The sequence below is a fragment of the Gracilinanus agilis genome, chromosome 2, assembly GCF_016433145.1.
Source record: "Gracilinanus agilis isolate LMUSP501 chromosome 2, AgileGrace, whole genome shotgun sequence".
Lineage (NCBI taxonomy): Eukaryota > Metazoa > Chordata > Mammalia > Didelphimorphia > Didelphidae > Gracilinanus > Gracilinanus agilis.
Genome location: NC_058131.1, coordinates 391,693,699 through 391,765,375, shown reverse-complemented (window position 1 = coordinate 391,765,375; position 71,677 = coordinate 391,693,699). Strand labels below are relative to the sequence as shown.

Here is a 71,677-nt window from a genome sequence, read left to right as displayed (position 1 = left end):
GTAAAATAAGTGATTTGGTGTGGCTGACCTCTATAAAGTCCCTTCTAACTCTAAATCTCTGATCCTCTAAAACCTGTATCCATTCTCCTGCTCAGAGATTTTAATTGTTCCCTGTTACTCATAGGATAAGAATTCCTTATCCTCCTACCTCCTCAGCAACACTATTACCTAGGATTCTGTTTGCATGTGCTCCCTCTCAGCCCAGGTGGACTGGCTGGGGCTCCTGATTCTCTGGCAGCTCTTTCCTATCTAGATTTCATTGCTTACTCATGAACTTTCTTCATATCTAATCTCTTGAAATCCTTTCCTTCTTGTAAGGCTTGGCTCAGAGTGCCACCTTTTCTGTGATGACTCCTCTGATACCCCCCAGCTGTAATCGATGTCTCCCTTCTTGAATATATCCTATAACTCTGTTTGAACCTCCACTATGCACTTATTTTATAACTGGTATGAGAGCTGAGTATTCCTCATATTCTTGTCTGTAATACTGTAAGCTCCTTTGAAGGCAGTAATTAAGGAGGGTTTTTTTTTCCATCTTTGTATCCTCAGCCTCCAGTGTAGAGCACAACATAATAGACATTTAATAAATATTTGTTGAATTGAATTAAGACCTGAGCTTGGGTCTTGGTAAAATGGGAAGGAAGGATGAAAAAAGGACATCCCGCAGATAGAGGTGAAAATGGCTCTTTGAGCAGGCACAGAATAGATTAGTTTCGATGGAGCAGGCTTTTGTATATTAATAGTAGATGAGGTAAACTGAAACCTAAAGGTGGAAGGCCTTGAATGTCAGGATAGAAAATGTTATTTTGTTGGCAGTGGAGCAATGTTGAAAGTTTTTAAGGAAAAGAATAGCATATATAGGTAGTGTTAAATCAGGAAGTATAGTTCCCTTTGGCAGATAAAGAAATGAGACCCAGAAATAGTAAGTGATTTGGGGGAAGTTGCATTGCAAATACCTGACTGAATCTGGACTAGATTTCGAGTGTCTTTCCCGAGATCGGTTTTCATAGAAGAGAAAGTGGATCCTGGAGTCTTGGCTAGGAGGTACCAGTGTAAGATGAACTCCAATTTGGAAAGACCCTTGAAAAGGGATGTTGGGGATCATAAAAAGGACCTTCAAATGTACAGAGCTGGATGGCACAGTGGATGAAATGCCAAGCCTGGAATTGGGAGGTCCTGGGTTCAAATTTGGGCTTGGATACTTCCTTGCTTTGTGACTTTGGGTGAGTCACTTAACCCTGTTTGCCTAGCCCTTGCCCTTATGTCTTAGAGTGTTACTAGGACGGTAAATTAGGGTTTAAAAAAAAAAAAAAGAAAGCAAAACATACAATTCAGAATGTCAGAGGTCCAAGGTTAAGAGGAAGAAGAAAGTAGCTTGTCCCACTTCTCATTTATGGGAGAGTCAGGATTAGGACCCAACTCTCCCAACTCCTGGTTTAATGTTCTTTCTGCTGGCCTGCAAAACTCCTGAGGCCCTAGCATCCTCCAAGCAAGAAGCCTTGCCCATTTCTCATTCTTTTTCCTTTGTCCCTTTTGTGCTGGGTCTTCTGTCCTTCTCTTGGGCCCTGTAGATGTGGCCAAGGGAATAATTCTATCAGGAAGCACGTCCCCCCACCTTTGCATCTCCGGGGATTGGGACTTGCTCAATCCTAGGGGACATTTCAGAACTTGCCATTTATCACACTGAGGTCAGGCGAGATGACCCAGCCCTGCATGATTCTCAGTTTGGGAGGAGCCAAAATTAAAAAGTGAGAGAGCCTGCTTGGTGACTTAGTTGGAGTTTTCTTCCTCTAGTCCCATGTGGGTGTCAGGTGTGGCATTTTTAACCCAGCAGTGCCAGCTCCTCGCCGGCGTCTACAGCTGCTTCTTGCACCTTGTGCCATTGGGCTTGTTGAGGGACCTTTGCTTGTGTACACAGAAAGCATAAACAAGAGGCCCTGAAAGTCAAGCCAAGGCCACCTGAAGCAAGGTTTCATCAGTTTCCATGAGGCCCACAGCTGGCCTTTTCCCAGTTCCCCTCCTGCCAGATTTCCAGGTCTTAACACTCTGCATCTGCTCTGCTCAGTCCAGAGGCCCCTTATCCTCTGAAAGGAGCAGCACACTCCCTTCCAGGGTCCTGAGCTCCTTGAAAAGCACACAGCACGTCTCAGCGATTCTGCAGCCCTTTGTCTGGGTCCCTCGTGCAGTGCAAAAATAAGATGACAAGGTGGTGGCCCAGAAGGGGCCAGGAAGAGTCAGGAGACTCAAGCTATAGACTTCACTTTTTTTTTTTTTTAAACCCTTACTTTCTGTCTCAGTAACAATTCTTAAGACAGAAGGGTAAGGGCTAGACAAATGGGGTTAAGTGACTTGCCTAGGGTTATATAGCTAGGAAGTATCTGAGGCCACATTTGAACCCATATCTTGACTCCAGACCTAGTGCTCTATCCACTAAACCATCTAGCTTCCACTAGAATTTTTATGCTTTAACTGACCTGCTGCTCAACTTTGGGTAGGTTTTTCCTTCCTAAGTATCAGGTTATTTTTTTCCTCCTATAAAATGAGGGTTAGAATTAGACTAGGTAATCTCTAAAGGTCCTTTTTAGCTCTATCACTTGTTTATGGTGGGACTGAGGGTTCTAGGCTCCTGGGAGCAGCCCCGCCATTCAAACTTGTAGTTGAAATCCATCCCACTCCCTCCCTGCATTCTTCCTTGACCTCTCCAGGCTAAAGTGACTTCTCTTTTTTTTGTGACATATAAGTGGTAGTAGGCTAGCTCCTTAATAAAATTTTTGTTAAACTTTTTTTCCAATTAATAAGCATTTATTTTCTCTCCTATCTCTGCCACTGGAAAAAAAGGCAACAAAAAATTGTAACAAATATACAGTCAAGAAAAAATAATTTCTATATTGATCATGTCCAAAAATGTATCTTGAATCTGTCACCTCTCTGTTAGGAGTTGGGTAGCATTCTTCATCACTGGTCGTCTGGAATCATGATTGGTTAGTGCATTGATCAGGGTTTTTAAATATTTATTTTTTTAAAACCCTTATTTCCTGTCTTAGAATCAATACTAAGTAGCCATTCTAAGGCAGAAGAGCAATAAAGACTAGGCAATGGGGATTAAGTGACTTACTTAGTCACACAAGCTAGGAAATGTGCAAGATCAGATTTGAACCCAGGACCTCCTGTCTCCAGGTTTGGCTTTCTCTGAGCCATCTAGGTGCCCCTAGGGCTCCTGTGTCTTTCAAAGTTACTTGACCTAACATAGACTGTATTCTTAATTGGATTATCAATTATAGTCAGCCTGTTGACATCTGTTGTTGTCTTGAACCTTTCCTTGTCCTTCCATCTCTAAATCAATGAGTAAAGTCATCAAGCCTTTATTCAGTGCCTTTGATGTTCCTGGCAGAGTTATAGGCTCTGTCTGACATTGTGGCTTTTTCACATAATTGTAAGCTTTTTAACCCAGCCTTCATTAGGGTTCCCAAAGGGCAGAGATCTCATTTGGGACATTAGTATCTTCTACAGTACCCTGGGCACAAAGTAAATGTGTAGGAAAACTTGGTTGAATTTGATTTGATGGATAAGGAAAGAACCTGCCCTAAGCTGGTATCTGGCATGGCAGGATGGGGAGTGAGGAGGAGAGGCTGGGGGAAGGAAGAAATGAATTCTAGTCTTTTTTACAAGAGTAAACTACTCCTGGAGTGGGAATAGTTGGCATACCAGCCCTTAAGTACTATTTGCCCAGACACAATCACACCTTTTGCCAGGTTCACAGAAATGAATCACGATGGAAGAGAAAGAGCCCTTGGCTAGGAGCCGTGAAACTTGGGATCTCCTGGGATCTAGTGCCACTAAATGACTTGCAGCCTTAGATCAGTTACTCAAACCCTCTGGCCCTAGATTTTTCATCTTTAAAATGAAGTGACTAGATTAGATGGATCTCTAAAGACTCTTCTAGTTCGAAGATTCTCTTCCTTCAGTTTCCATTTTCTCTGAAATGAGAGAGGCTAGAATAGGTAATTTCTAAGGTTTATTCTAGCTCTTATATTCTATGCTCTAAGACTTCCTGCATTACATACCAAATTCATTAAGAATTTGAGTGCTTCCTGGATACCTGGTGCTGTATTATTGTTGTTCCTTCATTTCAGCCATGCCTGACTTTTCATGTCCCCCTTTGGGGTTTTCTTGGCCAAGATACTGGAGTAGTTTACCATTTCCTTCTCCAGCTCATTTTACAGATGAGGAAACTGAGGCATACAGGGTTAAATGACTTGCCCAGGATCACAAAGTTATCTTGATGCTGGATTTGAACTCAGGAAGAGGAGTCTTCCTGCCTCCAGGCCCTGTATTCTATCTACCTCACCACTATGCTAAGCACTGTCAGATAGAGAGAGCAATGACAAGACATGAAACTCGAGGGATGGACTGTTTGGTTGGAGAGAAGTTTAAAGTGATATGATAAGACATTATGTGCTGCGAGAATTGCTGAAGATGGGAACGGTACAGGCCATAAGTGTCTTTGAAGCTCCAAAAAGGGAATGAATGAGTACGGGACTGGAGTGGTGAGAGAAGGCTTTTTGGAGGTGGGAGGACTTGGACCAAGCCTAGATTTGAAGGCTGAGGCTGGGTTTACAGAGTTCAGAGCCAGGAATGTTGGGAATCAAGTCTCTGATAACTGGATTATCCTGGGCAAGGCATTATTGGTGAAATCATAGGTCCAGGGGCAATGACAGTGGCACTGTAGATAGATAGAGAGCCAGGCTTGGAGTCAAGAAGACATCATCCAGAGGTCCTGGGTTCAAGTATGGCTGTAGACACTTCCTAGCTCTTGTGACCTTGGGCAAGGCCACTTAACTACCTAGCCCTTACCCATCTGTCTTAAGACAGAATATAAGCGACTTAAAAACAAAACAAACCATGCTTCTAGTTCCTATTCCTGTGTCTTGGAAAAAAGAGTGATGAAGGAGATGGGTGTTCTTCAAATAACAATATAGAATCAGGAATGAACAAACATAGTTTGAGGGGCCCACGGGGAAGGAGATAGATGTTCCTGTTTAGAGAAGAGGAAGAATTAGGGAAGAGAGGAAAATAGCTAGATTGAGCATTGTAGAACGTCAGCTTTGAAAGGGACCAAAGAAAATCGTTTCACACAATTTTTCAAAGGTGAAGAGTCTGAAGCCCAGAGAAGGAGAGTGATTTGCACAAAACAAATCCAGGATCAGGATGGAGGTTTCCACACTTCCTATGCAGTGATTTTCAAACTCTTATCTTCTATCATAGAATCTGTACTAAGTATCTGGTTCTAAGGCAGTTGGGATTAAGTGACTTGGCCAGGGTCACACAGCTAGGACTATGAAGTCATCTTTTCCTTTCCATGCTAATAGTAGTCTTTGTGTCTCTCTGTGTCTCTCTGTCTCTTGTGAGTGTGTGTGTGTGTGTGCCTTTGCAAGGTTATGTTAGTTAGGCCCATGTGGACATGGCTTTGGTAGGACGTAGCCCTTCTCTAAGATTTCGGGGTGGTCTCATGAAATGTTCTAGCAAGGGCAGGCAAGGATGGGGCGTGTGCCTGCAGACAGGGGTGCTGCTCTTCATTGTGTTAGGGCAAGGAGGAGACTAAGTGGCTGCCAGCCAGCTAGGGAGGAGGAAAGACTGAGAAGGAGCCCAGGGCTGAAGGAAATCATGTATTTTCCAAGCTCTCTGAGGATACTGGAAACAATGGGGGAGTCGGGAGGTGGAACTATTAAAAGGACCCGATAGTGGGGGGGATGGGAAGGGGGTTGGGAGAAGGGAAACAGACTCTTGGACTTGGCTTCTGTTTCTTTGAAGGATGTTTATGTAATTTCCCTAGAACTATAGGGCATGATCTCCTGTGCCCCTGTAGGGCTACACTCACTGAACAGCTGTCCTGAGCCAGGGGCCTCCTCTCATTTCCCACTGAGTTCAGTTTTTCTTTGCTCAATCACCCTGCAGTCTTCAGGAGGGAAATTAGTCTAATGCTGGGGAAAGCTCAAGGCGTCTCTGCCTACTTTTATAAGTCAAGAAGCCCAAGATCAGAGCATGTCAGAAGCGAAAGGGACTTTAGAAATCATCTAAATCCGAACTCCTCCATTTTACAAAGGGGGAAACCGAGGCCCAGAGAGACATGATTTACCCAAGGTTACATGGGGATGGGGGAGTGTTAGGAAAGGAACCCAGATATCCTAATTCCCACTATAGTGTTCTTCTTCCCCTTCTCCATTACATTAATTTAGTATGATGAGTTTATGAAAAGCTATAGGGAAGTGTTTTAGAGATACCGAGCCTTGCAGTAAATCATGTACATTCTCCTACACGAGGCTTCTTTGGATCCCACTCCCCCAGTTATTAGAACTCTCTTGAAATTAATTATTTATTATTTTTATTAATATTTTTTTATTTAACATTATTGTGTATCTACTTTGTATTTACTTGTTTACGTGTTGAACCCCTCCCCTCATAGGAAAATATAAGCTTCTGGAAGGCAGGTGCTAGTTCTCACTTACATTTATATCCCTGGTACCTGATTATTTTTTTAAACCCTTACCTTCCGTCTTAGAGTCAATACTGTGTATTAGCTCCAAGGCAGAAGAGTGGTAAGGACTAGGCAATGGGGGTCAAGTGACTTGCCCAGGGTCACACAGCTAGGAAGTGCCTGAGGCCAGATTTGAACCCAGGACTTCCTGTCTCTAGGCCTGACTCTCAATCCACTGAGCTACTCCTGTTACATTTTACTTTAGATGTTACATTGGCATTATTTACATTTATATTTTTGTTACATTTTGATTATTTGGTTGGTCATTGTTCTTTCCATTTACATTGTTGTAGTCACTGGGATGCTGTCTTGGCTCTGTTTACTTCATTTTGCATCACTTCATAGATCTTTCCATGCTTCTCTGTTATTCATCACACAGATCATTTCTTAGAGCCCAGCAATATTCCATTACATTCGTGTACCACAATTTATTTAGCCAGTTCTGTTGAAAGTGAAATCTGCCTGCTGTGCTCACCTCTGGCACCACCTGCTAATAATAGCTATTATACAGGTAGCTGGGTGGTTCAGTGGACAGAGAGCCGGGTCTAGAGCTGGGAGGACTTGGGTTCAAATCTGGCCTCACACATTTCCTACCTGTGTGACCCTGGGCAAGTCACTGAACACCAGACGCCTAGTATTTACTGCTCTTCTGCCTTGGAACCAATACTATTGATTCTAAGATGAGGTGAGAGGTGGTTTTTGTTTTTTGTTTTGTTTTGTTTTTTAAGCTATTATATTTGCTAGCATTTCTGTAGTGCCTTAAGGTTTGCAAAGCACTTTACCTTGTCTCAATTGATACAACAATCCTATGAGGTAGGTGCTATTATTCTCTCTATTTCATAGATGGGGAAACTGATATTGAGAAAACTTAAGTGACTTCCCCAGAATCACACCAATGGTTAAAGTGTCTGAGGCAAGATTTGAACTCAGGTCTTCCCGATTCCAAATCCAGCACTCTATTCACTGTACTGGTCAGTGTCATTTCCATACATCAGTCTTCTACCTGAGGCCTTTCCTGATCTCTCTTCCGCTTCCCTCCGACTTACCAATGCCTCTCCACAGAAATCGCATTTATTTTGTATCTAGTTCTGTCCATGTTGTCTACCCTGATAGCATATACAGCTCGGAAGGCAGGGGAAATTTCAGTTTCATCCTTTATCTCCAGTGCTCGGCTTCCTTGATTGACTGACTGTAGAAGGCAGCCAAAGTGTTTTGTGGTGTTCTATTAAATTTAGCCACCATTCTTTAAGTGGATATAGGGCTATTGTGCTGTGTCCTGGAGTCATAGGGTCATAGATCTAGCTAGAGCTGGAAGGGGCCTCTTGTTTTACAGATAAGGAAACTGAGGCCCAGAGATATTCAGTGTTTTGCCCAAGGCATGCAAGTATGTCAGAGTTAGAATTGGAACCATTCTGGTTTCAAAATCAATGCCTTTTCCAAAATACCCAGCTACTGCTCCAGGGAGATTAAAAAATAAATGAGACAATCCCAGCTCTCCCAGGCATTTCTACTTTGTAGGGGAAACTCTGTGAACTTAGATAACTCTAGTGGTAAACAGAGCAAGATAAATGCCTCAGAATTACAAAATTTAATGCAAGATTGGAAGATTGTTTTCCTGACTGCGGGGGTCAGGGAAGACTTCCTGGAGGGGAAATGGCATTTGAGCTGGTGAAGAATGGACAGACTTTTTGTCTTTTTAACCCTTTCTTTCCATCTTAGAATTAATTCTGTTTATTGGTTCCAGAGTAGTAGAGCAGGAAGGGCTAGGCAACTGGGAGTTGAATGATTTGCCCAGAGTCCCACAGCTAGGAAGTATCTGGATCTGGATTTGAACCCAGGACTTCTCATCTCTAAGTCTGGCTGTCAAACCACTGAGCCACCTAGCTGTCCCCAGTAGAATTTCATTAGATAGAACAAAGAGCAGCCTGTGTGAACCAAATCATGAAGACATTTATGCAGGCCAGTGCTGGTCAGCCTACTTTGTTCCAGGGCAGAGCAGGTGTTGGGAAATAGGAACTAACGCTGGAAAGATAAGATAGAGGGCTCGAAGGCCACCCTCAGGATTTAGACTTGATTCAGTAAGCCATAGAGAGTCAGCGAAGGTGTTTGAGGAGGAGAATAACATGACCAGAGCTCGGGATTAGTGGGATTTATCTGACACATGAGCAGGACGGTTTGGAAAGGGGTAGAGGGTGAAGCCTGGAATCCAGGAAATCAGTCGCAATAGTCCAGGCAATTGTACTTGAGTTAGGGGAGAGGCAGTGAGAATAGAAACAAGGGAACAGACAGGAGAGACACTGCAAAGTGGAAACTTCCGACCACCTCTGGCCCCGGGGACCTGCCTGTTATGGGGTGAGGTTGGTTCCAATGTTTTTTTTGTTTGTTTTTGACTCATGAGAGTCAAATCTAGTTGCTTGTTCTTGTGGCGGTCCTTTGCCTTCCTGACCCCAGATGCTGCCTGTCATTTCCATGGCAGCTGGGAACTCTGAGTCACATCCAGTGGACATGGAGAGCTGGAGCAACAGGGCTATTGTCTGTCATGAATTCCATTATTTTCTAGGTATCTCTGCTGTACCCCCTCACCCCCTTCCTCCCAGTACAAGAGAATAAATCAGAACCAAGTCATAAATCAGTGTACAAATGAAATGTAACCCATGAAATCCAATAAATTCCTTCCCACCTTTGTTCAGTTGTTTTCAGTCATGTCCAATTCTTTGCAAAGATACTGAAGTGGTTTGGCATTTCCTTCTCCAGCTCATTTTCCAGATGAGGAAACTGAGACAAACAGGATTAAGTGACTTGCCCAGGGTCACACAGCTAGGAAGTATCTGAGGCCAGGTTTGAACTCAGGAAGGAGGAGTCTACTTCAGGCCCAATACTCCATCCACTATACCACCTAACTATCCTACCTTTGCTCCCCTTTTTTTAAACCCTTCTGTCTTAGACTCAATATTAAGTTATTGATTATACTGCCTAACTATCTTACCTTTGCCCCCCTTTTTAAAACCCTTCTGTCTTAGAATCAATACTAAGTTATTGATTCTAAAACAGAAGAGCAGTAAGGGCTAGGCAGTTGGAGTTAAGTGACTCGCCCAGGGTCACATATCTAGGAAGTGTCTGAGGCTAGATTTGAACCTAGGACCTTCTGACTCCAGGCCTGGTGATTTATCCACTGTGCTACCTAGCTTCCCTTTTCTGTAAATTCCCAAGGTCTCCCAACTGTCTTCTGATTGTCTTTTCCTTGCTTCACCCTCCCACTCCTCAAATTCTCCTGGGAATTGGAGGCACTCGATATTTCTAAATTTCCACGCTAGTTTTGGGGAGCAAGCCTGGGCATGCTAGCAGTCTTAAGGAGAAAGCAGCATCCTGATGAGTGTCAAAAAGCAACAGTCCCACTCTGGGCAGCAGGAGACATGGGTTTGAGTCTTGAATCTTCTGTCTTAATTGCTCTGTGATCCTAAGAAGTCACTTCCTTTCTCTGGGCCTCAGTTTCCTTTCCTGTACAGTAAGGAGGTTGAGCTAGATGTCCTCTGTGGTCTTGTTTGGGTCCCGATAGCCTGTGTTTTATGGCTGCCCTTTGAGTCAGGAGAGTCTGTATTCTGAGATCCCGCTCACGTCTTAGGGGCCATTGTCGTTCTCTGTTGGTTTGGGGTGAATCTTGGGGGCGGGGGGGAGAATGTCGTAGCGAAGAGAGCCACATGATTTTGAAGGGCCTCAGTACAGTCCCTTCCTGGTACTGCTTTGCAAATAGCTTTGTCACTGAAGCCTGGGTTATATAACAAGCTGATCCTGACCTGGCAGTAACTGGAAGAAGATTTTTCTATTTCATTCTGTCTCGGGCAGGAGAGACTCCCCCAACTCTGCCTCTAAGCCTCTTTGGCAGTTGCCTTAGATAACTTGTTAGCTGGCCTTCGGGATGGAAATTGGACCCTAGCTATTCTGCTCCTCAATTTGTTTAATCTCATGGTTTAACAGGCCCTTCCTTGTCCTGCTGGTTTTTGTTGGAACAATGCAAAAATATTGAAAGCCTGTGTGAGGAACAAAGATGTTTATCAATCCCTCTGGAAAAAGCTCCCCCCCAACACACACCAAGCAGCAGGCAAAAAGTCTGTTTTGCTCCCACATGACTGTCTTCCAGCCTTTCCTTCCTTGGGAGTTCCCCCGATTTATAAAGGGGCCCTATTCTCTGTCCTACAAGCCCAAGTCATTGACATGCTGAGAGGCAGGGGTCCTGGGTCCTAGAACTAGGTGACTTTGAGTGTCAGTCAGCTCCCCACGTTGATCCTCTGGCTTCTCTATAAAAGGTGATGGACTAGAATCTAGATGACATCACTAGATGATAACTAAGGTTTCTCCTTGATTTTTTTTTTCCTGCTTCATCCATTTTCAGGAGTCGCCTGCTGAGGCTGAAGGTCAAACCTGAACAGAAAGTCCAACCAACAGGTGGAATTCTGAGGAATGGAACCGGGACCCAAACAGTCCTGCTCGTAGCCTGGGAGGAAAGATGCACTGACCCCAGTGGCGATTATCTTCTCAGCTCCCCTTTAAGCATCTTAATGAAATTCCAAGACCCTTGTCCAGGTATGAGGAGCTGCGCCTGCTAGGTGTGATACCCATGACTTTGGGATCCACTTGGTCCTGTTCCTATTCCAGTATTTTATCCCATATTCCATTATATAATCCCAGTGGCTTTAAGGTGCTTGGGGAGTGATGGAGGGGAGAAAGGGGCAGCATCTCTTTCCCTCACGTCATTCTCATGGTCCTAAAGAGTTATCACAGCTGTGCTTGACTCTCATTCCCTTTCAGCCTCCAGCTCACCATCTATATGACTTGGGAGTCCAGAAGGCTCCATCCCTAATCCCCGCCATGACTTGCCCAGGGCCATATTATGCCATACACATACTGTATTTGACAACAGGGCGCTTGATGAAAGCTCTCATGACATCCGCATAAGCCAAAATGGAAAGAAATGGAGAGATGTTCATACTGTTAGCTGGACTGAGAACCTTTTGAAAATAACTAGATGCAAAGAATTGTGATTAATGGATCAATGTCAACCTAGTGGAAGGCCTTTGGTGGCCTATAAACAGAGGTCTGGCCTTGCCTCTATCAGCCTTTGATGGAAACATAATGGCATAAAATCTGTAAGTGACCTGGTGAAGTGAGGAAACAACTAATACAGGGGATAAGAGAATCGGGGCATAAAAAGTTCTTAGCTAAAACAAGAGGCCAAACCTTATTATATTTAATTAGATTATATTTATCTTATTGCATGAAGTTTGACAGGAACAAATATAAAGCCTTATATTTGGGTCCAAAGAAATTAACCTACTTTCTATAAGACTGGGGAAATATGTGTCTAGGTAGCAATTCCTGTGATGAAGATTTGTAGGTTTTCATGTTTTGCAAGCTCAATGTGAGTTAACAATGTAACTTAATAACCAAAAAAAGCTTATAGGCTCTCGGACTATATAGTTAGTAGGCTAATGATCAGAACTAGGGAAGTTAATAGTTTTACTGGGTTCCTCCTTGGACAGCCCCCATATAGAGTTCTAGCATTCAGAGACTAGATACTGAATATTGATTGTAAGGCAGAAGAGCGGTAAGAGCATGGCAATTGGAATTAAGTGATTTGCTCAGGGTCACACAGCTAGGAAGTGTCAGAGGCCAAATTTTAACCCAGATCCTCCTGACTACAGACCTGATGCTCTATGTACTGTGCTACCTAGCTACCCCTATTTGAAAGTATTTTGAATGTAAAAAGGATTAGACTTATTTCCTTTGATCCCAGAAAAGAGAATTTAAAAAGTGATGGGTAGAAATGCAGGGCACATTTTAGCTCAATATAAGGGAAAATTTTATTGGAGCTGCCTAAATGTGGATGAGCTGTCTTAGGAAGAAATTAATTTCTCATCATTAGAGGGCTTTAACCCTATAAGCTGAATGACTGTCCTTTGGAGATGTTACTGAGACAGAACAATGAAGAGCTCTTGACTTGGAGTCAGGGAATGAGAGTTCAAAACTTGACTATGATATGAATTGACTGTGCATTCCCTTGTTCCCTTCAACTTTGAAAGTCTGTGTATGAGTCTTGCTGGCTTTATCATTTATTGACTTATGGGATTGAATTTTTAAAAATTTACCAAACATTTTTTTCCCCTCAAAAAATGATAATCATAGCTTGCTTTTATTTATTTATCTATCTATCTATTTATTTATTTATTTATTCATTTATTTATTTATTTGCTTATTTATTTATTTATTTGTTTGTTTGTTTGTTTATTTATTTATTTATTCCTTTAAAGTTTGCAAAGCACTTTGCATTTGTTGAGTCATTTTCAGTCACATCTGACTCTTTGCAACCCCATATGGTGTTTTCTTGGCAAAGATACTGGAGAGATCTGCCATTTCCTTCTCTAGTTCATTTTATAGGTGAGGAAACTGAAGCCAAAAGGGCTAAGTGACTTGTCCAAGGTTGAACAATAAATGTTTGAGGTTAGATTTTAATTCAGAAAGATGAATCTTCCTGATTCCAGGCTGGGTGCTCTTCTCCACTGTACCACCTAGCTGCCCTAATAATAGCTAACATTTATATAGAGCTTACTATGTGCCAGGCACTGTGCTAAGTGCTTTACAATGATGACCTCATTTTATCCTCATAACAGTCCTGGGAGGTAGGTGTTATTATTATTTTCTCAATTTTACAGATGAAGAAACTAAGGCAAACAGAAATTAAGTAATTTACCCAGGGTCTTCCTCACTTTTTCTAGGTCTGGCACCTCTATTCACCTCACCACTTTAAGTGCTCCAGGGTTATAAAACCCTTTTAACAAATATATATATAGTTAAGCAAAACAAATTTCCAGGTTGGGCACATCCAAGAATATGAGTTTCATTCTGCATTTTTAATATAAGAATTGAATTTTATATGTTAGGGCTGTAAAGGAATCATTGAGTCCAATCCTCATATTTTATGGATGGGGCCAGATAAGAATTGGAGTGTTTAAGTTACAGTTAGGGGGTGTTTGCAGGCTCCCCAGAGCACACAGAGATACAGTGCAGGGTGTGAAACCAGTTTGAAGTGGCAACAGAAAGTACTAAAACATGACAAATTTCACCTTGATGTTTTTTGAGTTTGTATCTGGGACTTCAGCTCTGTGGAAATTGGAGCAACATTAAAAGCCAGGCACGGCTTACTTCTTTTATGGTATTTGGGGTCCTAAGGAACCCCTTGTCACATTTAGCAAAAGTTATTTTAGGGGATGTAAAGTGCTGGCAGGCCTGGGGGCAAATATTATTCATCTTTCTCAATTCTCTCTCCTCTCCCCCAAAGTACTAAAACAACAGAGTCTCTTGGGCTCTGGTTCTGGCTCTAGTGTGAATGAATTTCTTTGTACTCCTGAGGCAGGTGAAGTTTGGAAGTCGGGGGCAGTAAGGTAGCACAGTGGATAGAGCACCAGTTCAGTTCGATTCATTCTGAAAATGAAACAGGATCTAGGACAGAAACTCTGGGCAAAGTGACTTCTCAGTGACCCTTGCCTTAAAAGATAAAAAGGATCTTAGAAACCAGAGTGAGAAGGAGCTTCAGAGACGCTCCAGTCCATTTTATATTTGAGGAAACTGAGGCCTAAGGCAGTTAAGTGCCTTGTCCAAGATCACACAGACAGCATCAGTGATGGTTAGGTCTTCCCATGGCACTCTTTCAGCATTAACAAGTTGGTTTCATATATATCATTAAGGATGTTTATGACCCCAAAAGTGGGTGAACCGGTCCTGTAACAAAAGCAAGGGAAGACAAAGCCAGAGCTACATCCACAACTTATTAAAAGAACCAGGAAAAGCTTGTCATTGCATTTGATGGGCTCTCCTTGTGGAAGATTTACAGAAGGATATGGACAAGAATCAGAGGAAGGAGGAGGACCTAAATGCACTGTATTTTGCATTGGAGAGGCTAATCCCCTTGGCAGTGGAGGGTCTGTGGAAGTATTGAGCTTGACTGGATAATCTTTAAGGTCTAACATTACAGGATTCTAATTCTGGGGAGGTGGGATGCTGCTGCTGTGTGAGGCAGGCTGTGTCTGTAGGATCATGGGGGCCTACTCTGTAGCGGTGTGTATGTGCGTGTGTTTTTCTCCCTCATGCTGCTGGCTTTGGTGATAATTAAAGCTTAATGTGTAATCTCTCTGTGCCAGTGGCTGTCTCCTTGCTTTGCATCTCCAGGCACTGACACGGAAACCCTGGTTGTCATTTCTCAGTTTATAGCCAGGTAGCACTCCTGTGATACACATTTGGGCCACCTTTTCTTCTGCTGTGTCCCAGGAAATGCATGCCTGGAAGTGGAACGAGGCTCTCCCCATTTAGGGTAAAAGCCTGCTTTCTTTCTGGTTTGAAGTGGTTGGTGGACCAGGGAGACGAATATGGGACTTTGCATGGATCTTCTGAGGTCTGTGGCAGTGACAGGTTGTTGGATTTCAGGCTAGAAAGGATTATCTCGTTAAAATCCCCTCCTTTTCCAGATGAGGAAACTGAGGATTCTTGATAGCGAGAAGGGGAGCCTGAATCTAGCTCTCCCCACTCAGAAAGCTTTCCTACTGAGGTCCTTCCCTCCTAGTCCTGGTCCTGGCCCTGATCCCTCCCTTCATTGTCTGACCAGTTCCTCTTAGCTTCCAGCTTTCTTCTACTCTCCTTTGGAGTCCAGTTTAGGATGAGTAATTTCATCTTCCGGGAAGTGTTTAGTCCTGAGCCCTGGGCCTGAGCATGGAGGGACCTCCTATCTGATATCTACAACTATATACTACACTATGTATTATATACATAGTTAGAGACTGTGCCAGCATGTTTTTAGAGGTAGGGACTACTGATGCAACTAAGCCCGTTTTAAAGAGCTGAAAAATTAGGGTTCAGAGAGGATTTGTTTATGGTTATCTAGGTAAGAGACAGGAACAAGATTTGAATCTGGGTATCACCTATCTCCAGAACCAATCAGAACTCCTTCCCAGGTCCTACTAAAGCCTGTCTTCTGTCTGCCTCTCTCTTTCTCCGTCTCTCCCTCTCCCTCTTCCTTCCTCCCTCTCTCTCTCTGTCTCTCTGTCTCTGTCTCTTCCCCTTTCCATTTGCCCTGGATGCCCTGGCGATGGTGGACTCTTCACCTTTTGATTTGCAAAGATTTCAGGTTATTGATACTTACCCCAAATTCTTTGACCTCCCAAGTGAAGCCCTCTCTCTCCTCCCTCATCCCCAAACCAAAGGATTTCTGGGGGACCTTCCAGGGAGGGATGACAATAGGGCCACATTTGGGGGTGTTCTTTTTTTTTTTTCCTCCTAGGGAGAAGGTGTATTTTGACTGCCCGGGTTACTGGGCTACTTTCTGAGTTTTCTGGGTTTCCATGGTGTCTCCATGGATGCAGGAGCATCTCTTTCTTTATTGTTAGCACCTTATCCAGGAGAATAGGTTCGGGGGCAGAGAGCAGAGCAGTCAGGCTCACTCCTGAAGTCTAGTCACCATTTTGTCCCTGCTTCGCCTGGGGACTGGCGGTTGATGTGGTTAGTATTTCCTGCTGAGCCAGGTCTGGCAATGCCCTCCAGGCTGGCAGCTAGCTCTCTACCCTTTCTTCCTTATACAGGTCAGCTCTGAAATGACCTTAGGAGGTAGACTGAGGTAATTGAGGGGGAAGGCTCTAAGGGGGAAGCCTCAGCTATCTGGAGGAGGCTAGTGGTAGCCTTGGGATTAAAGGGCCCTGAGTGGTGAGTGAGTGACTTGGCCCCCTCTAAGCCCCAGTGCCTTTGGTAGGTGGGTGTGTGCAGGGCGGGCACCCTGCCCAGCCCTCAATTGGGAGCTAGCCATTTAGTGTGGGATTTGTGTCAGGGGGAGGGAGGTTGGGGCTGGAAAGAATCTTGCCTTCCTGGGTGGCCAAGGCTTTGTTTACACATCAACTGTGCTTCCCTAGCCTCTGTCCCCGTTGCAGGTTTAGCTTTACTAAAATGCTTGCCCCTTATCCTCCCTCCTGATGAGTAAGGGAAAACCTGGCTCCTTTTATCTCATTGGCAGCCCTGCCCCTCCCTTCTTGATGCAATTAACCTGGATAGGACTGACAGGATTAGGCAGAAAGAGTAATCAATTCATTTTATTCTGAGTAGGTGAATGACATTAATCTCCTTTGCTAGGGAAGGCTAGAGAGGAAAGCTGTGGATTGGAAAATGTGAGACCCGGGTTCTAGACCCCCTCTGCCACTAATTAGTCAGTGAAGAGAGCCCATGACCCTTTCTACCGAGGCTCTTGCAGGGATTTCTGGGGCTCCCTCTTTCCCTGACTGGAGTGGATAATCGGGGTCCTGGGGATGATTTCCTAGGAGGGAAAGGAACACAACTCTGGAGCCGGCCTCATACAGGACAACCTGGGTAAAGGAGCCGCTGAGGTCTGGCGCTATTGGGGAAGAAACCCTAAAAGACGGCAGTTACCCCTCCCTGGCTGGCAAACTGGGCTCCTGGTGGCCACTCACTTATCGGGAAGGTGAGGCTTGACCATGCCCAGCCAGAGAAATGGCTCCCTGTGGAGTGATGGAAGCTAGGAAGCCCGTCTCTCAGAATAGAGAGGAAGAGTAAATGCTTCCACTTGCCCACTCCACCCCCTCCACTTACAGGAGGGAGGAAGGAAGGATGCTTGATATGAGAGGGAGAGACTTGGGTTTGAATTCTGGCTCTGACAACCAACTGTGTGAGTCAAGTAAAAGCCATTTAGTCTCTCACCCCTACCTAAATGTTAGGGATAGTCACCCTTAGGCGTGTTTCATTATATATGGGGGGGCAAACAGAGTGCTAGGCCCAGAGCCAGGAAGACCTGGATTCAAATCTGGCCTCAGATATATCCTAGCTGTGTGACCCTGGACAAGTCACTTAACCCTGTTTGCCCCAGGTTACTCATCTGTAAAATGGGCTAGAGAAGGAAATGGAAAACCTTTCTTGTATCTTTGCCAAGAAAACCCCCAAATGAAGAGTCAGGCATGACTGAAATGATTCCATAAAGCAGCATGGATGCTTCCCAACCACACAGCCGTCTCTCCACCTTTCTCCTTGTGCCTTACACGGTAGCACTTTCCAAATTGCAACCTTTCGGTCATGATCCAAGCACATATCTTAGGAGGGATGAAGGTCCCAAAGGAACTGTATGGGATGTCAACAGTTTCACCGAGGAATCCTAGAGTCCACTCATGCCTTTTTTTACTTGCCATCCATATAGCCATGGGCAATTCATGTATTCCTTTAAGCCCCATCTGTAAAATGAGGGTAAATACATTTATATTGCGTCCTTAGAGTGCTTTATTTTATTCTGTTATTTATTTATTTAAAAGCCCTAACCTTCCAGCTTAGAATCAATACTGTGTTTTGGTTCTAAGGCGGAAGAGTGGTAAGAACTAGGCAATGGGGGTTAAGTGACTTGCCCAGGGTCACACAGCTAGGAAGTGTCTGAGGCCAGAATTGAATCCAGGGCCTGGGCCTGGCTCTCAATCCTCTGAGCCACCCAGCTGCCCCTGGTAGTGCTTTGCTTTAGAAACTGTATGATGCTATGTGAACTCCACCCCTCCCTTTTTCTCCTCTCTGACCTATGCCCAGCCGCCCCTTTGCTGCCTCTGTTCCAGATAACTGACCTGATTCCTTTTTTCCCCTCCTAGAGCTGGCCTCCGCCGCCCCAGCAGGCCCACCTGGGCAGCATGAAAGCCCTTCCCTGTGTCATGGCATCCCCGGACCCCTACCCCAGGTTCCCCAGGAGGCACTGACGTCCCTGGGCCAATTCTGCCCTGCCCCAGGACCCGGAGCAGATTTGCCATGGTGACATAAACAGGGCGAGGAGGAAGGAGAACCGCCCAGTCCATGGACCACCCCCCTGGTGGGAAGAAAAGACACCCTCAGTCCCTCCTCATCCCTGTGCACAAACAGCTTCTGTTATTAATTATTTTTAATTTATTGCTTTGGATTGAATCCTTGTTTTTCTTCCTGTGAAAAGAGTTTGGGGGGCGGGGGGTGTAAAAGCGGTTGCTCAGCCACTTCGGGGAGCCAGGATGACCGTCCCCCTGCGCCTCAGGAGGCTGTGCAGGCAGGCGTCCCCCCAGGCCGTGCTGCTCCTGCTCTTCGCCTTCTGCCTGCTCAGCGTGTTCGTGTCTGCCTATTACCTGTATGGCTGGAAGAGGACCCTGGAGCCCTCGGGGGAGGTGGCCGGCTCCGACTGTAACGAGGAGCCCCAGATCACGCCGTCGCGCCTCCTCCCTCTCAAGACCCTGAAGGTGTCGTCGTCCTCCCGCACCGACCCCCTGGTGCTCGTCTTCGTGGAGAGCCTGTACTCCCAGCTGGGCCAGGAGATCGTGGCCATCCTGGAGTCCAGCCGCTTCAAGTACCGCACCGAGATCGCCCCCGGGAAGGGGGACATGCCCACGCTCACGGACAAGGACCGGGGCCGCTTCGCTCTCATCATCTACGAGAACATCCTCAAGTACGTCAACCTGGACGCCTGGAACCGGGAGCTGCTGGACAAGTACTGTGTGGAATACGGCGTGGGCATCATCGGCTTCTTCAAGGTAACCGGCCGGGACGAGGGGTGCTCCTGGGGGCCGGGGGCGGGGAAGGGCTGGGGGTCTCGGAGGGGCTGTGCCGGGGGCTGCTGCCTTTGGCCAGGGGTCTTGGGGGCTGTGGTGGCCGGAGCGGGCCCCTGGGAGGACTGGCTGGCATTTTTCTGTTCTATCCAGGCTCGGGCCCATCTCAGGCCTTGCCCTTGCCAGAAGGCTTGGGGGTGAGGGAGAGAATTTGCCTCAGCCAGCTGTCTCAGAGATACCTCCAGTGGGTTATCGGCATACTGAGTGCCATCTGCTAGAGATACAGTGCAAAGCCTGTACCCCGTTCGGGGAGGAGCCGGTGCGGCTATCTTTGGATCCCGACTTTGGGGCGTTAAGTAGGAATCCCCCCGTGACCCCACCTCTGGAGCCTAGGGTTTACTGCTGGGCGCCTCTGACATCTTTTCCTAGCTTTAGCATAGGACTAAATCAGCAAATTCTAGGATTGGGGTTTAGAGAACCAACTTTAGAGGAAGCTGCCCCGAGCACTAGGAGCTCTCTGAAAAAAAAGGGGCTTTGTTGGTTTGTCTTGACCTTCAGAAAGGGCATCACCCATTCATTTTACAGATGAACAAACTGAGGCTCGGGAGGATCAAGTCACTTGCTCCTGGTCACATAGGAGAACCTTGACCTGGTGGTTCTTAAATCCAAGGTCTCTTTTTCTTTATTGCTTTAGAGACCATTCTAGGCATGGAGGACAGCCAGGGGAGGGGGGAAGAGGGGAACTCTACTAATTGTTTTGGGAAATTCTGTCTAGCCAAGGAAACCCCATGAGCAGATGTGCAGGAAGAGAGGGGAACATCTGACTGCGGGGCCAGGTAGACCAAGAAACATGGGAATTTCAAGGGAGTAGGAAGGCAGTTTCTCCCGTAGGGCCAAAGCAGTCCTAGATCTATAATGTATCAGAGAGTACTAAACTCTTAGTTTGAAAGGAGGAAACGTGCACGTAATGTGCTTTGGGCATTGAGGCTGCCTTAGGGGTCTGTTTTGGAGTGGAGCAAGAGAGTAGGAAGAGGGTGAGATAAGTAACTTCTGTCAGTGGAAACCTTTGAGCAGAGGCTGAATGACAACTTGTCAGAGATCTTCAAAATCTAATCATTTAGAGCAGTAAAATGTAGTGAAGTTCAATTCTCTCAGTCATCTGACTTTTGTCCCTATGGACTCTGAGCTTTCCTCAATCAGTTTAATCAGAGACTGCCCTCAGAATATGGGGTTGAGAGAGAGAGACAGACAGAGACACACACACACACACACACACACACACACACACACACACACACATATACACACACACAGACACAGAGACAGACAGAGACAGACAGAGAGTGAGCTCTCAGAAGTGAACCATTTAGGTTTGATGGGGATACGATTGGGGATGTAGACTCTAAATGATCATTCATAGGTCTTAATCAATGATACATGTAAAACCCAGTGGAATTGCTCTTTAGCTACTGGAGGGGGGTGGGAGGAGGGGAGGGAAAGAACATGAATCATGTAACCATGGAAAAATAAATAAATTTAAAAGAGGGGGGAAAAGTGAACCATTTAGGAAAATGCAAATGCTGAGAGTTCTGGGGTAGGGAAAATAGAAACTTGGAGTTCCCTATGGCTAAGAGAGTTCCCTAGCTTCCTTATCATAGGCTCTAGAATTGAAAGGGGTTTTAGAGACCATCTTCTTCTCTTACCCCTTAATTTTTGTTGTTGTTGTTAAGTCTTTTAGTGTCTAACTCTTCATGACCCCATTTTGGGGTTTCTTGGCAAAGATACTGGAGTTCTTTGCCATTTCCTTCTCCAGCTCATTTTCCAGATGAGGAAGCTGAGGTAAATGGGATTAAGTGACTTGCCCAGGATCACACAGCTAGTAAGTGTCTGAGGCTGGTCTTCCTGACTCCAGGCACAAAGCTCTATCCACTGTGCCACATAGCTGCCCTAAGGAGCCATCTCCTTGTACAGACAAGTTGCTCTGAGTCATAGGCCTAAGCTCCTGGGTCCTACAACTCTGTTCTAGGCAGAAAGACAAATTAGGAAACTGAAGCCCATTAACAGGGAATGATTTACCCAAGATCACACAGTTATAGTTTTTGGTAGCAGAGTTGGGTTTTGAAACTAGTCCTAAACCAGTATTTATTTTTTTCCTCTATAACATGGGGTTGAGTCTTGGGGCCATTCCAGTTTCCTAGGGGAACTCTAATTCATACCTACCTAAAGGACCTAGAGACAGGAAGATTAGATTCTGCTCCAGCCTCTTACTTTTACTCTGTGTGTGTCTACCTGCTTCAACTGTGTTTCTTTTATACAACATCTGGTAGGATTCTGGTTTTTAATCCACTTTAGAGACAGGAAGATTAGAAAAGTTGGTTTAGGCTGGTAAAAGGTAACCTCTTCTGGAAAAGTTAGAGCCCCTCCATGGGAGGCTGCAGGTCAGGAGTACAGGCCCTGTCATTTTGCTCCAGAGTATTGCCCCTGGGCGTCATGATATGTCACAACAACCTGTAGGGCAAAGTAGGGGATAAAATTAATATGGTTTGACTAAATATAAGAGAATGTGATTGCCGATATTATAACTCAAGCCCCAAATGACTTTTTTAGCAGCTTTTTATTTATAAAAAAGAGGGAAAGAGTAAGGTAGAGAAATGTTAAAGAGGGTAGAGTAAACAGTCTAACTTATCACCCTAAATGTTTCTCCAGTACCTGGCTCAGATTAGACTGAGCTAATTATCCTTCCACGGGAGGACCCTTAACCAGAGGGCTGTTTAGCCAGAGCACCTCTCTGTGGTGAATAACCACTAGGCATCCTCTGGAAAGTAATCTCTCCAGAAGCCAGGAAAGGAGTCAGCTTTTCACTCACCCTGGTGGTAGCCCAAAGGGGAAAAATTCAAAGCTGAAGAAGGTTCTCCATCAGCCTCCAAAGCCTCGAAAGGGCTTGAAGACCTTGTGACTGGAAGTTTTAGCCACTTTTAAAGACCCTTCTTTGCATCACTTCCTGTTCCTTTCTCCACCTTAGGGGGCCAGTTGTAGTCTTTAAATTTGCTTAGGACTGCCCAGGGGGCAGCCAGTTGCTTTTTGGGGTGCAAACTCCTTTATTAAATAGTTTATGGACTTTCCCTACTTTAGGGTTAATTATGGGTGTATTTGGTTTTGTTGATTAAATTTAAAAGTAGGCAAGGGGAGAGTTAATCCTATCTTCACCGAGGTAAGCAGCCCTGGGAGCTTTAGCCTAGTCTTTGATCTGGAGAGGAAGTAAAGGACTCCAGTGCCTGTACTTCTTAAACTCCAGCTCGATGTTGGCTTCCAGTGGGCAGGGGGGAAGGTTGGTAGATGGTAGAGAGACTTTAGAGATCTCTAATGTAGCCTTCTCATTTGACGGGGAGGAAACTGGGGGCTGCTTGCCTCAAATGACAGACCTGAGTCCAGATGTCAGTTCTCCTGACATCTGCCTGAGGCCCTTTTCATTATAGTATGTTACCTCCCTTTTGGCTCTAAACAGTGTCGGGTACCAAAAATATAATATAAACTCCCTCATTTCAGGAGTCAGCAGTCCAATTGGGAGAGACACACACAGATATCAGATAGCTAACAAAATCAGGCAGTGCGTGGTAAGTGTGAAGAGAGCCAGAACCGGAGAAGAGGTCAGAGAAGAGAGAGATGATTATGGCATGGTCAGAGAGGGTTTTCTAGAGGCAGCAGGACTCCAGCTACACTTGGAGGTTTTGAATAAGGGGAAGAAAAAGGGGCAGACACTCCAGCCACTGGGAATAACATGAGCAGCATCCCAGAAGTGGCAGTGAGCTTGGCTCGGTGGGTAGGACTGTGGGGCTGGAGCAGAGGATATGTTTTGAGAAGTAGCGAAAGATAAAATTGGAAAGATAGCTTGGAACTAGATTGTTTATTTAATTAATTAATTTAGAATATTTTTCCATGGTTGCGTGATTCATGTTCTTTCTCTCCCTTCCTCCCACCCCCCTCCCATGACCAACAAACAATTCCACTGGTTTTTATATGAGTCATTGATCAAGACCCATTTCCATATTATTGATATTTGCACTAGGGTGATCGTTTAGAGTCTGCATCCCCAACCATATCCCCATTGACCCATGTGATCAAGCAGTGGAACTAGGTTTTTGAGGGCCCTAGATGCTAGGCTGGAGGGTTTGAAATTTACCTTTGTGATCTTGCAAGTTTGTTCTTTTTTCAAACCCTTCCATCTTAGAATCAATACTGTATATGGGTTCCAAAGCAAAAGAATAGAAAGAGCTAAGCAATAGGGGTTAAATGACTTGCCCAGGGTCACCCAGCTAGGAAATATCTGAGGCTGAATTGAACCCAGGACCTCCTGCCACCCCACCGCCCCCTTTACGGAAGTTTTTTGCAGCAGGAAATTATCTTGGGAGGTTGTGAATTCACTGTTGACTTGAGGTGTTAGAGGATGCTGGTAGGGGAAGTTTTAGGGGAGTCTCATTTATCTGGCCGATTTAGACTAAATGACCTGGAGGACAACACCAGGACAGAAGTACTGGGCCTGCAGTATTCCACATGGTTGGTTTGTGTTGGTTTGTGTCCCAGGCCGGGAGTCCTCAGAGGCAAATGTTCAAAATGTATAAAAACATGCCTAGCCTAGCAGGTAAACCTTTGGACTCGCTAGATCCCAGTGTTCCTGCTCCTCCTTATCATTTGCTGCAAGGGGAAGTCTGGAGAAGTAAAAAGCTCTGGGCACAGAGTTAGGAGACCTCGGCCTGCCTCTGCAGGCTCCCAGCTCTGAAAGCAGGCAGTCTCGCCCCCAGCCTCAGCTTGCTCTTTAGTAAGATGGGGATGATGGTCGCGGGGAGGATCGGGCCAGGTAGTAGAGTGCCAGATAAATCCCTGCCCTTATTAAGGCCCTTCCGAGACCCTGGCAAACCCGGCGGCCTCCCAGGGAAGGTAGCTGCCAGAAATGATGTCTGAAATGCCCTTCCTCACCGCTGCCTCTTGGTTTCCTGGCTTTCTTCAAGACTTGGCTCATATCCTTCTTCCACAGGAGCTCCCTCCTGTTCTTCCCACCTGCTGGTGCCTTCCCGTCTGAAATTACCTTCCGTTTCCTCTGCATTATAGCTTTATTTATATATAACACTATTTACATGCTTTCTCTCCCTTGGAATGTAAGCTCCCCAAGGGCAGGGACTGTTCTCTTTCTTTGGCTTCCCTACTCTGAGCTCAGTGTGGGGTATTTTTTTAAAGCCTTACCTTCTGTGGCAGAAGAGCAATAAGAGTTAGGCAGTGGGAGTTAAGTGACTTCCCCAGGGTCACACAGCTAGGAAGTGTCACAAGACGGGCTTTTAATAAATGTTTGTTGACTGACTGTCTCTGGAAGCATCCTGGTGTATAGTGCAATGTATAGCCTTGAACTTAAAGTCAGGACAAAGCTTCTAGTCCTAGTTTTGACAAATTTACTAGCTATGTGACTTCGAAGACCTTACAAGGTTTCTATGAGGAAAAAAAAACCCTTTGTAGACCTGGAGAACTTGATCTCTCTTAAAAGGCACAGGTGAGCTAAAGTGGCTCAGTGGATAGAGAGCCAGAGCTGCAATGGAGAGGATGTGGATTCAAATCTGGCCTCACTTACTTCCTAGCTCTGTGACCCTGGGCAAGTCCCTTAACCCCCACTGCCTAGCCCTGTCCAATCTTCTGCCTTGGAACTGATACATAGAATTGATTTTCAGATGGAAGGGAAGGATTTTTAAAAAAAAAACCTTTTATTTTAATTTAAAAATTTTCTCCCATAGTTATATGATTCTTGTTGTCTCCTTCCTCTCTTCCCTCCCCCCAGGGAAGGATTTTTTCTTTAAAAAAAAAAAATGTACTTAATTAATTAATTTAAAATATTTTCCCATGGTTACATGATTCATGTTCTTTCCCTACCCTTCTCCCTCTCCCTCCCAAAGCCAATGAACAATTCAGGGAAAGATTTTTTTTTTTTTAATTTTTAATTTTTTAAACCCTTACCTTCCATCTTAGAATCAATACATAGTATTGTTTCCAAGGCAGAAGAGTGGTAAAGGCTAGGCTTTGGGAGTTAAGTGACTTGTCCAGGGTCACACAGCTAGGAAGTTATCTGAGGCCAGATTTGAACCCAAGACTTCCTGTCTCTAGGTATGGCTCTCCATCCACTGAGCCACCCAGCTGCCCCAAGAAGGATTGAAAAAAAAAAAGGCAGATGTTCATTTTGCCAACCTTCTCACGGGCCTTGCTTGTGTACAGAGGGGCGTGAGTAAGCCGGTCCCTGTTCTCTGTCCTTGGCCCTTACACTTTCTCCTTCCCAATAGGCCAATGAGAACAGTCTGCTGAGCGCTCAGCTGAAGGGCTTCCCCCTCTTCCTCCACTCGAACCTCGGCCTGAAGGACTGCAGCATCAACCCCAAGTCGCCACTGTTGTACGTGACCCGGCCCAGCGAGGTGGAGAAGGGCCTCCTACCCGGGGACGACTGGACCGTCTTTCAGTCCAACCACTCCACCTATGAGCCGGTGCTGCTGGCCAAGACCAAGTCAGCTGAGTCCATCCCCCACCTGAGCGTCGGCGCGGCCTTGCACACCACGGTGATCCAGGACCTGGGGCTGCACGACGGCATCCAGCGGGTGCTCTTCGGCAACAACCTCAACTTCTGGCTGCACAAGCTGGTCTTTGTGGACGCCGTGGCTTTCCTGACTGGCAAGCGCCTCTCGCTGCCCCTGGACCGCTACATCCTCGTGGACATCGATGACATCTTTGTCGGCAAGGAGGGCACCCGGATGAAGGTGGAGGATGTGAAGGTATGGATGGAGGACCCCTGGGAGGCCTCTCATTGGATAGCCTGGGCCAGAGCTTCACTAGAATGCCAAAGGCCAGAAGGAGCCTGTAGGGTGGGCCCGTATGCATTGTATAAGGCAGTGGTGGTGAACCTATGGCACGGGTGCCAAAGATGGCACGCAGCCAACTCCTACCCCACTCCGCAGTTTGTTACTAGAAAGGCAGAGGGACTCCGGTGGAGTTGCTCCCCTTCTCCTCTCCACAGGCCCTATGACATTTTTTCATGTCACCTGCCCCTCTGCCCAGCAGCCAATGGGAGCACACAGTGGGGGAAGGTGGGCAGCTCATAGGGGGCAGAGCTGGAGGGGAGTGGAGCGTTTGGGCTTTCCCCTCTCTACAATGGCTGAGGACATTCCTCACTTCACCTGCCCCTCCATCCAGCAGCCCAATGGGAGCCCTTTCTCCTTCCCCTATGTGGGGTAAGGGGGAGCAGGGCACAAGGTTGGGGGAGAGGGCAGGCACAGCACATGATCTGGGGGATTGGGTGGGGATCTCTAAAAGGTCTGCCATCGCTGGTATAATGGAAAGGACTTTGGGTTTGGAATCCTGAGGCCTGTGTTCTAGTAGTCACTTGGTAGGTGGCCTCAGAGAAATTCCTTCCCATCTGTGGGCCTCGGTGTCACCCTAATGCAAAGTGGGCTAGCCCAGAGGTGGAATTGGAGTTGTACAGGAATCTCTAAGGGGCGCTCTAAATTCTGTGATTTGCTGAAATGCTGCATTATCTTTCTGGGATGTGGCTTTGTGATCACAATCACATTGTAAGGAATGGCACCCAGCTGGCCTGCTATATCTGATGTCCCTTCCTCTCATGAAAAATGGAAATTATGATTCCTTTTGTCACATGGGGGCTGGGTTAGGAGAGGTGGTTAAAGACTAGGTTTTAACTTCTTTTTAAACCTTATCTTCTGTCTTTGTAAGAATTCTTAAGACAGAAGGGCAAGGGCTTGGCCAGTGGGATTAAGTGACAGGGTTACACAGCTAGAAAGTGTCTGAGGTCAGATTTGAATCTAGGACTTCCTGTCTCCAGGCTTGGCACTCTATCCACAGTGCCACTCAGATGGTGAGGAAGTACACCCAGCTGTCTTTTCTTATTCCTTCCTGCTGCCTGAAGCCCCTTCCTTCTCATGAAGTCCATTTGGCTTCTTCTCAGATACTCCTCCGGGGGCTGGATTAGGAGAAGTTGCTTAATGCTAGGTTTCCTTACTGACTTTCTATGAATCTTCTGTTCCCTTTTGGAGTCCTCATTTTAATCACCTTTGAAAAATGGAAGAAACGAGGAGATTCTGGCCCTGGGTGAACGCTTGGGGCTGAGGAAAGGCTGGAAGTGGGAGTGGGTGGTGGGAGTGAGCCCTGGGAGCTCTGGGAGCCCTGGGGGACGGGGCAGGGGAAGCTCTCTCACCCTTTCCTTCTTCTCTGTGTCCTAGGCCCTTTTTGACACTCAGAATGAACTTCGAACACACATCCCAAACTTCACCTTCAACCTGGGGTACTCAGGGAAATTCTTCCACACAGGTAAGTGAGTGTGCTGGAACTTTGAGCTGGCCCATGAGAACCTGCCTTACCTGTCCCTTTAGCCTGCCATCCCTCAGTGATTGGAAGAAGGAGCCATGGTGGGATAGACACATCCAGCACTTTACTTCCCCTAGACCAGTGATGGCAAACCTATCCCTCCCCTCCCCTGCCCCTCTGCCCAGCAGCCAATGGGAGCACATAGCCAGGAGAGTGGGTAGCTCACAGGCAGCAGAGCTGGAGGGGAGCAGAGTGCTGGGACCACTCCCCTCCCCCTCTCTACACTACCTGAGGACATTCCTCAATTCACCCACCCCTCCACCCAGCAGCCCAATGGGAGGGAGGGGCATGGCCCAGGGCCTGGGGAGGGTGAGGATGGGGATGGGGCCTGACGCTCCATCTCTAAAAGGTTTGCCATCCCTATCCTAGACTATTTCAGCTCAGTGTGATAGGGGATGTCCAGGCAGCGTGCATGAGTGACTCCTCCAAACAAAAGCTCAGGGGATGTCTCCTGTATTGGCCTGAAATCTGTTCAGATCAATGACTTCTGCCTCCTCCCTGAGCTCCCACTGTGGATCTTCATTCTGTGAGCCCTGGAAATCTTGGGCTTCATAATGCTCCTATTGAGGGAGTAGCTCGAGGCTCAGTGAATTAAGAGCCAGGCCTAGATATGGGAGGTCCTGAGTTCAAATTTGGCCTCAGACACTTCCTCACTCTCTGACCCTGGGCAAGTCCTTAACCCCATTGCCTAATCCTTACTACTCCTCTGCCTTGGAACCAATACACAGTATTGATTCTAAGATAGGAGGTAAGAGTTTTAAAAAATTTTAAAAAGCCCCTATTCCTATTGGACAAGGCTTAGTATGGATGATACAGCCTTTTAGAATGGGTCTGGAATCTGGGGAGAAACTGAGGCTCCCTGTGGAAATCTGAGCTGGAGAAGAAGGAGCGTTTGAGCAGGAGCCCATGCCTTGCAGAGTCTAGCCCTGACTCATATGCTAAACTCATCGTGTGATCTTGTGCAAGTCACTTCCCATCCTTAGGCCTCCGTTTCCTCATCTCCAAAATGGTATTCGACTCAATGGTTTCTTTTTTTTCCCCCAAGCTTAAAAAGATTTTAATGTCATTCATTATCCAGTAACAGATCACATTTATATAGTGCTTTAACTTTTACAAAGCGGTTTCTTCATGACTACCGCCTGAGATAGTTGGGGAAGGGTTTCTAGATGTGATATTTCATCCATGAAACTTCTGGTAGGGAAATTCCCTTTACCACTACAGATCAGCAACTCATCTGTCCCTCGACTTCCTAGAGGGTTGCCTGGGGACCCTGTGACTCAGTGCTTTCTGAGGTTCCTCTCAGCTCCAGCATCGTAGGCTTGAACCTGAGCCGGGGTTCTCCGTAGAAAGACGCCTCCTGCTTCTGGCACGCAGAAGCCTTGTTAGAAGTCCTGCTGGCTCCCTCACAGTTATTAGGAGGAGCAAACAGCACCTGATTTTCCTTTAAAAAGATCTGCTCATTTAGGCTTTTGCGCAGCAAGCCATGTGGGCAGCAGAAAGGTACAGTTTTGTGGCTTGGCTCTCCCTGCGTTGTTGTCTCTTCTTTGGATGGTAATTACTGTGTTTGCTTAGATTGAGGAAGTGCTGGTCTTGTTAACTGCTTGCCAGTGGGCGTTTGCGCATGTTAGGAAGAACTGCTTCTTAGGTCACTTCAGATCTCCCTTTAAAAAAACACACACAACAGATCTGTGTTGATGCCTTTTCATAATACCAAGATTTCCCCCTTTCCCCATAATAATAAAGAATAATACAAAGAAATAACAATATAAGAGTAAAAAAAGAATAAAAAAGTGGGGGGAACATCCTGTAAAACCAACTAATAGAGAAAATGTTTTTTATAGATATTTATATATATACATATATAAATATCTATAAATAAATAAAATTTATATATATATAAATATATATAAATATAAATATATATACAAGATATAGAGATCTATATAGATATAGATGTTTTTATAGATAGTATCTCATTCCTAATTATCTCCCACCCTTCCCCAAAACACCTCTGCAAAAAGAAGGGTTTTGAAGTGGGGATAAACCTTGATTTCTGTCCCTGGAACTCACCTCTGTCAGGTAGAAAACAGGCTACAGGAGAAGGACAGAAACCTCATGAAGAGTTTAAGTCAGTGAGGGTGTTAGTAAGAGGATAGAAGATATCAGGAAAGGGGTTTGGGGAGCAGCTGGGTGGCTCAGTGGATTGAGAGCCAAGCCTAGAGATGAGAGGTCCTGGGTTCAAATCTGGCCTTAGACACTTCCTAGCTGAGCAAGTCACTTGATCCCCATTGCCTATCCTTACCACTCTTTTGCCTTGGAACCAATACATAGAATTGATTCCAAGATGGAAGGTAAGGGTTTTTAATTTTAAAAAGATTTTTACACAAAGTTGTTAGTCTCACTCTCTATTCCAGTCATCAAAGTTCCATGGCAAGACAAAAGTCAAGATGATTGTCAGTGGTCCAGGATGCAGTGGGTGGGTATTGGTTCCAAGGCAGAAGGTAAGGGTTTAAAAAAAGAAATCAGGAAGACTTGGTTGAAGTCCTACCCCTCCAACCACTGCCTGGGTCACCCGGGGCATCATTAAACTTTCATACCCCGGGCAGCTCTAAGACTCTGAGGTGCAGAAAAGCTGCTGTTCTTTGATAGAGACGGTTTCCTCATGGGGAATTTCCTGCAATAATGAAATCACAGGTCCTTCTGAGCTGTGAAGGGGAGGGATTAACTAGCTGTAGGATCCGGAGAGGAAGAAGAGGCCCAGGTTGGATTTTCTAAAGGGATGGAGGGAGACATAGGAGTGAGGAGAGATTATTATAAAATACAGACTCCTAGAATCCTAGACTAATAGAGAGGGTCGATCTGTCCTTCATCAATTTAATACATTTATTTATACATTGTTTAATACATTTATTATGATATAATAATTTATCTTATAAATCCATTATTTATTTATTTATTTGTGTTTAGTGCATTTATTATAATATCATAACCTTCTTTCTAATGTGGGAATATTATCTTTAACATTTTTAGAGTCAGCTATAGCTTTTAGTAGAATGATGAGCCTATTGGCATCCTTGTTGAGTAGCTCTAATTTTTGGGAATGGTTTCTCTTATATTAAATTAGAGAATATACAGAAGAGGGCAACCAGGATTGGGGGAGTAGGAGAAGGGCCCAAAGGATGAAGACTTTGTTTCCCTTGATCTCAGTGGTTAGAAGCAGGAACCATGGTGGAACTCATAAAGAACTAAGTAGAAGCTCATTGAAAGGAGAAAACTTCCTAACTATTAGAGCTGTCCAAAAGCAGAATGGGCCACCTCAGGAGGGGAATGGGCTTTCTATCTTGGAGGTCTTTAAGACGACACTGGTCAAGTGTGGTTTGTTTGGTAGGGATTCTTCCTCAGTAAGGGTTGGATTGGAGGTTGCTAATGTCCCTTCCAGCTTTGAAATTCTATGAATCCATTGCCCTCCAACTCTCACCTATTATTGCTAGTTCTGCCCTATGGAGGTAATTCAGAATAAATATAGTCTCTCCAAGAGGGGGAACCTTTGGCTTTTTGAGAGAGGAACCATAATCCCCTGAAAGTCTTTTCTCTTCCCTGAGCCAGACATGCCCAGTTAGTTCCTTTGATGATGTATTCTCCAGTTCTCTCTCCAGGTGGGTTTCTCTTCTGGATATATTTCAGCTGGTCAGTGTTGTTAGCATGCGGTGTCTGCCTTTGAGTCCAGTGCTCTAGCTGTGGTTTGATCAAAAAAAGTATAGAACAGTGGAATGATCAATATATTGCAAACATTGGCTCTTTTAATACTTCCTGAGGTTGTTCGTTGTGTCTCAGAGTAGGCTTACAGCACTCTCCCCCCAACCAGGACTCAGTTGACTTGATAATGGGTCCCCTGGGAATATACCAGTTCTTCTGGTCCTTAAAGTGAACACATTTCCCTTGATGCATACATCCGTCGCTCCCACAGTCTCTGCTCTAGTCAGGTGGTTGGGAAAGGTGTTGTTCTTCACCTATTTTTAATCTCAGGAAGTAGGGGTTAGTGGTTTGCATTTGGCGTGCATGCACTGACCCAAGGTGACTGTTCTCTGCCTCTGCCAGGCCTGCCTATGCTGGTGCTGTTATCTTGGCATCAGCCCCTCAGGGCACCCCCGCCCCACATTGGGTCCTTGCTTTTCCAGAAGGTGTTGAGAGTTCTTCCTGGTCCTCTCCTCTCTCAAATAGGATGTTTGCATGGGTAGGACTAGGGGCAGGGAGAGCAGACAATCCTGTTTAGAATCTCTAGAGCAGACAGGACCTAATTAGAAAGGTAAATTTGCCAAAGGGAGGAAATCTTGGACTGTATTCCCAGTCCAAATAGGAATGATTTGGGGAGTTATCTTTGGTTTGGGATTATCTCCAGCTCTTCCTTACCCTTCAAATTAGCATGGATAATTAAAAAGATTCTCTTCCATAAGCACTGTTATTCAGATTCATCTCTAATAACAATGTCATAGGAGGCTGCATGGTACAGTAGAAAGAATATTTGCTCTGTAGTCAAAAGACCTTGTTTCAAATTCTCGGTCTGATACTTACTACCTGTATGCCCTGGATTAGTTCCCTAATGTAATTAGTAGTAGTAGTAGTAGTAGTAGTAGTAGTAGTAGTAGTAGTAGTAGTAATAATAGCTAACATTTATATAGTGCCTACTTGGCTGCACTTTATGAAGATGATTTCATTTAATCCTTAAAACAACCTTGGGAGGCAGGTGTTACTCTTATCCCCATTTTACAGAAGAGGAAATTGAGGCAAACAAAGGTTAAGTAATTGACTTGCTGGGGGCTACTCAGCTAGTAAATATTTAAAACCAGATTTGAACTTAATCCTTCTTACCTTCAGCTGGACCTTATGTCCACTTAGTTTTTTGGGGGGGCAACCCAAATGTATGTAGCAGCTCTAAAGCTATGATTCTACTTTTATTTTCTTAATTAAATTGTTTTTATTTGAAAAATTTTATTTTTCCCTCAATTACATGAACAAATAATTTTTTAACCTTTTTTTAATTAAGTTTGAGCCAAATTCTTTCCCCTCACTCCTTCTCCTCCCACCCCTCTGAGTTGGCAAGCAATCTGATCCACATTTTACATGTGCTAATAGTATAAAATATCCTTCCATATTAGTCATTTTGAGAAACAGAAAAGCAATAAAGTAAAATATAGCATGTCACAGTCTGCTTTCAGACTCCATCAGTTCCTTCTTTGGAGGAGAATGGTGTTTTTCATATGATTCTCTTTTTTTTTAAACCTTTACCTTCCATCTTAGAATCAATACTGTGTATTGATTCCAAGGCAGAAGAGAGGTAAGGGCTAGACAGGGGATTAAGGGACTTGCCCAGGGTCACACAGCTAGGAAGTGTCTGAGGCCAGATTTGAACCCAGGACCTTCCATCTCTAGGCCTGACTCTCAATCCACTGAGCCACCCAAGTGCCCCCAATATTTTACTTCTCAATAATCTCCTACCTCCAAAGGGTTAAGTGACTTGCCCAGGGTCAGTGTCTGAGGTTAAATTTGAACCCAGGACCTTCCATCTCTAGGCCTGACTCTTAATCCACTGAGCCACTAGCTGCCCATAAATGTAATTTTTAAAAGATAAAGTTTTGTTTTTAAAAGGAGAATCACAGGGGGCATCTGGGTAGCTCAGTGGATTGATCGCCAGGTCTAGAGGTGGGAGATTCTAGGTTCAAATCTGGCCTCAGACACTTCCTAGCAGTGTGACCCTGGGCAAGTCACTGTGTAGTTAGAATGTTCTACCCCAGGACTACGTTTCCCAGAATTCCTTTAGTATTACCCAGTATCCTTTTCTTTTTGTCCCTGTAGAGTCCTTGCATGTTTGTATATAGTTGTGGGTAACCCTGCCTTTTTTACTAAGGCTTTTCTTCCCTTATTTCAAGTTATTATAAATAAATCTTATTAAATGTAATACTTGGAGTATTTGGATATTAATTTTTAATCTTACATCACTTGACCCCCATTGCCTAGCCCTTACCACTCTTCTGCCTTGGAACCAATACACGGTATTGATTCTAAGATGGAAGGTAAGAGGTTTTTTTTGTTTTTGTTTTTTTTAATTACATTTATTTGGAAACCAGTCATGCTTAAGGCATATTACACATTCTTTAGTTTTTTCCTTACATCCTGGGTTTTGCAACTCTGTCCTCCTGGTCTCCGGTCCCTTTGTCGTGTCCTCGATCTTCGGGCTGACTCTCCTTGGTCTCCCATCCTCCCCCAATGGCTGCTCTGGCTAGGGCATGGCATGACATGACATGACATCACCAGGTACAGATGCCGAGGATGACGGCGACGACCTGCTCTTGTCCTACGTGAAGGAGTTCTGGTGGTTCCCTCACATGTGGAGTCACATGCAGCCCCATCTTTTCCACAACCAGTCTGTCCTGGCAGAGCAGATGGCCCTCAACAAGAAGTTCGCTGTCGTGAGTAAGACCCCTTCTCCGGGCTGGGGTGCATCCTGACACCCCCCGCCCTTCCCCCGACTCCCAGGACCCCCCTCCGGGCTCCCGCTCAGCCCTGTGGGCGAGACGGAGGAGGCAAGGGGGCCTCTGCGCCTAGTTTAGTGGAAGAGCCAAGAGTCGCGCTCGTTCAACAGTGAGAGGAAAATCCAAGATGCTGTATGACCGTGTCTAAAAAATAAGCAAAATCGACAGCTGGGTGGCTTCAGGAGAAGGAGAGAGAAGTGTGAGATCAAGAGCATTTTTCCTGGGAGAGTCGGGACTTGGAGAAGGGACAAAATGTGATCTTTCCATTTTCATGGGAGGGAGAAAGGAGAAAAAAAATTTTTTTTTTAGATTTAATAGATTGTTCAAACAAATTAAATAGACAGTTAACAGCTGTTTATATTTAAACAGCAAAATATCCAAAGGAGCTTCATTATTCCCTTCGTCCCCTAATGGGTTATGTATGACTAGAGGGAGAGGAGAGGGGTCCCCGGGGAAGCATTTTAATTTTTCTCGCTGTGTGTTTGCCCCGTATCTACTAGGATCTGAGTCTCCTTGCATGTCCCTAGATCAGAGATCCACCTACCCCTTCCCCACCTAGGATTGAGGGCCGGCAGCGTCGGGCCCGAGGGAGTCTGGGCAGAGGTGGCAGAGGCTTGGTAATGGTGCCATCCCTCCCGTCCCCTGCAGAGGCCCCTTGCTCTTCTGCCTCATTAGCTCTCCATTGAAACAGACTCTTCTGTTCTCACCGGCTTCCCGTTTTCGATGACCAATTTAAAGGAATCCCCTGGGTTTGCTTTATTGCTGAAGGCTGCAGCCAGAAACCTTTAAAGTCTCCTTTGGAAGCTATTTGAGATTAGCGTTGGGCAAGGAGGAGAGACAAATGGTGGCTTAGAGCTCCAGGAACGGGGTTCTCTGGAAACCCGAGTCAGAGCCAGACATGCACAACAGGCTCTGGGCTGGAGAGAATCAAGATGGCAGAAGGTCTCCGGCTGAGGCCTCTGCACAGCCTGGGGAAGGGGTTCGGCCCGTGGGCCCCAGGACTGGTCTCTGCCATGTTCTGTGTGTGAGTGCACGCTTATGCCCATGGATGTGTATAAAGAGAAAGTGCAAGGATGGAACAGGAGAGACATAAGGGAGAGGGAATTAGTGTTTGGTTTTTTGTTGGTCACGAATACAAAGAATATATATTTTTAACTCTTTCTGTCTTAGAATCAGTACTGTGTGTTGGCTCCAAGGCAGAAGAGCGGTAAGGGCTGGGGAAGTTTCTGAGGTCACATTGGAGCCGTGGACCTCCCCTCTCTAGACCTGGCTTTTAATCCACTGAAGAATATTTTAAATGAAATGATCACAGTCAGGTGGGTCAAGGAGGGCACAGACAGCTTGAAAAATTGGCAGAATATCAAGGATGGCTGAGACGGAGTGGAGGAGAGAACAGTGATGTGGCGTCTTGTCAAAAGCAGAGAGACAGTACTTTTCCCTGCAGATAGAGGCAGGGAGGTTAGAGGGAAGGAATAGAACCATTTGAAGAATTTGGAAGGCTACGATCTGAAGTTTGTTCTGGAGGAGAAGCTAGAGAGCCAGTTCTGGAGACAGGAGGGTCCTGGGTTCAAATCTAGCCTTAGACACTTTCTAGCTGGAGAACCCTGGGCAAGTCACTTTATCCCAATTGCCTAGACTTTACAGCTCTTCCTTCTTGGAATATTTATTTCATGTCAACTTTCAGATGGAAGGTAATGGTTTAAAAAAAAAAAAGGGGAAAGAAAGGAAAGAAAAAAGCTTGATCTGTGTTTGACTGGAACCTTTTGGGAGGAAATAATAGAACAGATGTGGACGGGGACTCGAGGCCCGGCATGAGGAGGGACTTAGAAGGCTCTTGAGATTAGGGGTTGAGCTCAGCCCAGATGTGAGGTAGGATGTGAGATCTGACCTAAGAAGCTGTGCCAGACTCGGATCTTAAACTAAAACCAATTTTCCAGGACCCAAGCATAGACCTTTCCCTCAACTCAGAAACATTTCTTAGAAGAGACAGTGGCATATGGGAAAGATCTTTGGCTCTGGAGTCAGAGGACCTGGGTTCAAATCCTGCCTCTGACATTTACTACCTATGTGACCTTGGATCCCTAGGGCACTTAAGTTCCCTGCACCTCAGTTTCCTCATTTGTAAAATAAAGAGGAGGAAACTAAATGGCTTTGATGTATGAGCTGATATCTCTATTCTGTCCCCTTCAGAGTGCTTGGTACACTGCTCCTAAGACTCTTGGGGGGACTCCTCAGTAGAGGCGAGAAGGGGACCTTCTGGTGACTTGCACTCACGGCCCTCCCTTGGACCCGTCCCTGTTTTTAGGAGCATGGAATCCCCACTGACATGGGCTATGCCGTGGCTCCCCACCACTCTGGCGTGTACCCGGTCCACATGCAGCTTTATGAGGCCTGGAAGCAGGTGTGGGACATCCAGGTGACCAGCACAGAGGAGTATCCCCACCTGAAGCCTGCCCGTTACCGCCGTGGCTTCATCCACAATGGGATCATGGTAGGTTAACTACCTAGGTTAGTAGGTTAACTACCTAGGTTAGTAGGCTGACTAACTAGGATGGCTGCTTCCCTGGGTTAGCAGAGGGAGCAGGGGGACGCTGGTGGAGCTCTGTTCAGGGCTGTGGATAATCGTGAGCCCGTGTCCTGGGGCACAGCAAGAGCTGTTCAGACTCTGAGGGGATCTGCCCTGGAGAAGGTTCTTTTGGGGCATCTGCTGCCTCCGTCGTGTCCTCCCTGGGAACTAGGGAGCTCCAGCCAGTTCAGTAGGAGGTCAGCGCCCTCTGGGAAAGCGGGCCAACTTTAAGGGCTTCCAGGAAGACCCTCCACCACAGACAGCTCCCCCTGCTCCAGGCTGGAGACCTGATGTTTTTGTGGAGTGAGAGCATGGAGTCGAGCTGTGTGCCTGGAGACGCTCTCCTGCTAGCAAAATGCCGATTCCTTTCCTTCTCTTCTCCTTGCCCACTAGGTCCTCCCCCGGCAGACCTGCGGCCTCTTCACCCACACCATATTCTACAATGAGTACCCAGGAGGGTCCAGCGAATTGGACAAAATCATCAACGGGGGAGAACTCTTCCTCACCGTGCTGCTCAATCCGGTGAGGCTGGCCTCCTCCTTCCTGCAGCCTGATGGGGTCCTTGGCAGCCGTAAGTCTGTCTGTGGCCAAAGGGACGTTGGCCCCGGGGGCTCCACTGTGGGATGGACACGGTGCTGTGTCTTAGAAATAGGTGGGGAGGGGCAGCTAGGTGGCACCGGGGGTGCAGCGACACTTTCTACCTGTGTGGCGGCCCCGGGAAAGTCACTTAACCCCATTTGCCCAGCTCTTGCCCTTCTGTCTTAGAGTTGTTACTAAAATAGAAAGTAAGAGTTTAAAAAAAAAATGGGTGGGGAGTCAGGAGATCAGAATTCCAGTCCTGGCTTGCCTTGGGTGAGTCAGTTAACATCTCTGGGCCTCAATTTCCTCATCTCGAACATATAAAAAACTATATATTTGCCTTTTTACATATGATAACATATAATTATATGTCATTTATTGTATATAATAATTTTATTTTATATATTATATGTTTTATACACACACACACAGCGGGATAATTCAGTAATCCCTGTCCAGCAGTCTTACTCATAGGATTAATTTTGTCTTTTCTGGGGCCGTGCCCCGCACATAGTAGTCATCTAATAAATGCTTGTTGACTGACTGGTAAAATATATAGCTCAATGTCAGCCTGTCTAGGACTCTTTTCTAGGTGCCATATTCCTTTCTTATGGACTGTCAGAGACAGAGGGAATCTTGCAAGTATCAAATGTCAAAGTTATTAGAACATAAGATAGCAAAATTGGAATGGATATTAAAGACTGTTGCTATCACATTTACTATTTTATTTCCCCATATAAAACATTAAATTTGAAATTATTTACATGCCAGAGTATTAAAAGGGGCACATTTTTTGATATTTAATTTTGTCAACTGCTCTCTTCCTCTTTTATATGAGAAATGTTTCCTGTTGCCAGGTCTTCCCCTTCACTCCCTGGTCAGCAGTTAAGAATTTCATAAAAATATTTGAAGCCCAAGAATGGTTATTTTTATTTTTAATTAAAAAAAAAATTGGACTTCTCTATATTGCCCAGACTGGAAGTGCAGGACCCTGACACCCTCTGATTGGCATGGGAGCTTTAACTTGCTCCTGTTCTGCCTTCTCCTTAGTCAGCCTGGCAGCTCCCTTCTTCAGAGACCCACCAGATCAATGAAGGATTCAATGACGACACCTGATGAGGGTGCCTCACCCACTGCAACTCAAAAGAATTTCCATTTTAAGAGAACCATCAGCATTAACCTTCTAGGTTCCAGAGCTATCAGCCATGGCTCCAAGAATGTTTTGTGCCATTTTAAAAAAATCTTTACCCTCTATCTTAGAATCAATACTATGTATTGATTCCAAGACAGAAGAGCGCTAAGGTCTAGGCAGTGAGGATTAAGTGACTTTCCCAGGGTCACACAACGAGGAAGTGCCTGAGACCACCAGACGTGGACCCAGGACCTCTTGTCTCCCGTCCTGGCTGTCTATGCACGGAGCCACCCAGCTGCCCTCTTTGTGCCATTCTTAGTTTGGGTCCAGCATCCTAATTTTAGAAGCAAAAGGGAAATGACTGGCCCTGTGTTTACCAGCTCTCGAGTTGTCTTGGGCACACTCTGGTCTGAGTTCGGAAGGGTAGGAGTTCTTGGCCCTTTTGCTGAGAGATGCCTGCCTTCTCTCTCCCTTCACTAGATCAGCATTTTCATGACCCACCTGTCCAACTATGGGAATGACCGCCTGGGATTGTATACCTTCAAACATTTGGTGCGTTTCCTTCACTCTTGGACCAACCTGAAGCTGCAAACGCTGCCGCCAGTCCAGCTGGCTCAGAGATACTTTCAGATCTTTTCAGAGGAGAAAGACCCGCTGTGGCAGGTAGGGGAAGAAGGGCTCAGGAGCCCAGAATGGACACTGGTGCCAGTGGGAGAGTTAGAGGAAAAGGCAAGGGGCACCACCTCCCCTCACTGGGCTGGAGCTGGGAATCTCAAGCTCTGCGCTCATTTCCCCACTGCCAAACCCATTCACTGAGTGAGTGCTTTTAAAGATCAGTGTGCTGGGCAGGCATTGGGCAAGATGCCAAGACAGGTCAGAGTGTCTACCCTCCTGGTGCTCACAAGTCTGGGGTCAGGGTGTTTGGGTCCTGGGGATGCGGGATGCAGAGAGAAGAAAAGTTTCCCTGATACTAGGCAGACTATGAGATGAGTGGAACAGATAAGTGCTTGCAGTGTAGGGTAGGGCTTCTTAAACTGGAATCTGTGAACTTTAAAGTTTTATTTTTTGGGGGGCAGCTGGGTAGCTCAGTGGATTGAGAGTCAGGCCTAGAGATGGGAGGTTCTAGGTTCAAATCTGGCCTCAGAAACTTCCCAGCTGTGTGACCCTGGCCAAGTCACTTGACCCCCATTGCCCACCCTTACCACTCTTCCACCTATCAGCCAATACACAGAAGTTAAGGGTTTAAAAAGATTTTTTTTAAGTTTTATTTTTTAATATTTTAATTTAATGTTTAAAAATCTTAATTTATTTTATATTATTTATTTTTATGTTGTATTACATATAATATATGTAATATGCTCATAATATATTGTTTATTTCACTTGTATGTATTATTTTATTATATCATTTTAAAATTAATTTAATATTATAAATAAATATATTTATATATGTATATAAAATTATACATAATATATTTTCCAGGAGACAATTAACTGGTTCAGTGGATAGAGAGCCAGGCCTAGAAATAGGAGGTCCTAGGTCCAAATCTGGCCTCAAACACTTCCCTAGCTGGGTGACCCTGGGCAAGTCACTTGTCCCCCATTGCCTAGCCTTTACTGCTCTTCTGCCTTGGAACCAATACATAGTATTGATTCTAAGAAAGAAGGTAAGAGTTAAAAAAAAAAGAATAAAAAAAATTAATATATTTTCCAATTTAATTGGCTTTCATTTTAATTTATTTGATGCATTTAAAAGCATTATTCTGAGAAGGGGCCCATAGACTTCATCAGAATATATATATATTTTCATTATTCAGAATTTTTTATATATCTTATGCAATATAAAATAATTAGTAATCTATTTTATTCATTTAAAGGCAGTATTCTGAGAAGGGATCCATAGACTTCATCAGAATATATATGTTCATTATTTGGAATTTTTAATATATTTTATACAATATAAAATAATTTAGTCTTATGTATTTTATTTGTTTAAAGGCAGTATTCTGAGAAGGAGTCCATAGACTTCATCAGAATATATATATATTCATTGTTTGGAATTTTTAATATATTTTATACAATATAAAATGATTAGTCTTATATATTTTATTTGTTTAAAGGCAGTATTCTGAGAAGGGGCCCGTAGGCTTCATCAGATTCCCTAAGAGGTCCGTGTTACACAGAAAGATTAAGGACCCCCTCCTGTAGAGGGTTAGGGTGTGGGTGGGGTAGGTGGGGTAGGTGGAACAAAAGACCCAGTTTTGCCCCAACTCCATGATGTTTGTCCCTCTGCTTTTCAGGATCCTTGTGAGGACAAGCGGCACAAAGACATCTGGTCAAAGGAGAAAACGTGTGACCGGTTCCCAAAACTCTTAATCATTGGACCTCAAAAAACAGGTACGCCCACCTGGCTGGCCAGACCTCCCTGATGCTCCCTGTGCCCCAGGGACAGCCATGACAGGATATGGGCCATCGGGCTGTCTCTGAGTCTCAGCTTGGTGAATGAATCTCCAGGCACTTCCCAACCACTGTGTAAAGCCAGGGAGAGAGGGTCCCTGCCCTCAGGGAGCTTTCCTGTCTCAGAGGGGAGAAAGGCAAACACAAACAACTCTAACCCGTTATATGCAGACAGGCAAAATGGCGGCTACATGCAACAAGTACAGATAAAATTCTATGGGAGGCCCAAGAAAGGTCTTTACCCAGCAGAAGGGGCAGGAAAGGCACGCCAGAGGAAGTGATTTTTGTGTTGGGCTTTAACTAGAAAAACAAACCAAGCGTGTTCATTGAGACACACATGTTCACTTTTTTGTTTTGTTTTGTTTCACTAAACCCTTACCTTCCATCTTAGAATTAATACTGTGTATTAGTTCCAAGGCAGAAGAGCGGTAAGGGCTAGGCAATGGGGAATCAAGTGACTTACCTAGGGTCACAGCTAGGACATGTTGAGGCTAGATTTGAACCCAGGACTTTTAGTTTCTAGGCCTGGCTCTATCCATGGAGCCACCTAGCTCCCCCTTCGTTTCATTCTTTAAAGTGTCTCAAAATTGTTGTTTTTATAATATAATACTACAAATTGTCCGGCTTTTGCTTATCTTGTTCTGTATCAGTTCACCTAAGACTTTCTGCTGAGCCACCCAGCTGCCCCCCATTGTTTTCACTTTGAAATAAAAATTTTCATCATCTTCTCTCTTATTTTCTTTATACAGTAAAAAAAAAATGGCACTGTGTTGATTGATGCAGCCTAGCCTTTTGAAGTTATTTTCTTAAATTCCCAAAATTAAATCTAGAGTAAAGGATAGATGGGAATTTCACAGGCAAAGAGGGAAAAGGAAAGTCCTACAGATAGAAGGCACAGTGTAAGTCTAGCCACCGAAGCAGGAAGCCAGTTGTCTTGTTCAGGGGATGTAGAGTGGGTGGAGCTGGATCATATGGAATAGGACTAAAAAATTGTAGTGGGGTGCCAGATTACAGACACCCTCGAATGCTGGGGGAGGGAGTCATCGGAGCTTTACTTGAGAGACGGTTGGAGCCGCTGAAGATTTTTGAGAATAGAAGTCTACTGGGAGTCTCCTCTTTCTCTCCCTAGTCTCTTTGGTATGAAAGGGAGGAGCTCCTCTCTGGGATGAAACCTTTGGGAGTGTCCTACTTGGTGGCCTTTTGAGTGACCAGCCTAGAGATGTTTTCAGGGCACTGTCTGGAGCCAGACCTCTGGGAAGGCCATGAGAATGAACATATAGACACAAAGAAACTGTAGAAAACATTCAAGCCAGGGATACTTCATCTGAAACCTGTGACTTAAAAAAAAATCTCTATTGCAAAGTAATTGGTTTTCTTTGTAATCCTATGGATTTTATGCATTTTAAAGCATTATTTTGACTTTTTAAAAAGAGTTTTGATTTTTTTCTCATATATATAGACTATATAAAAAATTTAATGAATAAACACAGGAAAACATTACCAACATTAAATACAGTAATAATAAAATACATTGTATATTATTATGCAGTATTGTACAGTAGTCTCCCCTTAGCTACAGGGGATACATTCCAAGACCCCTGAAAGCCTGGATAGTGTCCAGCTCTATCCAGACAGTGCTTCCTTTCAAAAAGCATTATTTTGAGAAGGCATCAGACTTCTCCCAAAAAGCCCAGTGGCTTAAACTAATCCCTTTATTTTCAGGTATAAGAAAAGAAATCCAGAGAGAAGGCCAGTGATTTGGTCTAACTCATACAGCTGGTAAAGGGGGAACAAGATCATTGGTTCCCTAATCCCTAGCCTTCTCCCCAGTATGGCATCCCCCCTTCAGTAGCCTACTGCTTTATTCTGCAGGCACCACGGCCCTCTATCTGTTCCTGGGAATGCACCCCGACCTGAGCAGTAACTACCCAAGCCCAGAGACCTTTGAGGAGATTCAGTTTTTCAATGGCCAAAACTATCACAAAGGCATTGACTGGTGAGTGGGGTTTTCCATCCTCAGCCAGCTTGGGACATCAGATCGGAAGCTTGCTTTGGTGTCAGGAAGCATCTGGAAGCTGTTTATGCACTGATGGGGTTCCTGTTGTAGATAAAAAGGGGGTAGAGTTCAGTCAAGCTGCCCAGAGATAGGGGGCCCTATCCCCCAGAGGCTGAGATGATGATGCCTGGGTCTTAAGAGGTGAAACCAGAATAGCAAGATGTCTGAAACACATTCTAGGGCCAATGTAGGGTAGCAAAGAGATTCTTTCCCCAAGTGCTTATTTCTGAGGCCCTCCAGGTATTTTATTTGATTAGTATCCCTGGGGCCATCAGGTAAGGAAAGTAACGAAATTTCCATGGCTAGAGAGGTCAGAGTAATCAGTCAGTGATACAGTTGAGAGATAAGTTTTGAGTCTCTTATGTAGTTCCAGTCAGTCTTGCTGAGTGGGGTTTCTCAACTTCTCAATCCTTTCTTATTTGGCCTGTCTCTGAATTGCCTCTAGGCCAGAGGTAGAACCTTCCTCCTGAGTTCTGACCTCCTTTCCCTCAGACCAAAAGTGGGACCATCCCTCTGAGTTCTGATCCCTGTCCTTCAGACCAAAAGTGGGACTGGCCCCCTGAGTTCTGATCCCTATCCCTCAGGCCAGAAATAAGACCTCCCCTTGAGTTTTGATCCAGTTCCCCCAGGTCAAAAGTGTAATGCTTTAATGATAGAAGATTCTTAAAATCTTCTCACTCCAACCTTCCCCCAAAAAGGAATGGACTGGGAAATGGAGACAGTGGAATGCCCTTCAAGCTCCCCAGTTCATCTCTGGAAGAAGAGAAAATGTCACCCAGCTCTCATTCCCAGGAAAGCTTTGTAGCCACCCCTCATGGTGTTGCCATTGGGATCCAGTCCTCCTGCTCCCATCTTTCTCTGTCTGGGCCCTAAACAGGTACATGGAGTTCTTCCCCATCCCCTCCAACACCACCTCTGACTTTTACTTTGAGAAAAGCGCCAACTACTTTGACTCTGAAGTGGCCCCCCAACGGGCAGCTGCGTTGTTACCCAAAGCCAAGATCCTCACCATCCTCATAGACCCCGCTGACCGAGCCTATTCTTGGTACCAGGTAAGCCCTGAGCCGGGGGTCACCAACTCCTTGGGAGCCGTGTAAGGAAGAAGCATCACTGAAGATTTAGCTGCTGCTTCTTTTTTTTGATTTATTGCACTTTGTATAGTGGGACAGGTTTATTTCCCATGCTTTCCCACCTAGGGTAGAGAGGGAGAAGGAGGACTTCCTGCCTCCTCTTTACCCTCCTTTCCTCTCTCACCAGGAGGAAATAGTGGTTGGTCTAGTTTTTGTCAGATTGAAAGCTGGTGGGGGTGTTCCAGGTTCTGGGTAAGAAGAGAGGGCACGCCTAGCCTAAGTCTCTTGCTACCCAACAGCATCAGCGAGCCCATGATGACCCAGTTGCGCTGAAGTACACCTTCCATGAAGTGATCACAGCAGGGCCCAATGCCTCCCCGAAGCTGCGTGCGCTTCAGAATCGCTGCCTTGTTCCCGGCTGGTACGCCACCCACATCGAGCACTGGCTTAGTGCTTACCATGCCAACCAGGTACCTAATCCCCAAATCCCTCTGGCATAGAATGGGACTCAGGGGTGATCTATATGTAAAGTGAGGTCAATTTAAATAGGGGTACCAGGACGCAAGCTCCAAATATTTCCTCCTCTGTGTCCCCGTTTCTCCACCAATGGAATTCTCTGCCTTTGGATCTTCAAGGTCTTTTGATTTCTTCTTGAAAGGGGAGCCCTTGGTCATAAGCAGGTTGATTGTCTTTGGGCAGTGGAAGAGAGGTGCCTGCAAATAATTATCCTCCATCCCTATACCCTGCTCACTTTCCTAGTAGACGTCTCCATTCTGTCCAGAACAGGCCCCCCCCCCAAATGTCCTCCTATTAGTGTAGAGGGCAACACCTCCCCCCTCTCAGGCCTTCAGACTTACAACTGGGTTGTTAAGTCTTCAGTGCTTTTATCCATTGAGTCACCTCGAGGTGTCATTTGATATGGTCCAATGAATGACCTCTACAGAATTTCAAGTTGTCCAAGTCCTGCCTTCTGGAACTAAGTAGAATATATCTAATCCGTTTTTCACTTGACAGCTCTCCAGATTTTTAAAGGCAGCTTCTTAAGAGTCTTCTCTTATACCAGATTTTAGTCTCAGTTGCTTTACTTAATGCTTCTATTACATAATTCCATGTATATTCTCTCTTATATTGGCCTCCTTCCTCTGTGAAGTTGGGAATAGCCCTAATTTTGTTTTTTTAATTTTTGAACAAATTTTTATTTTTAGTTCCAAATTCTCTCCTCTCTACCACCCCCTCCTCTAACCAGATGAGAAGGCAAGAAAATAGGAAATCTATTATTCACATGAAATCACACAAAACATATTTTCACAGTAGCCAGAATGGCCCCAGTTTGAAGATGAGTCTGATGGAGAGAAAGTTATCTGGTTTTGAGGATTTGCAGCCAGTATCCTTTCCACTGCCTCAACTGGTCATACTGGCAGGAGGTAGGGATGGGACTGAGCCATTTAAAGATTCCCCTTCCTGCTTTTCCAGATCCTGGTTTTGGATGGCAAACTGCTCCGGACTGAACCCGCCAAAGTGATGGATACTGTGCAGAAGTTCCTTGGGGTGACCAACATAATTGATTACCATAGAACTCTGGTGTGAGTGTCGTCCTAACCCCAAAACTCAAGAATCCTTCTGACCTGCCTTCCCTTGTCCGTTTTGCTTTGACGTCAGAAACACATCCCCAAATCCTCGAGGAGAGTAGTTGGATCCCACTGGATAGGCAGTGTCCCTTGTGGACCAAGATGTATGGCTGTTTCCTTGGCAAGAGCATCAACATACAGACGCAAAGAAACACAATAGCCTAGTGTTTGATAAACCCAAAGATCCTAGCTACCAGGATAGGAACTCACTACTTGGCAGAGACTGCTGGGAAAAATAGAAATCAGTCGGGCAGAAACTAGATAGAAATCAATATCTCATATATATATGGTCAGAGAAGTTTCTTTACAGGAGCCCGTGAATGGAAGAAAGAATCCCAATGCATGTGGTTTCACACTAAGGTTTCTCTCTCTTCTTTATGTATATTGTTAAATATAGTAAGAAAGCTTGGGGGAATCCCTGTAGTTAGAGGCAGGAGATCTGGATTTTAGTTGTGCTGTTAGCTCACTTTGGGACTTTTGGTTAGTTCTCTTAGCTTTAGTTTTCCTCATCTGTAAAATAAGGGGACTTGGTGATATGCCTCCCAAGGTCCCTTCTAGCCCTAATATTCTTTAAGCCAAGGTTTCCAGCTTATTTTGAAAAAAGGTACCCTTTGTTTTTCTATCTCCTTTTTTCTCAATATATTCCTTCCTTCCTTTTACCCAATTCAGAGTGCCATCCCTTTTAACAAAGAATAAAAAAGAAGTGGGGTGGGGGGACCAGTTCAGCAAAACTAAGCAGCACATCAATCTAGTCCAATAATATATGCAATGTTCTACATCCATAGTTCTCCAACTTCTGCAAAGATCCTATCAGTTTGTTGTTGTTATTTGTTTTTTAAAAACCCTTACCTTCCATCTTAGAATCAATACTTTGTATCAGTTCTAAGGCAGAAGAGCTTAGGTAAGGGCTAGGCAAGGGAGTTTAAATGACTTACCCGGGGTCACACAGCTAGAAAGTATTTGAGGTCTGATTTAAACCCAGAACCTCTCATCTCTAGGCCTGGCTCTCAATCCACTGAGCCACCCAGCTGTCCCAACCCATCAGTTGTTGTTTTTTTTTTTTGTTTGTTTGTTTTTTAAACCCTTACCTTCTGTCTTAGAATCAATACTATTTATTGGTTCTAAGGCAGAAGGGCTAGGCAATGGGGGTTAAGTGACTTGCCCAGGGTCACACAAACCCATCAGTTTTTAAAGAAGAAAATATTGTAGCTAAGATATTGTCTATCTAGATCTCGTCTACATTTCAGAGTTTTTCTTCCATTTTTTTGTTTAAACACTCCTGCTCTCTCTCTCTCCTTTTAGTTATTCATGTTCTTGGGGACATCCTTTGTCTATAGCTTTCACCTAAAGATGTTACATAATTCATAAGCCTTCTAGTTATAGTATCATCTTCTTTCCTAAGATGATGATAGCTGTTCACACTTTTGTAGTATTTCAAGGTTTACAGAGCATTTCCTCACAACCCTGTGAGGTATATGATTGTACCCATTTTACAGATGTGGAAACCGAAACCCAGAGAAATAAAATACCTTATCCAAGATCCATAGCTAGTAAATGACAGGCCCAGAACTTGAACCCTGCCTGGCCTTTTTACTTCAAAGTACAGTGCTTGTCCCATAACATCACACCATTTGCCCCTGACTTGTCTCTGTAATGCCGAAGGTGATCTGCCTATTTCTAGGAATCTAGGTTTGAACTGTACTCAATAAAAGACAATGGCTATCTCCTAGGAAAGATACATTAGGTGGAGTTAATGTATTCTCCCTCTTTGTGTAGGTATGACGCAAAGAAAGGATTCTGGTGCCAACTGCTTGAAGGAGGAAAAACCAAATGCTTGGGTAAAAGCAAAGGCAGGAAGTACCCAGAGATGGATTTGGATGTAAGTGGCCAGAGTTGCTGTTTTGCCTCAAATTCGCTTATCTGGAGGGTGATGGTGTTGCCAGGTTAATTCAAGTCATGGAGACTTTGGGGGAGGTGTACCAAACAGCTTCTTATATCTTATTAAAATTTCTTGGAGATTGTATTTATCCAGAAATACAGAAAGAAAAACTATATATTAGTTTATCCCTCCCCTATGCTCTCCTGCCTCTGGGTTTCCATAATGCCTATCTTTCTGCCTTTAGAATTCCTACTCTTCTTCTTCTTCTTCTTCTTTTTAAACCTTTATCTTCCATCTTGGAGTTAATACTGTGTATTGGTTCTAAGGCAGAAGAATGGTAAGGGTAGGCAATGGGGTTAAGTGACTTGCCCAGGGTCACACAGCTGGGTAGTGTCTGAGGCCAGATTTGAACCTAGGATCTCCTGTCTCTGGCCTGGTTCTCAATCCACTGAGCTACCCAGCTGCCTCCTAGAATTCCTATTCTTATGCTGAAGTCCAATTCAGTTGTCACTTTGCACATCCACTATTCCTTCATTTCTTCCCAATTCCTCCTCTAAGTAATGGTCTTCTCCTTGGACTTGTGCAATTAACACTTATTAAGTGCTTACTTTATGCCAGGGACTGCCCTATTCTTTGGAGATACAAAGAGCTTGCATTGTAATAGGGGAAGAAAATGCATGAAGTGGGGCTAATGGTAGAAGGGTGGGATCATGAGGCTAGCCCAGGAGAGGACAAGACAAAGTAAAAGCTCACCTGGAGCACCGGATCCGGAGGCAGAGCCAAATTTCCAGTGAGAAAGGAGAGGAGGAGAAATATGATCACAGGTCAGGTGGCTTGTTTTGGTAATGGCCAGGAAATGGATGTAAAGTACTTTGAAGACCCTGAAGTGCCCCCTAAATATTAGCTATTGTCATCATTATTATTCTTGTCACCCAGTAACAAAAACATATTAGATGGTCAGTAATCACCTTCTGTCCCAGTACCAATTGTTAGATAGAAGAACAGCAAAGGCTAGGCAATCAGTTAAGTGACTTGCCCAGGGTCACACAGCTAGGAAGTGTCTAAGGCCATATTTGAACCCAGGTCCTCCTGATTCCAGGCCTGATAGTCTATTTACTTTGGTACCTAGCTGTCCCTAATAAATACTAATTGCTTTGATTTCCCAGTTTCTGTGGTCAGATACCAAAAGAAATACCAGACAGTCTATCCCTAGTTAGCTTTAAAATCCATTTGGGATAGATAGACCATGGCTTGGTGGATAGAGGGCTGATCTTGGAGTCACAAAGACCTGGGTTCAAATTCTTCCTCTTATAGAGATTAGGTTCTTGAGCAAATCTCTCAAACTCTCAGTGTCTGAGACAATTCTCCAAGACTGCAAATTGGAGAGTAGATACAGATCTCCTTTGTGGGAGTTTCTTTATTAAGAGTTTTATAGTATACCAGTGAAGTCACAGATCCGAAAGAATTCAGATAGCAAGAAAGGATTGGTGGTGGTGGTTGTTTAGTCTCTCCCCAGGGACTTTGTTCATATTTTATTGTTGTAGGGTTTTTGTTTTCATTTTACCAATTACATGTCATAACAAATTTCCACACAAGTTTTTCTAAGTTATATGATTGAATTGATCTCCCTCTCCCCTTCCTCCTCCTGGTGTTGGAAGGAGATTCCAACTGGGTTATACATGTATTATCATGCAGAAAATATTTCCATTTTCATTTTTATAAGTGAGTAATCTTATTATAAAACCCAAACACCAAAACATAAACCCAAATAAACAAGTAAAAAACCATATGTTTTCACCTGCATTCTGATTCCAACAGTTCTTTCTTTGGAGGTGTGAATAGCATTCTTTGTCTTGTCTCTCAGAATTGTCCTGGATTGTTGTATTGTTGATAATAGCAAAGTCTGTCACACTTGATCATTCCACAATATAGCAGTTACTGTGATATACTGTTCTCCTGGTTCTGCTTATTTTATTTTGCATCGGTCATGAAATTTTTCTTGGCAGAGATACTGGAGTGGTTTGCCATTTCCTTTGTGTGTTCCCATTTTACAGATGGAAAACTGGTGCTCATAAGGGGTTAAGTGCCTTGCCTATGGTTACCCTATACCTATCAGTCATGGCGAATCTTTTAGAGATGGTGTGCCCAAACTGCACCCTCAAGCCGCCTGTGAGCCCCCCGCATTACCCCAGACAGAGGAGGGAGGAAGTGCTTACATTGGGCTGCTGGCAGAGGGGCAGGGAATGTGAAAAATGTTCTCGGGCTCAGTAGAGAGGAGGAATAGAGCAGCCCCTTCCGGCACACCAGGGCACATGAGCCTTGGGTTCACCAACATGGCATACCTATCTATAAGTGTCTCTGAAGTCTGTTTTGAACTCAGATCTGACTGACTCCAAGCCCAGTCCTCTATCCATCATGCCATCTAGTTGCCTTACCAAAAAGGAGAGCAATGCCATGGTAGAATAATATAGGGAGAGCAGCTAGCTAACTCAGTGGCTAGAAAGCGAGGCCTTTCTAACTACAAAAGTTAAAAAACTAGATATTTAAGGTTTGGTTGCCAGAAATCGATTAACTCGATTTCAAACTTAAATAGACCCAAGTCAGGATGACTTTATGGTGATTTATTTACAATTAGGAAGGTTGAAGGTAGGGAAATTGAGAGAGAGAAACTCTGGCCCAGACCAGAGGCTAGAACCAGGTAGGAATTTAGAGGCCCAGCAGTTGGGGCACAGAGGTTAATTAAACAAGGCTTCTAGCCACTAGGCCTTTTACAATTAGAGAGGCAAGAGAGGCCTCCCTGAGGGTAGAGCCTCCAGAAACAAGGGGGAGAGAGAGAGAGAGAGAGAGAGAGAGAGTCAGCTTGACTTACCCAGGTGACAATTCAGAGGGAAGCCCTTTGAGGTCTTGCCAGAGATCTTTCAACACCAAGTTCAAAAGTAAGTTCTTAGTAAGGAGGTGTCCTGCATTTGAATCTGCCTTCAGACACTTCTTAGCTGGGTGACCTTTGCCTAGCTCTTGCCCTTTTCTTCCTAGAGTTGTAAAGAAGGAAGGAAGGAAGGAAGGAAGGAAGGAAGGAAGGAAGGAAGGAAGGAAGGAAGGAAGGAAGGAAGGAAGGAAGGAATTAAATAAATAAATTGTTAATAGATCCACAGATTGCAGGGGAAAAGAGGGGAGTCCTGAGCCCTCTGGACTACTGATGTTTTATTTCCCCCTCTTGTTGCAGTCACGAGCCTTCCTAAGAGACTATTACCGGGACCATAACATCGAACTTTCTAAGCTGCTGTATAAGATGGGCCAGACGTTGCCCACCTGGCTGCGGGAGGACCTCCAGAATACTAGGTAGCTGCTGCCAGCGCCATGACCAGAGTGAGCATTCATGATGGCCAGGGAGCCCCCAGCCTCACACTGAGCCACCCCGGGGGTGTGGAACATAGCCCAGAACTGCCGAGCGCTTCTGAGCAGTACCCCAGCGAGGCCCGACCTGGGGACCCGGAGAAGAGCCGAGCGCAGCCCACGAGAGCTCCAGAGCCTCCCCCAGCCAAGGCCTGCGAGGCGGCACGTGGCCCAAGCGCTTCTCGAGATCGGCCCGAAGCTTCCCCAGGCGTAAGGTCGCTTCCTGCGTGTGTGCCGCCACTGCCTTGTGAGAGGGATTCTGTACGACTCCTGACTGTGCCCCCTGGCACTCTCCCCTTCCCCCAAGCAGGGCGCCCCCTCAGTATTAATCGCTGTGTTTCCCGAGCAGCCGGACAGTGCGGGGAGCGGGGAGGGGGCCGGGGCACACCCCTGCCCGCTTCAAAAGAGGCCCTTCTGGGAGAGAGGCAGGAGCTCAGAGCTAGCCACCAGGCTGGACTGAAGTCTGATGGCCTCCACAGAGTTTTGGAGCCCATCTGATCAATACCTTCCCTTCTCTGTCCTTAAAATGTCTTCGGTACCTGCAGTATCTACTCGGTCCCTGAGGAACCTTTCCAGGGGATGTTTTTAACCCCTCCATCCTAACATCCAGTGGCTAGGACCAGGTCCTAGAGCTGTCCCAGAACACCCCCCCTAACCTCCCGCCCCATCTCCTTTCCATATCATCAGATATGACATACGTGGTGTTTTCTGTGGTAAAAGACTGAGGCGACCCCAGGGTCCAGCTACCAGAACCCATTCCAGTGTACATAAAATGTTCCCTCTAGTCCCAAGCAAAGGCTATGGGCGGTGAAGATGGTGCCTATAGCCCGGTACCTCTGCCTCTGTTCCTGCTTTGAGCAGCCTGAGGCTTCCCGGAGAACCTTTTAAAACCTCTCAAATACTAAAAGCTGAAGTATTTTAATATTTTGGTTTTTGTTTCTTGGTGCCAGAGTTTGTACCCTGATTCCTGGGGCTACACTGTGTTATTTTATATAAACTCTCTCAGTCTCTTGTCTCCCTTGCTCTCTCTCTCTTCTCTCTCTCCTTCCATCACTCCCTTACTCTCTCTCCCTTCTTCCTCCCTCCTTTACTCCCTTACCCTCTCCTTCTCTCCTCCCCCTCTCTCCTTTTCCTTCTCTCTCTCTTTCCTTCTCTCTCTTTCTCCCTTTCCCTCTCTTTCTTTCTCCCTTTCCTTCTCTCCTTCTTTCCCTCTCTCCCTCTCCCTCCAACCTCTCTCTCTTTTTGTTTGGTTTTGTTTTAATCCAGCCTGCTGCCATAATCTGGGTGGCAGGGCATCTAATGGGGGTGGGGGGAAGCCAGAAAGATAGCATTTGCTACCATGAACTCTAAGGGAGGGTGACTATCTCTATCTCACCCTGAAGCTGCCTGATTTTTATCTCCTGCAGGCAGCAGATAAAATCAGGGAGGAGAAGATCCTCTAGGCTGGTGTTCATCACACTGGCCTATTATCTTGCAGTTGTGGAGCTATATATATTAGAAGGAAGGAGAGAGGAAGAAGCAGGCCAAACTTCTCCACCAGGGCTGTGTGTTTTCTGGGATCTGGTGTTTGTGATCTGTATGTCTTCTTTACCCCCTGGGTCCTTTTGGCACCTGGGGAGATCTTATGGACTGGGTGAGCTGTCTGAGGTCTTAGCCACAGAGAGGACACAGAAGGGTCTTAGTTAGGATGACCATGCTAAGGTCTGGAGCCCCTGTGTTCTTGACAACCCCTGAGTTCTTCCCTTTTCTTCTTGGTATGCCTGTGTCAGAGGCCCTGGCAGTCACCCCAATTTATTGATCATCTAGAATATTGGAAGAATAGATATGCACGGGACCAATATGAATGTATAGTGGGGTAGAGAAGGGGAAGGTGCTGCTGGATAAGCAAGGGAGCCCAAGGCCATGTAACTGGGCATCTGCTGGCAGAAATAGGATTCTTGGCATTGATGATACTATTATCATGTTTCTTGTTTAGCATCCCTAATCATCCAGCCCAGTCTGTGTGGAGGCAGGAGAGTGCTGAGGAAACTTAAGCAGATCAAGGCAAGCCAGAGAGATCGTAGGTTCCCAGAGTGGGCGCCATGCTTCTAGAGGGCCCCCACCAAGCCCACATTTCTGATGGGGAGACCCCAATCACTTGACCTGTTGGCATAGTTGGTACTATCTCTGCCTCCGTGAGAAATCAGATCAGTGTGCATCTGACTCCTGGGTGAACCTCAGAGCCCTCCCCCAGCAGCAACAGGTCAGCTCCTGAACCCCCAGGGCCTGCAAATGATAATATGAAATCTGAGAGCAGGATAGAAACTTCTTCCCTGAAAAGGGAAGTCTGAGAATATGTGGTGCAAGGTAAAGAAAGAAAACCAGTAGATAGTAACTTAAATTCTATCTTGGATGGAGAGAATCCGGGAAGCAAAAGATGCAAGAGCCAGCACTGTACTTCCCCTAGGAGAACTTTGAAGGCACAGAGTGGGTAGAGGGAATGATTTCAGGGGTTCTTAGTACTATCCGGTTCTTTAGGAAGACAGGAAGGAAGATGAGCTAAAAAAAAGGGAAACTTAAGAACATGAACTATTTAGGGGGAAATTCTTTGACAAAAACTGGAAACAGTGGCCAAAAATAGAGATTGGCAGCCTATACGAATGGATAAATGACTTAAAAAGTTACGTCACAGGAAAAAAAAAAGGGAAAGGGTCCGAGTACTAGACCAAGCACATTCTGAGGTAGGCATTGCATATGTAGTGCCAGAGAGCCAAGGTAAAGCAGTATGGCGGCCAGTGTGCTATTTAGTTTCCTGTTAAAGGCATAGGGAATATTCCCTTCTTTCCAAGAAGAGAAGTAGGACCATTGATTAGGTAGGGAGTGGTAGGGCTGGGCAGAGGAGAGGTAGAATTGCCTCAGCCAGGGAACTTGCATGATTAAATCACAGAGGCTAGATGACAACTCTTGTTATCAGATACTCTAGAGAAGTCACCACGCTCTCACTTGAAACCTTTCCAAACACAGTAAGGAAAGTCAGAACTGGTTTTTATTATAATCTGGCCCTGAGCTAACTTGGGAAGAATGAGAGAGATGGAGCCAGGTGAGAGCTCTTCATGAAAGAGCAATGCAACTTTTGGGGTCCTGGGGTTTCCTTAGTGGTTTGCCCTAGTGTTCTTGTATTGTGTTTGGGCCACTGTAGAACCTGCCCAAAGTCTGGGGATAGAGTTCACCAATGGGTGTTGGCCAACAACTCTGTTGACAGGGCAGCCCGGTGGCAGCTGTGACAAACTTCTGAGCCCTTCCCTGCTGTCTTGAGTGAGCCTGTGCCAGAATTCATGGGACCCTGGCAGCTAGTATAGCAGCTATTCCTGGATTCAAACCTTTCTGATCGGTGGAAGAGGCACGATAAGAGTAGAAGGAATATATTAGCTGTCTGGGAAAACACTAATGACGTGTTCCTGGTGAGCTTTCCTCTCAAAGTACAACGCTAGATGCCAGGAAACAGAAACCCTCAGGTCAGCTGAGGGGGGCTGGTAGTGGCAAAAGATAGTGGATCATCTGCAGGGTGATGTGTTCTCCTTTCTGGAAGCCTGACCATGTGTAGGTCCATGCAGCTCAGATTTTGGCCAAAGAAAGAGGGGATATGGTGATTAGGGTAAGGTGGAGCACAGTTGCAGATTGATCCTGCCTTGGAGATCTATGGAGCCAGAGCTGAGAGCCAGCCCCATTGGGAAATCCAAGATCTAACAGGATTCTTAATCCAGTACCAAATTGTTTTGATGATTTCAGCTTAGAGTATAGTTTGAGAACTGGTACTAGCAGGCCTTCCCTTTTTAATTTAATTTTTTAATTGATTCCCTTGATGTTCTTGACCTTTATATAGTGAGATCCTGTACAAAAGACCCCCACCCTACCCCACCTCTTCCTTAACTTGGTGCTAGTGGGATTTACCTAGGAGCCACAATTGCTGTCTTAGTGGGCCAAATGCTCATATAATTGATGGGTGATAGGGATGTCTTGGGCCCCTGAGGCTGGTAAGATTTTCCTGTTGTCTGTCTTGCCAATAACAGGCATATTGGTATCTTCTCCAGCTGGAAATCTTGGCTGGGGCAGTAGGCCAAAGAAAAAGAGAGCTGACTCTGCTTTCCTCTTGTCTGGTTGCCCTGGGTTAGCAGAGACAAGTTTATAGACACAATAAATTGGCCCATCTAAATGTTATATATTGTTCTGAATCAAGGGGCAAGCCCATGTGGTGGTGTCTTGCAGGCTTACTCTAGATAGCAGCATCTTTAAGCTATTTACTGATTCAGGGGTCAGGTATCTCCCCACCAATCCTAATCTACTTGTAAAACTGTGAAGTGGCTGAAATGTAGTGTTCCCATTACCCTCACCTAACCTCCATCACTGCTAAGTTCATTCCTTTGCTAATGGCCCAGGGTGACCACTCCAGGAAAAGCCGTAAGAGAGTCCTGCCTAGATCATCTTGAACCTCACTGTCGATTTTTTCTGTGGGAGGGTTGCCCTCCCTCAGCCTCTCTTCCTTCCCCTTTTCCAAAGCCAGGCAGAAAGAAGTGACTGCTTCCATGGCCAGGATGCCAAAATACCAGCTTTTCCTATTCCAGATTTCGGGTTCCGTCTTGGAACTCTCCTCCCAAAGGTTTCCATGCCACGGTTCAACGTATATTCCCTCTTACTAGAGTCCCGGTGATGTTGGAAAGGAGATGAGGCAGTGGGATGGGAGTACAGTTCTAGTCCTGGCTGGCCAAGAAGACAATCTTTCATTGTAGAGAGCTACTTGAAGGAGGGAAAATTCAAGTGCTTGGGTAAAAGCAAAGGTAGGAAGTGCCCAGAAATAGATGTGAATAGTTGGAGCTGGGTTTTGTTTATTTTGTTTTGTTTTTGACACCATGCTAGAGGAGTTTACCCCAACCCAACTGCTTTGTGGGTGGGGGGAGAGGTCAGGGTATCACTAATTGTAATTTCCATTTGAGTCCAAAGTCGGAATGGACCAGGGAGGGGAGGAGAATTTATTGAAGTGGCTCTCAAAGTTGAAGGCAGGCCCACTCCCGTTTGGGTGGGGAGCTAAATGACCCAGGGCCGGTTGCTGTGGCCTCGCTGGGACATGCTGAAGATGGAAGAGCTGTGTCATCAGAGCTAAGAATGGAAACAGCAATGAGCCAGGTCACACCTTGCATTGGCCAAGCTAAGGTCTGTGTGGCCTGTTCTAAGGATGACAAGTTGAGGAGGATCCTAGTGGCCACCGCTGCTGCTGCTTCCTTTTGGAAGAGCTTGAGAATTCCACCTGTTAGGAGCTGCCACGCTAAGCCTAGAAGCCTGAACCTTATGGAATAATGTTATTATGAAGAGAGCCATAACAATTCCTCTGCTGGTGGAAGAGGGCCACAAGGGCAGAGCAGCATCGTCTAGAAATCCATGAGGGTAAAGTGTCTTTCTGCCTTCAACTCTAAGCTCAGGCCCCTGAGGTTCAGGACCTGGAGATCAGAGTAGCAGGTGTGATTCATCTTGCCCTTAGCACGACTGGCCTCCTCAAATTCTCCCCCAATCTTGCTGTATGTAACTCTTCCCCCATAATCAGGAGCAGGGTTGGGGGAGCCAAGAGTAGAGTCGGGAAGCTGTGGCTTCCTCCCGTGGCTTTCATTGCCACCACTCCGATTTGGCACGATGTTTCCAAAAATGTCTCCTTTCATAGATTTCCTGATACTTCTTCCCTTCCCCCAAAACCCAGCCTCCAAGTGAGGTGTCTCTGAAGGAAGGGCCTCCCTCAGTCTGGCAAGGAGGCATCAAGTCTCAGTGACTGGTCCTGGTCAGCTGAACTTAAGAAGGGTATGACCCGGTGGTGGCTAATGATCAAACCTGCTTTGACTGTGATTGAGATACCATGACTAATTGCAGGAGACCAACAAAGCCACATGGAAAAGCGGGATGCAAAAAGATCCCAAAAGGCTAGAACAATGAGAAATGAGACTTCTATGGAAAGGTTTGAATTCAAAGAAGTCAGCTTTACAATTTTAGGATTTGGGTAGGGTGGGTGGGCAGGGGGAAAAAAAGTGAGGGAGACCCATCTCTACCGTGAGAGCTTTCAACTCGTCTTGAAGAAGCCTCAGACTCCATCAGGAGTGGAGCTGCCATCTGTAATGCTTCTCTATTTTATATTAGGAGTTAGATTAGCGGAATCAAGAAGGGATGGGCCCAGCTCTTTTCCCAACACGTCATGGAAGTCTGGACTCAAAGATCTGGCCATTTCTAAGACCAAAGGTCTTGTTATTACCACGTGAGCTAGCCAATATTAACTCTCTGGGCTGCTGCTAGTATCAGTCCTAGAAAGTAGGCATTTATGAAGCACCTACGGGGTACACAATCATGTACTTTACTTGGTGGTGCTTGGGAGAAAGGCATCATCCTGACCTTAATAAAGTCATAGTCTGATAGAGGAGAGTTAAGAAACCAAAACAACCACCCACAATAGGACGATGTCTACTTAAAGTGTCACATAAATGATCCACACAGAAAGCTCTAAACTGGGGAGGGGGAAACACCCAGGGCAGAGGCGATTTAGAAAGACTGTTGGGGCCTTCAGGATGCTTAGGAGTTCCGGTGGAGTTCAAAGAGAAGGCCTAGAAGTGGGATGGTGTAACGGTCTCACAAAAGGGAGAGAAGGAGGAAGAAAATCCGCTCTAGATCTTTCTGGCACTGGTCCAAAGGACTAGCCCGAGATCTCAGAAGAGAGGTTGAATTCTACCCACCTGTGTTCCCTCGCACTCAGGGAGAGCCTGGGAAACATTTGCTTTGTCCTTTTACCTGTGGGTTCAAACTGGCTGGAACAAGGCCGATTCTGCTCACGTGCATAAGACATGAGGAATCTGGCCCATGTGTGATTCCTGTATGTTCTGTTCCTCTGGGCCTTGGACAGGAAAACTAGGGAGTGGAATCTCAGGCAATTGACTCCTAACAGTCTGAGTGAAACTAGCTATATTTTCTCCCTAGAAAACCTTCCTACCCCATCTCCCTTTCTCTCTCTGGCTCTAGTTTGGTGACCCCCAAATATATTCTAGAAGAGTCAGGGTAGTGGGGGAGGTTACATAGAAAGTGCAAAAAAAGGGAAGGAAAGGTTTATATAATTCTTTGCTTTTATTATCTTCAAAACATCCCCCCCCTCCCCTTTTGCCAATTTTCAGATAGAATCCATGTCTCTTCCTAGGGAGAAGCCCATGTTGGGATGTGGGGGGAAGGGAGGAACAGTGTTGGGGGAAAGAGAAGTATCTCTTCCTCTATTAGGAGGGGTGGGGAGTGAGATAAAGCTTAGCCCATCTCCTGTTTCCTAGTGCTCTTACACCAGCCTTTTGGTTTCATTGGAAAAGAGAACCTTCATCACTAATGTACAATCTTGAACTAACTGCTAATAAAGTGGGATTGTTTGTATTCATTTCTCTGGGCTGTTTGTTTTTCTTTTTGCCAAGTGATGTTTGAGAATAGAGATTTTTTAAAAATTAATTAATTTCTTTGTTACATTAAAATTCTCACATAACTCCCCACATGGTTAGGGATTTCCCATGGTTAGTGGATAACTTCTGGTTTATGTATGCCGTGTAGAGGGGAGAAATCATTTGGACACTCAACAAAGTCTTTTCTTTGGGGTTTTGGAAAATGGTTTTTTGGAACACTTTAAATTTGAAGATAGACATTTCCTAAGAATTCATTGGATTTCTTTTTTTTTTTTTAAACCCTTACCTTCTGTCTTGGAGCCAATACCAAGTATTGGTAAGGGTAGGCAATGGGGGTCAAGTGACTTGTCCAGGGTCACACAGCTGGGAGGTGTCTGAGGCCAGATTTGAACCTAGGATCCCCTGTCTCTAGGCCTAGATCAATCCACTGAGCTACCCAGCTGCCCCCTTAAATACATGTTTTATTGACCCTGATGCAATAAGAATTATCAGTAAAGGACTTGAAGAAAGGTTTCAAGCTTAAATGCTGAATGAATGCTGTAACTGTAATAATGGTGGTATATCAAAAACCAAATAGAAACAATGGAGAATTTCATATAAGGAAATAACAGCAATGAGAACACAGACATTTTGGAATACAAGCAAAATAATTCTGAAACGCAAATTTATATCCCCAAATACTTCCAATAATAAATGAGAGAAACAGATCAATAAATTAGTAATTTTTAAAAGTAATATTTTATTTTCTCCCATTTACATGTAAAAGCAATTTTAACTTTCTTTTTTAAGTTTTGACTTCCAAATTTCTTTTCCCCCTTTCCTCCCTCATTGAAAGACTAAATAGTCTGATATAGATTTTACATATGCAATCATGTAAAACATTATTTCCATAATTAGTCCTCTTGCGGAAGAAAGCTTGAATAACAACAGCAACAAATATGAAGAAAATGAAATATAATATTCTTTGGTCTGCATTCAGACTCTATCAGTTCTTTTTCTGGAGGTAAATAGCATTTTTCATTATAAGTCCTTTGAGATTGTCTTGAATCATTATATTGCTAAGTCATTCACAGTTATTCATTGTACAATATAATTAGAATTTTGTACCCCAGGATTTCATTTCCCAGAATCCCACTTTCATCCTTATGTTACATCCTTACGTTTTGGAGATAAAGTTTCTGTAACCCTGCCCTAGCGGGCTCTTCTCCCGGTAAAGCGGTCAGGAGAACTTCTCTTTACTCAGGTTTTTTTACTCTTGTTCTTTTTATTTCCTCTACTTCAAGTGATTATTAATAAATCTTATATAATACTTGGAGTTATTGGATATTAATTTTAATCTTATACCACATACAGTGTTTTGGTTCTGTTCACCTCACGCTGCATCAACTCATGTAAATTTTTCTAGGTTTATCTGAAATCCTCATCATTTGTTATAGCACAATAGCATTCCATTACAATTATATATTGTATAATTGTTATGTATAATAATACATAACTTGTTCAGCCATTCCCCAAATGATAAGCATCCCCTTAGTTTCCAATTCTTTGTTAGGTATATAATTACAAAAGAAAACCCCAAAATAACAAATAAATATAAAAATAGAAATTCTGAATATTAAGATGAGATTAATAAAATTAAAAACCAAACTAGTGTTGATTTAATAAATAAAATTTGGAGTTGTTTAAGAAGTAATACAATATATAAATAATCTAATTCAAAAAAGAGAATAGAATTACCAATATAAAAATGGAAAAGAACTTATGACAAATGAAAGAAAAATAACACTAATTATTAGAAACTTTGACCAACTACAAGCAAAAAAAAAAAATCTGAAATCAGTGGCTACTTACAAAAATTCTAAATGCCTAGATTAACCATGTAAGTATTTGATAATTCATAGGACTCAACAAAAATTGAACAATCCACAATTCACAAAGGAAAAAATGAAGGCCTGGATGGATTTACAAGTGAATTCTATTAAGTGTTAAAACAATTAGTCCCAATTTTTTCATAAACTATTTGCAAAAATAGAAAAAGAAGAAATCCTACTGAATTCATGATACAAATTTTTCCAATACTTAAGCCAGGGAGGAATAAAGGAGAGAAAAAAACTATAAATCAATACCCATAATGAATATTAAAGTTAAAATATTAGTAAAATTTTAGCAAAGATGCTACAGCAACATTTTAAAAGATTGTAGGTTAAATATGACATCAATTTTAAAAAAGGATTGGTTTTGCTGAAATTTTTGCTTAAATTCTTTATTATAAAGGATAGCTCTTTGGAAAGAGTTGGCTATGACGCAGAGTGAGAAACCAAGTTTATTTAAAAAGAAAAGATACCCTCACACCTAGCAGATTGGCTAAAATGAAAGAAGGGGAGAGTAATGAATGCTGGAGGGGATGTGGCAAAACTGGGACATTAATACATTGCTGGTGGAGTTGTGAACTGATCCAACCATTCTGGCTGGCAATTTGGAACTATGCTCAAAGGGCTATAAAAGAATGCCTACCCTTTGATCCAGCCATATCATTGTTGGGTTTGTACCCCAAAGAGATCATAGATAAACAGACTTGTATGAAAATATTTATAGCTGCGCTTTTTGTGGTGGCAAAAAACTGGAAAATGAGGGTATGTCCTTCGATTGGGGAATGGCTGAATAAATTGTGATATATGTTGGTGATGGAATACTATTGCACTCAAAGGAATAATAAACTGGAGGAATTCCATGTGAACTGGAAAGACCTCCAGGAACTGATGCAGAGCGAAAGGAGCAGAGCCAGAAGAACATTGTACACAGAGACTGATATACTGTGGTAAAATCGAATGTAATGGACTTCTGTACTAGCAGCAATGCAATGACACAGGACAATTCTGAGGGACTTATGGAAAAGAATGCTGCCCACATTCAGAGGAAGGACTGTAGGAGAGGAAACAGAGGAAAAACAACTGCTTGAATGCATGGGTTGAGGCGGACATGATTGGGGATGTAGACTTGAAACTACCACACCAATGCAACTACCAACAATTTGGAAATAGGTCTTGATCAATGACACATGTTAAAATGTGCATTGGCCATGGATAGGGGGAGAGCGGGGGGGGGGGGGTGTTAAGGGGAAAGTAGGAGCATGAATCATGTAACCATGTTAAAATGAATATTAATAAATATTTAAAAAAAGAAAAAAAAGAAAAGATACCAATAAATTTTTATTGAAAAATATTAGCCAAGAGACTATTGAATAGGGAATTGACAAAGGTACTGAGGCAATAGCTTCAGTAAGGTTGCAGGTTACAAAATAAATATTCAAAATCAACAGCACTTCTATCTAATAACAAAATCCAAGAAACAGAAATAGGTAGGGTGATCACATTCCAAATAATTATAAAATATGTAAAATATCTGAGGATTGACCTTCAAAATACTTCTTAAGTAACTAAAGAACTCAAATGGCTGGATGAATATTCAGTGCTCATGGCTAGGCTGTGTCAGTATAATAAAAATGATAATACCACCAAAGTTAATTTACACTTTTAGTGCTATGCCAATCAAATTACCAAGAGGATAATTTTTAGAACTTGATAAAATAACAAAATTCATTTAGAAAAAAACTAAACTACAGAGGGAAATGATTTAAAAAAAAAAAAAAGGAAGGATGAAGTGAGGGAATATCACTTCCAGACCCTAACCTATATTATAAAGTAGCAATCATCAAAAACTTCTGATGTTGGTTTTAAAAAAAACACAGATAAATCAATGGAATAGATTAGACAAGAATAAAAAACAATGGAATTCTGTGACCTAGTATTTAATAAAATAGAAAAAATCCCTAGAAAATAACTCCTTATGTAGTTAAAAAAAGTAATGCTGGGAAAACTGGAAAACAATCTGGCAGAAATTAGGCTTAGACCCACACCTTATGATACATTCTAAATGGATATGCAACTTTTATGTTGAAGATTATACTATAAAAATATAAGAAGATAGAAGATGTATTCTTAAACAAAGAACAAATAGTGACAATTGCAAAAGATAAAATAGATAACCTTGAATACGTGAAACTGAAAAGCTTCTGTACAGACTATATAAATGTGTCTAGGATAAGAGGAAGCAACTGAATGAGAGAAAAAAATTTGTATCAAATTCTCTATTAAGAGTTTAGAATCCAAAATAGATAAATAAATATCAATCTTAGTCAAAAGAGATGATCAAACAGTTCTCAAAAGAAGTTTGCAAAGTTTTCCTGACCACAGTGAAGATGCTTCACATCACTAAGGATGAGAAATGCAAATTTAAAAGCTCCTGAGGTTTTACCTCATACATTAAAATTGCTAAAGATGACAAAAAATGGCAATAATCAAAGGTGGAAGGTTTGTGCAATGATAGACACACTAATACATTGTTAGAAGAGCTATAAAGTTGTATAGCCATTTTGTAAAGAAATTTGGAATTACCCAAATAAAGTGACTGAAATGACTACATTCTTTGAACAAGAGATTCTGTTCCTGGGCTTATACTCCAAGGAAGCCTTCCATAAGAAGAAAATCCCCATTTGCAGCAAAATAGAGCCACAATTTGCGAGACTGCAAAAAATTAGAAACAAAGTAGATATCCATCAATTAGGAAATGGCTAAAAGAAATGTGTGATCAATACAGAAAATCACGGAAAGATCTACATGAACTAATGCAAAGTGAAGTAAGCAAAACTAAGAAAACATGCACAATAAGTACAATAATGTAAAGAAAGAATAGCCACACATAAAAAAAAATAACAATTATAAATTACAATTATAAATTGAATCACATTTGTATATAATTCATATGAGAAGACATCTCCAACCTATCCCTTTGTGAAAGTGAAAGTCCACCAGTGTTACAAATCAAATGTTTTTAGACTTTTACAATGCATTGATTAGTTGTGCTCATTTTTTTTCCTTCTTTTCTTCCTTTTGTCTTAAAAAATTCCATTTGTTAGATGGAATACCTCTCTGGGAGAAGGAGGAGGAGGAATATTTGGAGATAACTACAATGATGGAAAAAAATGAAAACATCAATAAAACTTATTTTTTTAAAGAGCCTGTATTTGCATTTTAAAATATTAGAAATTATGGCTAGGTTGGATTTATACCAGTAATTTAGGATTGATTCAATATTAGGAAAAACATAAACATGTTAGACTACATTAATAATAAAAATCAGCCAGATATATCAATAGATCTAGACAAAGAGAAGGAAAAACCCAACAACATTAAAAAGTTTAGGACTTGTACAAAAATATTTATAGCTGCACTCTTTGTGGTGGTTAAAAAATTGGAAAATGAGGGGATGACCTTTAATTGGGGAATGGCTGAACAAATTGTGGTATCCATTGTTGATGGAATACTATTGTGCTAAAAGTAATAATGAACTAGAAGAATTCCATGTGAACTGGAACAACCTCCAGGAATTGATGTAGAGTGAAAGGAGCAGAACCAGGAGAACATTTTACAGATATGCTGGGGCACAATCAAATGTAATGGACTTCTCTACTAGCAGCAATGCAATGATCCAGGACAATTCTGAGGGACTTATGAGAAAGAAAGCTATCTACATCCAGAAAAAGAACTGTGGAAGTAGAAACACAGAAGAAAAACAACAGCTTGATCACATGATTCAATGGGGACATGATTGGGGATGTAGACTCTAAACAATCACCCTAGTGCAAATATTAATAATATGGAAATAGGTCTTGGTCAATGACACATGTAAAACCCAGTGGAACTGCTCATTGGCTATGAGACAGAGGTGGGAGGAGAGGAGGGAAAGAACATGATTCATGTAACCATGCATGGAAAAATAGTCTAAATTAATTAAGTAAATAAAGAAAAATTTAGGAACAAATGGGGCTTTCAGAGTCTTTATTTAAAACTCAAGATGAGCATGTAAAAAAGAAATGCATTAAGCCTTCCCAATAAGTAAGATGTAAAGTAAAGATATTCATTATCACTACTTCTGGTTGGCAAAATTCTTTAAAAGCTTGCTAGAGAAATAAAGTGTGAAAAAAAATTGAAGAGATAAGCATAGGTAAAGAGGAAATAAATTATATCTTTTTGAAGAGGATATTTAACTCTTGAGATTCAACTAAGAATCTAATTTAAACAATTGATAACTATAGTAAAATAGCAGGTTCCAAAATAAATCCATATATACTATCAATCTTTCTGTATATTACCAAGAAAACTAAGCAGGAAGAGATAGAAAATTCTACTCAAAATAACTGTAGACTGCATAAAATATTTGAGATTCCACCTACCCAGACACATACTGGAATTACAATACAACTACAAAATATTCTTTATAGAAATGTAGACCTAAGTAATAAGTATTCACTGCTCATGGTTGGGCTAGACCAATCTACCGAAATGACATCATAAAAATTCATTTACTTTTTAAAAAAATTCTCAAATAGCTACTTTATAGAGCTAAAAAAAAAATTTAAAAAAATTAATCTGGAAGAATAAAAGATCAAGAATCTCAAGGGTAATTATGAAAAAAACAATGGAAGGAAGGGGCCTTGGTAGTACCACATCTCAAACTATACTACAAAGCAGTAATCATCCAAATTCTTTAGTACTTTTTTTTACATTTTATTTCATGTATTTGTTTAAATTTATTTACTTATTATCCACTGGGTTATATAAGTATCATTGTTCAAAACCTATTTCCATGTTATTCATATTTGCAATAGAGTGATCATTTAATGCCAAAACCCCAATCATATTCCCATCAAACCACCTGATCAATCATGTTTTTCTACTGCATTTCTGCTCCCACAGTTCTTTCTCTGGATGTGGATAGCTTTCTTTCTCATAAATTCCTTGGTGTTGACCTGGTTCATTGCATTGCTACTAGTAGAAAAGTCTGTTACATTTGATTGTGCCATAGTGTTTCAGTTTCTGTGTACAATGTTCTCCTGGTTCTGTTCCTTTCACTCTGCATCAGTTCCTGGAGATCTTTCCAGTTCACAGTTCATCATTCCTTTCAGCACAATAGTAGTCTATCACCATCAGATTTTAGTACTTATTTAAAAATTGAAGAACCTACCAGTGGAATAAATTAGGTACACAAAAGTCAGAAACAAATGAACAGAGCAGAGAGTTTGCTAATGCCCCTCCCCCCAACTCCAACTACTAGGGTTAAGATTCACTATTGGACAAAAACTTCTAGGAAAACTGAAAAGCAGGCTGGCAGAGATTAGGTTTAGGTGAGCATCTCACACCATTTATTACAATAAATTTCAAATCAAATATAAAAGGTTACGCCATAAACAAATTTTAAAGGAGTATAGGAGATATTTTTTCTTTGATTATATAAATTTTGATTATGTAAAATTGAAAAACTTTTCCACAAACAAAATCCATATAGTTGAAATTAAAACAACAGTTAACTTAGAAAAAAATCTTTGCAGCAAGTTTTTATTCAATTCATATAGGTGACTGATTAAAATATATAAGAACTAGGACCATTGCCTAAAATGTAAATGGTCAAAGGACATGAAGAGGCAGTTCACAAAGAAGAAAAGTAAACTATCAATAACCATATGAAAAAAATCCTTCAAATTACGAAAAATTAGATATATGCAAATTAAAACAGCTATGAGGTGCCACTTCATATCCATTATATTGACTAAGATGTCAGAAAAGAAAAATGACAAATGCTGGAAGGGCTATGGGAAAACAGGTACATTAATGCACCATTGATGGAGCTGTGAACCAGGTGAACCATGCTGGAGAACAATTTGGAATTTAACCCAAAGGGCTAGAAAGCTGTACATACACTTTGACCTCAGAATTATTGCTACTAGGTCTATACTCCAAGGTGTTCAAAGAAAAAGGGAAAAGATCTATATGGATAAAAACATTAATAGCAGCTCTTCTTGTGGTGATAAAGAATTGAAAACTGAAGGATGTCCGTTGATTGAAGAATGAAACAATTTTGTACTGTAAGAAATTATGAAGGAATGATTTCAGAAAAACTTGGGAAGACATATGGATTGATACAAGGTGAAATAAGCAGCACCAGGAGAACAATGTACACAATAATAGGAATATTATAAAAATATTCAACTATGAAAGACTTAGCAACTCTGATCAATACAAGGGAAGATTTAAAACATTTTCCCCCCTAAGGGGTGGGGAAAGAAGAGGTATGGTGATAATGAGGTAAAAAGAAATACAAAAAGAAAAGAAAAATTACATTAATAAGCATTTTTTAATGCCTAGAAAAAAGTCTAGAAGATTCTTCAGAAGGAAATAATAGATAAGCAAAAGTTGGAACCGATGTATTGAATTTTTTATATGCTTTTTTTTCTTACCAAAGTTATTGGTATAGATGTTTTTTTTAATTCATTAAAAAAATCTAGTTTGAATTCATTCCCTCATCTGTTCCTCTCTTAGGCATTGATAAATCAAGAAAAATAAAACTCATTACAAGTATACACAATTGTGCAAAATAAATTCCTTCTTTAGCCATGCCCACAAAGAAAATATACTTTAATCTGCATTCTGAAACCATCAGCTCTTTTTCTCAAGGTGGATAGCATGTTTCATCACAAGTCCTTTGGAATTGTGGTGAATCACTGCATTGATCAGAATTACTATGTTCCCCCAATCGACAAGCATTCTCTCAGTTTCTAATTCTTGACTAACATAAGAAGAACCAGTATGAATAATTTTGTATATATCCATTATTTTCCTCTTTCCTTGATCTCTTTGGAAATCTAGTCCTAGTAGCAGTATTGATTGGTCAAAAGGTATATTGTGTGTGTGTGTGTGTGTGTGTGTGTGTGTGTGTGTGTGTGTGTGTGTGTGTGGTTTAAAAAAAAATAATCCTTCTTAGAATGGATCCTGAGTATTAGTTCCAAAGCAGAAGAGCAGTAAGGGTTAGGCAATTAGGATTAAAGTGACTCTCCCTGCATCACCTAGCTAGGAAGTATCTGAAGTCAAATTTGAACCCAGGACCTCCTGTCTCCAGGCCTGGCTCTCTATCCACTGAGTTCCCTAGCTGCCTCTCAAAGAATACACTGTTAATATTGTTAATAGATCTTTGTGCATAGTTTCAAATTGTTTTCCAGCAGGATTGGACTAGTACAAAGTTCCATTAAGTACAGTAGTATACTTGTTTTCCTATAGCCCTTCTGCCATCATAATTTTCCTTTTTTGTCATCCTAGCCAATCTGATGAATGTGAAATGATACCTTAAAGTCATTTTAATTTGCATTTCTCTAATTATCAATGATTTAGAGTACCTCTTTAAAAAGTATGGCTATTGCTAGCTTGGATTTCTTCCTCTGAAAACTGCTTATTTCTATCTTTTTACCATTTATCAATTGGGAAATGGCTTTTTTTCTTGTAAATTTGGCTCATCTATTTGAGAAATAAAATCTTTATATGAGAAACTTGCTGAAAAGATTCTCCCCCTCAGTTTCCTGCTTTTCAACTAATTTTGTGCAAAAACCTTTTTAGGTAATCAAAAATTTCCATCTTACCTCCCATAAACCTCTCATTTCTTGCTTGGTCATGAACTCTTCTCCTATCAATATATCTGACCCATAATTTCTTCCATGCTGCAGTAATTTGCTAATAATGTTACCTTTTATGTCTATATAATGTACTCATTTTGAGCTTATCTTAATATACTGAGTGGGATGTTGGTCTATATTTAGTTTCTTTTAGACTACTTTATGGTTTTTTAAATTATTTTTATTGAATAGTGAGTTCTCATTTCAATAGCTAAGATCTTTGGGTTTTTCAAACACTAGGTTACTATGCTCATTTATTTGGGTGTATTGTATGCCTAATTTGTTCCATTGATCAGCTTCTCTCTTTCTTACCCAGTCCCAAATTGTTTTGCTAATTAGAGCTTTGAAGTATAGTTTGAGATCTGGTACTGGTAGGCCCCCTTCCTTTCCTTTTTTTTTTTTTAAATCCCTTGATATTCTTGATCTTTTGTTCCACTAGGTTCATTTTACTAATTTTTCCTAGCTCTATAAAATAATTCTTTGGTAGTTTGATTGGCATAACAGTGAATAAGTAAATTAATTTGGGTAGTTTTGTCATTTTTGTTATATTGACTTGGCCTATTAATGATCAATTTAATATTGCTACAGTTATTTAGATCTGTCTTTGTGTGAAGAATTTTTTGCAATTGTGTTCATATAGTTTCTGTGTATATGTCTTAGCAGGTAGACTCATAAGTATTTTATAATGTCTGTAGTTATTGTAAATGGAATTTTTCTTTCTATCTCTTCCTACCGTATTTTCAGGGCAATATACAAAAATGCTAATGGTTGTATGGGTTTATTTTATATCCTGCAAATTTGCTGAAATTGTTAATGATTTTAGTTTTTTAAAACCCTTACTTTCTGTCTTAGAATCAATACTAAGTAGTGGTTAGAAGGTTAGAAGAGCAGGAAGAGCCAGACAATTGGAGTTAACTAATAGCCCAAGGTCTCACAACTAGAAAATGTCTAAAGCCTATTTTGAACCCAGGACCTCCTACCCCCAGGCCTGGGTCTCTATCCACTGAGTCACCTAGCTGCCCCTTAGTTTTTTTTTAGTTGACTCTCTAGCATTCTCTAAGTAAGTCATCATATCATCTGCAAAAACTGAGTGTTTTTTTTCCTCACTGACTATGTTTTTTCCATTATTTTTCTTATCCTTTCTATACCTAGAATTTCTATTATACTATTGAGTAGTAATAGTAATAATGGGCATCCTTGCTTTACTCCTGATCTTATTAGTAAGGTTTCTAGTCTATCACCATTACAGATAATGCTTGCTCTTGGTTTTAGAAAGATATTTTAAGGAATGTTCCTTTTACTCTAATACTTACCAGTGTTATATTTTGTCAAAAGCTTTTTCTTCATCTTTTGAAATAACCATATGATTTTTTTTTTTATTATTAATATGGTCAGTTTTATTTATCATTTTCCTAATAGTGAATCAGCTCTGCATTTCTCACATAAATCCAGTGTGGTCATAGTGTATGGTTTTTGTGATATATTGCTTTAGACTCCCTGCTAGCATATTATTAAAATTTTTTACATCAATTTTGATTAGAGAAATTGGTCTATAGTTTTCTTATCTATTTTGACTCTTCCTGGTTTAGGTGACATGATCATATTTTTGTCATAAAAGGAATTTGGTAGATGTCTTCTTTATTTTTTTCAAATAGTTTATGTACTATTAGAATTAATTTTTTTTAAATTTTTCATAGAATTCACTTGTAAATCCTGAGGTTTGTCTTTGGGAGTTCATTGCTGACCTGTTCAATTTCTTTTTCTAAGATAGGGTTATTTAGGTATTCTATTTTTACATTCTTTTAATTTGGGATATATGTGTATATCCCAAATATATATATATATATATATTTAAACCCTTACCTTCCATCTTAGAAGAAATACTATGTACTGGTTCTAAGGCAGAATCTTAGAACTGTGTAAATAGAAATTAGCTCTATCCCATTAATAGTCAAAAATCTACTCAACCCAGGCGTGCTAATGATGTCACTCCCACCTCCCTTAGTGGGGAGGGGAGACGAGTTACCCACACGTGACAATAAGTAACAAATCAAGAATAAGGGACTGCCCTTTGGGCAGTCCAAATCAATGTAGAAACTGCCATTTGTCCATTTGAATTAGAGGTGGACCACAGGAAGTGATGAAAGACACTATCTCTTTAAGTAAGTGAGTGAACTTCCTGTGGAGGCAGTCCCCGTCTGGAACTAGAGGAAGAAGCATCTCCTGAGACCACAGACAGCTTATGCTCTGTATTGTCACGTGGGTAAGTTAGGCTGGCTTCCTTGGCCTAGCTGGGCCAATTCTAAACTCTGCCTATCCGGCTGTTGGGCCTTGCGGCTTACAGCTTCATTTATTTAGACCTCTAACCTCCCTCTTCTCTTTATCCCTACTTACCTTCCTGATTGTAATAAACTCTTCAACCCGATGCTGACTTGGGTCTGATTTAATTACGGAATCAACTTGAATTGTTGATTCCTGGCGGCCACATACTTTTAATATATTCTTACAGAACAGGGGCTAGGGCTATGGGGGTTAAATGGTTTGCCCAGGGTCACACAACCAAGAAGTGTCTGAGGCCAGATTTGAACCCAGGACCTCCTGTCTCTGGGCCTGGCTCTCAATCCACTGAGCCACCTAGCTTCCCCCTGCAATTTATATTTTTGTAAATATTTATTTATTTTATTGAGACTGTCAAGCATATAATTGGGTGTATCTTCTCCTCCACTGTATTGACTCTTGTGTACCTCTTCATGTGAGATAATTTACTCTAGTTTCTACTTTATTATTAAAAACAATTTTTTTTACATTTTTTAAACCCTTACCTTCTGTCTTTGAATCAATACTGTGTATTGGTTCCAAGGTAGAAGAGCTATAAGGGCTAGGCAATGGGGCAGGGGTCTGCAACCTTTTTGGCCGTGAGAGCCATAAACACCACATTTTTTAAAATGTAATTTCGTGAGAGCTGTACAACATGTTTAACACTGAATACAAGTAAATATGTGCATTTTATTTAAGAACAACACTTTTAAAGTACAATAAGTCTCTGAACTATTTTTAATAATGTTATTATGTGCTAACCAATGATGAATAAAGTACTTCTGGTGCTGCATGGTTTTTCTGATTATTAATCAAAAAACAAGACTTAATGGGGCACTATAATACTGATATAACTGCACACATACATATAAAACTCCTTTACACTAAGAAAATTGCTGAAATAAAGAGAGAAAAATTCAGGGAAGAATACTTTTTCCTCTCCCTCTCTCAAGTCAGGCAACAGGAGAAGAAAAAGCTGCCGGCCTGCTGGTTAAGCCATTTGGCCACATAAATTAAGAAGGAGATCAGGAGATTACAGAAAATAACATGACTTGTGTGCAGGCATTAGTAAGTAGTGGGGGAGGAGGGTACCTTTTCATGGAAAACTGGCCAGGACACATCATACACACTTCCTGGTACAGGTGTATCAGTGCTGCCTACTCAATCATTCTGTATCAAATGAAACAACTACTGGGGAGAAATGCTTCTCACTAATGAAGCCTATGTAAAGATGTAATCTGACTATAGCTCCCCTTTAAGAGCAAGTAGAAAAGGTAAAAACAATAACAATCCCACAAATAGGGAGTGCAGACCCCATGAATGCACTGAGATAAAGCCATGTAAATCAGAGGCAGAGGGGTAGAGAATGTAGACAAAAGTGATCAGTCACTATACAGAACCCCAAGATGTCAGTAACAGGTGTGGAAAGAGTAAAAGGAGGGCAGAAGGAGGAACACACACAGCACACCTCGTCTCACGCGGCAATATCAATGAGGGAGCCTTCTTAGAAGATAATACCAAAAGGATCACGTGACGTATCATGTGA

The 71,677-nt window shown here is 43.1% G+C and overlaps 1 protein-coding gene across 1 annotated transcript; it reads left to right on the top strand.

Annotated features, from left to right (window-relative positions):
* Window positions 1-18,591: 18,591 nt before the first annotated feature.
* On the top strand, window positions 18,592-51,829 carry NDST1 (N-deacetylase and N-sulfotransferase 1). The gene is made up of 14 exons (XM_044661789.1): window positions 18,592-19,104; window positions 25,437-25,919; window positions 27,381-27,468; window positions 33,838-33,992; window positions 36,361-36,546; window positions 37,015-37,143; window positions 38,813-38,995; window positions 40,632-40,728; window positions 42,661-42,784; window positions 43,722-43,896; window positions 44,214-44,384; window positions 45,388-45,497; window positions 47,319-47,421; window positions 50,645-51,829. Exons 1-14 carry the CDS (start codon window positions 18,592-18,594, stop codon window positions 50,762-50,764), a joined length of 2,637 nt encoding a protein of 878 aa, XP_044517724.1. The 3' UTR covers window positions 50,765-51,829.
* Window positions 51,830-71,677: the final 19,848 nt, after the last annotated feature.

Bases quoted from the DNA above. Each gene is read 5' to 3' on its own strand.
- NDST1 (XM_044661789.1), top strand. From the start codon at position 18,592: ATGACCGTCCCCCTGCGCCTCAGGAGGCTGTGCAGGCAGGCGTCCCCC. The intron at 19,105-25,436 runs GTAACCGGCCGG...CCTTCCCAATAG, and splicing joins GCATCATCGGCTTCTTCAAG to GCCAATGAGAACAGTCTGCT. The intron at 47,422-50,644 runs GTAAGTGGCCAG...CTCTTGTTGCAG, and splicing joins ACCCAGAGATGGATTTGGAT to TCACGAGCCTTCCTAAGAGA.